Below are 70,682 nucleotides of genomic sequence, written 5' to 3'. Positions count from 1 at the left end.
CTCCTGATTTATAAGCCAGGCTCACAGCTTTGAGCAGCCTGATTTACAGTGCTCAGTTGACAAGTCATTTTTACGTGGTTTGTGCTGTCTGCTCATGGTATGTTATGAGTTTGTGGAAGTGCCAGCTTGGAGTTAGTGGTTGGTTTTACAGATTAGCGGACTTCTGTAGTCTGTGAGCTCACTGTGGCAGGACAATTGCGAAGGTGACAGAAAGCTGTTAGCTCTGGGGAACACAGCTTCCTCATGGTCATTTCTCTGCTTTTCAGGAACGGAACTGGGTGGATTTTGCATCTGAGCACTCTTGGCTGTGTTTTTGCTGTGTATAAATTAGCTAGCCAGCTATAGGTCTGTAGACATTGCATGATACATCTCGACAAGCTGCTGGAGAGCTGTGCAGTCAGGCATTAAGCAGCGTGACTCTATATACTTTGAATACTTTCCACCCTACAGAAAAAAAAGAGAGAAGACACAACAGACCAATAACAGGAAACATGCGTGGCTCCATAAGAACGTTTTCATCTTTTTGCAGACACCTGGTCTGTAGATTGTCTCAGCAGCAGGCAGACCAATAACTACTACTAAATTTACTGCGAGCGAAGCTTCATGCGTCGAGAGATGGACTGCAGTGCCTACCTTTTTCTGGTCCTTTTTTTTTGCTGTGCTGGGGGTATGTATGTTTTCCTCTGGTTGAAAGACTTGGTGCAAATTGATTTGGGGTGGCGGGCGGGAAAGCTACTCAGATCCATATGTGGCAACTGCTTTGATCCTTCAAGAGACATGTGCCACTGTGCTTTGTAGCCAGAATCCAAATCTGCACTCCAAAGAGATACAACTTTCGACTTAGAGTGTATAGACGGCATTGTTGTGCTATGTGGATGCTCACTAGGCTGGGGAGGGGATGTGAATCCTGATAGAGCCGTATGTCTGCAGCAAGGAATCATTTTACAATGTCTGTTAGAGCTGGGTGAATGACTTGTAACAAATGGTTCTCTGACCATTGGCAGATTAACATAAGGGCAAAGGGGGCAGTTGCCCCAGGGCTCCATAGCTCTGTTTTGTTTAAGCTATTAGCTTTAATGGAACAAAAGCAATGTGTACTGTCATTCTGATTTTGAAATCGTCATTTTATTATGCAGGATGAGTAATATGCACAAATAGATTTTAAAGCATCAATAATGTTAGATCAATATTTTAATATATGGGGCCCCGATGACTGTGTTGTCCCTGGACTCCACCTGGTCTCAAGCCACCCCTGCCATTACTTGGCAAGTTGTCCTGTTGACTTCAATAGGGTGTAGGATATGCCTAGCAGAACCTGCCATGTACTGATCTGCAGGGAGCCTCAGCCCCGCTGGTCCCAGTCACTGGCTGGGGTTCTGAGAGGCTACCACAACCATTCACTGAGTGAAGGTAGCCAGGGGAAGATTGAGGCTGGCTGTCAGGTGCAGTTTACAAATGGTGAGCTCTGTCTGTCTGTCCAGCTGCTGACCGTGGCGGCAGCTCCAGAGCTTACATCACCTCAAATGGGTTGGCTCAAAGTGCTAGACGGGGATTGTGTTCAAACCTCCGGGGGACGGTTAGTAGGAACCAAGCCTGCATTGTCTGGCGTGATGGATGAAACTACCCTAATCCCGCAGGTCTTCGCTAGCTCGGATCTCTGTGTGGAGAAGATTGTTCTTTTCAGGGTGTGGAGCTGGCTACGCTGGCTGCTATGCGTCCATGGACGCACACACCATGTCTTGCTGCGAGGAGGATGTGCCTAAGAGTTAGAGCGCTTGGAAGTCAGCCGTGCTGGGACCTGATCCCAGTGCCTAGTAGGTAAAGGAGGGAAGAGTGAAGACAAGACCCCTGGGGGCAGGAGCTGCTTCTGTCATTCAAGGCAGGCAATAACAACTGTTACAAGTGAAAATTAATAAATCTCTCATATTATTGGAGAATTGTTTAAAGAGAAAGCGACAGCAAGCGCGCAAGCTGCGCGCAGCAGCAGGTGCCTGACATCAAACAAAGGAAAGGGAACTGCAGCTGCGGTTGTTTCTTGCTCTGTAACTTTGTTATGATGCCTCCATCTGTCTCAGACAGGGCTCTCTGCGCATGACGCTTTACACACCAGAGCTCCTTCCATTCCAGGCTCTCTCAACCCTTCCGAGGCATTAAGCCCGCACCAGCCCCTTGGGAGGGCAGTCAGATATGTGACCCCCACGTCACGGATGTGAAGGAAGGGGAAGGCTGACAGAATTCCCATAATTACGCTTCAAGGCAGCCCCAGGTGGACATAGGACCACTGGAGTCCCAGCCCTCTAACCAGTACCTTGGCCACCAGCTGAGAGCCACCTATCAGAGTCCAGACTCCTACGCTCCTGTTCTAACCCTGGGGCAACACTACCCATGTCCAAGATACCCTCTGCTGCAGGTGCTGCAATAAGGGGAGGCAGAATGAGGTGAGTGAGAGGAAAAGATCATGAGGCAGCCTCAGCTAGGAATTTCTCACTGGTTGTTTTGGCTCAGAACTTGCTCCATATCCAGTACATACTTGCTGCCACTTCCCCCTGGGGTTTTCCTGTCGCAGGGCCATACCAAAAAGTCCCACATGGCTTGAGAGCTGCTTTAGACTCAATACTCAACTAGGATCTCATCATGGCCTCTCTCAGGAATGCTGCTGGCTCTGGACTTTAGTCAGGTTTGAACCTGGATTCTGTCCTATGCGGTTTTGTCTGTTGTCGTATTAGACAGCTGCTTCACAGGGGACGTGGCCTCTGTTTGGGAACTCATCCTTGGCAGAGGGATTTTCAAGATGACCTAACAGGGCTTTCCCACAGAGCTCCAAACACAAAAACCCGTAAACACTGTGTGGTCCCTAGCCAGTGACCACACAGCAAATACCCTGCTGGAAGATGCCTGTATAACAGCAATATGCAGTAGGAGTGCACGAGAATGCAGGCGGAGACTTAATTCAGGGCCTCTAAGTGCTGACCCTCGTTTGCACTCCGGGCTATCAATATACATGAAAAGCAAATCCAGCCTCTGGTCCTGCCACCTCCTGGGAACACATGGCTACCTGCGAGGCCATCAGTTTAGGGATGATCGGTACCATTTACTGAAGTGGTACAACTCTGGGTGAGTCATTGTGTGTTTGCCAGCTAAACTGGATGTTTGGGGCAAACCCCCTCCTCCTTTCGTGGAAATAATTTATAGGAAAGAGCGGGCAGTCCAACCAGTTGTCTTCTCTTCCACTTTGACAACAGCTACAACAACAGGCAACGCTAAAGTTTCTTACAAAAACAAAGCTTTGGTAATCACTGGGACAGGTGAATATGACTCATTGTATCCTAGCTAATGGGTGGCAAAGGGTTCTCAGGGACTTCCCCTGACTAAGGCAGGCTGGCAATGCTTTCACAATGGTGTCACCAGGAGATTTTTCATTGCTCCCAACCTACGTATCTGCGCACACACTATCATACACCTGTATACGTGTGCGCACGTGGAGATACCGCCAAAGCCTGAATGCAAAGCTGAGCCCTGCATACCCCATTTTACTTCCTTTCCAAGTCAAAAGGAGGCTTGAAATTGCTTCAACAGCCTTTTCTGGAGGCGGGAGGGTCTTCCTCTACGCATTGTCTGAGCCCTGAATGTTCAGCCTTACAGCACCCCGATGCAAAGGAGTTTGTGACCCTTCTCTCACAGATGGGGGCCTGATATTTGCAAACAGCTGCTCAGCACTCTGGAACAATGACCAGAAGAAGCTGCTCAAGATCGTCTTGTTCAACAGGCCATTCACTTACACCTGCTAACTCCTGAACTGGACCCCAAAACTTGTTTGGCCACAGGATTTCTTGCACACAGGCCTCTAGCCTGCATGCGAGACATTGAGAGGAAACCCCTGCTTTGTTCCAGTGGTCAATCGCTCTCCCTGTTCAAAAGCTGGGCCTGATTTCTAAAGTTGGGCTATCAAAATCATGAGCCACATTTGCTAACCTTAGCTGGGGAAACCAAGCACTAGAGCCATATGGAAAGCCAGGCAGAGAATAGATGGCAGAGGCAGAAAGTGCATGTGGCTTTCTTCATCGGCAGCCTATTGCCTCAAGCACAAGAGGATCTTTTTCTCTGTTCCTTCATTTGATCCCTGCTGCATTCAGTCGGCCCTGAGATTTCATTGTGAGCAGTTTGCCGCGCTCGAGAGCTGAGTCCAAACTAGCGGAAAGGGATTCCAGCTGTGCGTCCCCCACCTGACCCGCAGTCTAACAGACCTCTCGTGGAGGAGATTTCCCTGTGACGCTCTGTCCAAGTTTCCCCTTGCACAATTTCAGCTCATTCCTCCTGGGCCTGGCCCCTGGAACACTTCCCCTCTTGCCAAATAATTATAGACAGTGACCTGCTTCCGGACACCCTTTGCTAGGGTGGACTCAAGACCTCCTCACTGATGAATGGCTGCAGCCTCTCAGATACTTTGGTTACATTGCCTGTCAAGGTTCCATTTAGGGCAAATGACCAAATCCATCATGCAAGCATGTAAAAGAGCAGTGGCTTTTCCAGCTGCAGACTGCAGGACCTTGGAGGTCTGCAGGCTGCACCTAAGATTTCTAGGGGGTTCTGCACCTCTGTTTGAAATGTTTTAGGGGATCTCAAAGGAAAACAAGCTTGAAAGCCACTTCCCTGTGGGGTCATAAGCACGTGGGTTGAAGGTGCTCTGGGCAGGCTGTGCTGTGGAATCACCCTTCCCAACAGATCATTGATTAAAACAACTGACTCTGCCTTCATTAAACTTTTCTCAACTCTCCACAGATCTAGACCCTTGCCACAGTCATTTTTTCCCCTCTGAAATCATTCAGATTGGTCATCACTTTCCTGAGTGCCACAGTTCCCAGAAAAGAGTACAGTAATCTAACACCCCTCCCACCTCCAGGGACTGTCACCTTCAGAGTGGAGTCGTGCTCAGAACTGCTTTGAGTCAAGCAAAGACTTTCCCCTTTATCCTACGCTCCAGGTTTCTGGCGGGGTCTGAACATTCAGAGGCCTTTGAAACAGGGCAAGAGCCGCTCATCTGGGAAGAGGTTTGATGCTTTCTGGAGTCAGGGTCCTTTTACACTCTCTGCTCTGGCTTTCCAAGGAGGCTTGGTCCTACTCTGTAGTTACGTCGCTGAGCTATTTAATTAGGGCCATGAGTTTTAATTCTACCCATAGAATTAGATCATTACCACCCAGAATAGTTACAGCAGTTCTGGTGTAAGTTATACTGTACCTTACAGTGGGCTAGCTTATTTCCCTTCTTTGTAGGAATAGCTAGCACAACAGAAAGCACCTTTCTTGTGGCATAACTGTGCACACAGTGTGTGTGTGTGTGTGTGTTGCTTTACATAGCCTAGCGTCACATGATACCATTGCTGAGCGTAGACAAGACCTCAGGTGGATGAGCAACTGGCCCAGCTTGTTTTTCTCATTCCATGAAAGTGAATTGTTTAAACTGAATGGAATTATGGTGCCTTGGCCCTTATGCTATTCTGCCACTGCATGTGTTGTGATTGTTCCAGTTTTTAACCTACTGAACTAAGGCCAGACCATCCGCTGAATTCATATGCCATTTTTTTGCACGGACGGGCTGGCGTGTTCTTTAAGTGAGCCACTTGGGCCTGGCGGATATTGTGATGGTGCTAGTTTCATCCCACCAAGAGGTCTCATTAATGCAAATCAGTAGGTAAGCCTGCCTCACATGGTCCTTTTGGCATCATGCAACATCTGTATACTGTGCGCCTTCTGGTGTGGGGATAAACAGCTGCAAAGGCAGCCACGTAATGCTGAGGCAAGCAGAATACAGGCATGTCTAAACCTTGAGGTATATGCCCTGTGAGTTCACTACATGGTTGAACTGGACCTCTCACGCCTGCGCTGGGACTTGTAGCAGGGCAGTGTCCTGCCACCTTCACTTTACTGGAAGCTTTCATAACCATGCCCCAAAGCGGATGCAGCTCACTTTTTTGCTGTGGCATCTGGCTATCCCTGCTTACACAGCGCTCAGTGGAGGTGCAGCCTTCAGCTTGACTGTGGCTGCAATCTGTCCAGTGCCAGGGCTGGTTTTTCATGGTTCCTTCTTGGGAGCTGAGAACTTCAGAGAGGCACAATTTGTCCCATTTTCTCTTTCCATAGCAGTGCCCTCATCCGCCTTTGGCCCCCATCTACTGGGCAGCACTGGCTGGTGTGAGGGTGGGGTAGAGCCAAGCCCGCACTTCTCCCCACCCACTTTTGTTACACCCCCTTGTGCACAAATAACCGCCCACAGTTATATGGTCAGGTGATGAAGTGGGTCTTTGCCCATGAAAGCTTATGCTCCTAAATATCTGTTAGTCTATAAGGAGCCACAGGACTTCTTGTTTTTGAAGACACTGACTAACTCTGCTACCCCTCTGATACTTGTCTGAAGACAGGGTCCTGAGCTAGATGGGCTTCGGTCTGACCCCATGTGGCTGTTCATATGGAGCAGCAGTGGAGCCCAAAACACAAACACATCCCTTGTAATAGGAACAGGGCTTCCTAGTTAGTGGTGCTCAGCAAGCAAATGGCAAACCAAAGAGCTCCAGAATATCCAACTTTTTAAACCTCTGGGGCTGTTTTGAGATCGGACTTGTGTGTTTTGAACTCTTGGGGAGGATGACATGGCCTACATAACCTCTGACACACCAGCTCGTGTCCGTGCTAACTCTGTCGCATTGCTCCTTGTAGGCATGGGCTCTGAGGTGACCGCAACAGTCTATGGAAGCCTGGGGAATCCAACCATGTTGAATATAACACCTGAATTTCAGAATCTTACCACACGATACAGAGAAGCTGTGTGGAAACTAGGTCCAGCGGTTCAACAGAAGAGGGGAGTTCTCATCAGGTGCACTACAGACACCTGCACAAACTACATGCCGCAGCGGGTCAAGTTTCATTCTGAGACCTTCTCCTTGGAAATACTGGTGACCCAGAGAGTGGACGCAGAGCACTATGAATACACAGTGAACAAGGGCCACGAGGAAGTTTCTCTGCATTTCCGTGTGGAAGTGTATGGTAATAAGCACAGCATTTGTAGGGCAGTTTGGGGAACGGTACTGGAGCCCAATTGCTGGTCCAGCTCTGGAGCTGGTCAGTTCCTAGGGGAAAAGGCTATGGGTGTGGTGAAATGGTACGTGGTTTCAGTTTTTCCAGCCTCAGCCAGCAGGAGGTGCTGGAGGGAGCAGAACAAGAATGCTGGCTGGGGAAGAGCTCCTACCTGTTCCAATCCCAGCCAGGGTTCCCTCTATTTTACTCCATCCAGGGGTGGAATAAATGTTCTGGGCTCTGAGGCATGTGTGGATGTGCACCACCCATACAAACACAGGCTGCCAGCTGTGGGCGCTCTGCTAATCATCTGGGCATCACCTGAGTCTTTCCTGGGTGGTCTTCCAAGTGCTCAGCTTACAGGGAACTCTGGTCCCAGCCTCTCCCTGCAAGGAGTGTTGCTGAAACCCTGGCATTCACCCCTTCTAGCAGCCACAGCACCTGTCAGACCCCCTCCAGCACCCAATGGCCCACAGACCCTTTGGCACCTGCACGCCTACCTAGCACAGCCAGACACCCTCCTTTCCACCTGCTGTAGACACTCTAGCACTCAAGAGAGAGTGCCCATATTTTGCACAGCCTTGCTTGGGGTGCATAATCGGATGTTCATCGACATATGCAAAGTATCTTGTGTAAGAAAATGAGCTCATGGCAGAATTTGCACAAAACACCCCTCATGGAATTGCACCAAACTCTGCAGCCAGGGACGCCATTAGAGCCTAGAGCAGGAGTGGGTAGTAATTCCCACAGAGGGAACACTCCACAAATTTTGGTACTGGTCCTCGGCCAGTTCTGGGCCCCCCTGGATGGGACAGGGCCTTGGGCAGAAGGGGTGGGGGTGTGGGCTGCAGAGAGACACAGAGAATGTGTGACTGTGAAAGAGGAATTCTGTGTGTGAGACACGCATAATTTGTGACACAGATTGAGTCTGTGCAGTAGTGAATATGTGACAATGACTGTGTTTGTGTGTATGGCACAGACAGGCTGTGTGCAACTGTGACAGAAGGTGTGTGCGCTGGCTTCTGCTGGGCAAGTTTCTCCTCTGTCTCTAAGGGAAATCTGTCCTGCTCTGTGTTCTCCTCCCTCCTCTGCTGTGCACTCCTGAAACAAGGAGAAGTCCTGTGGCACATTATAGACTAACAGATTTGTTTTTTTGGAGCATGAGCTTTCGTGGGCAAAGACCCGCTTCATGAGATGCATCAGATTGTCAGAGGTGGGTATTTGTCCAAGAAAGCTCACGCTCCAGAAAATCTGTTTGTCTGTAACGTACCACAGGACTTCTTGTTGATTTTTGCAGATACAGACTAACATAGCTACCCCTCTGATCTCTGCACTCCTGAGTGAGTCGCTTACCATCCAGGTGTCAGACTGGAACAGCTCTGCTGTATGTCTCCCTCACTCCGATCCTGGCTCTGCAGAGATGGGGTACAGGGGCAGGGGAATACCCTGACCTCAGCACTACCCTGTCCCCTGCACCCCTCTGCACAGTGACCAGCAGAATCCTAGGAGCAACTCAGCTGCAGACGGAACAAGGTGGGGAGGGGGGCAGCTGAACACAAGCCGCTGGCTGTAAGGGTGCACGCTCTGCTCATCAGCTGGATGGGCTGCAGACAAATGATAGGCAGGCCAGATCCAGCCCCCAGGGCTGATTTTGCCCACCTCTGGTCTAAAGCTTCCTGCTGAAGCTGATGATGTTGGTATCTAAACACCCTGGAGACGGTGTGAACTAGACTGGTGCTGTCCCAGCACCTATTGGCTTTTCTGGGCGCCAGATCAGGCCGGCAGCATTTCGCCCAGGGCTGTCAGTTCCATCCTTCCCCAGGTAATCAGCCCCTCTCCTCTCCCCATCGCTCCCTACAGAGCAGGTTTCCGTCCCCCGCATCCAGGTGGTCAGCAGGACCCCAGGCAACGAGAGCTGCACCGTGACCCTGGGCTGCGGGGTGGAGCATGGGGACAATGTGACGTACACCTGGAACTGCAGCGAGGGCAGAGACTCCTACAATGGCAGCTTCCTGCACCTTTCCCTCACGCCGGAGAAGAGCCGCTTCCATTGCACGTGCAACACCAGCAACCAAGTCAGCTGGCAAGTCGCCCACTTCATCTCCTCAGTGGAGTGTGGCAACACGACAGACGGTGAGTGGTGCTGGAGGAGAGGGGGCAAATCTCCTCTTACAGCCTGGTGGGAGCTTGGATGGTGGCTGCGTGGGCTCCCGGGTTTGGGATTAGGGCCCAGATCTGCAACTGGTGTGGATTAGCTGTACCTTGCCTTGGGCTGATCCATCTCCACCCTCAGAAGCAGGGATGGGCCCAGGTCTGTGAGCTGAGCACTGAGTCTAGGCCCAATCAGCCTAGTTGAAACTCACCGGCTCCTCCCACAGCTTGGCTCCGAAGGAAGCACTGGGACTAGAGTTCCCTGTAAGATGAGCACGTGGGTGGCCACCCAGAAGAGTTTCAGGGGCCCCAGAGAGGATTGGCAGAGCACCCATTGCCTGTTTCTATGGATGGTGCACATCTGCGCATGCCTTGGCATACATAAAATTTATTCTGCACAGGGATGGAAATAATTAGAAGGAACATTGATTGGGATTAAGAGGGCCATATTCTCAGCAGGTGCAAATCAGCCTCACGCCGTTGAAATCAACAGGCCTGACTTGCCGCTGGCATATGCCAGGGTAAAGCAGGACTCACTCGCAGGGCCCATTTCAGCAGGGTGTTCAGTGCTCCGAGTCAGGGGCCACGCCTAGTGGTCCCACAACCCCCAAAACTACAACCTCCTATTTCTGAACTCCACATCCTGGCAGCTGATCTACTCACTATTTACCCCTAGCCCAATGCCTGGACTGGAGTTTCCTGGGGGGCTGAATACTTAGGGGCTGAGTTACACCTAGATCCTTTTTACACCACTCTGGCTGCATAAATGCAGGGGCATTAATGTAAATAAAAATCCCATGTCTGGTTTCATGGTCACTTGGTTTTCAGAACTAACCACACCCCACAGCCCCACTGGTAGGGTAAAGCCAAACGCTGCTTAGAAATCACACCTAGACTGTAAACCCTCCGTGGGAACTTCCTCTGCAGTCACCTGGGACATAGAGGTCTCGCTCTGTCTCTCTTTGGGGCTTTTCTGACACCGGGGAAGTTTCATGGGGTGTTTTAATGAGAAGTTTAAACTTCAAGCTGGGGCATTTTTCTCTTTTACGTCTCCACTCATTGAATTGACATAGCCAGAGGCTGCAAAGACGCAGATTTCTACCCTGGCTGACCTGTGTTGAAGGGGAACATCCCCTTGGGATCAACTGGAATGGGCTCTTTCCAAATATAGACCGTATGACCACCCTGCTGCAAAAGTAACTAGAGCACTGAGGCTGGGAGCAGAACCGGTGTACACGTAACAAAGAGACCACAAGGAGTCTTCACTTGATTCTCCTGCACCCCAGGGCCTCTCTACACCTCCTGGTAAAGGGAGCTTGGTGTGAGTGCGACTCAGCTCCAGCATCGTTGAACTCTAGCGTGCTGAACCCCATTGTCATTGCACTCCCCTATTTGACCTGCTGTCTCTTATGTTCTGTGTAGGTTGGAAGCTCTTTGGGGATAGGACAGTTCCTTTGTTCTGTGCTGCTACAGCCTCTAGTGCCTGAAAGGTCTGGTCCACGATGGGGCTCCGAGACACTGCCATACACCACCCACAGCTGTCAATAACAAGAGCTTAGCACCCTTCAAGGCAACAGCTGTTGTGGTGTAATGCCAGCATGGGCTCGGCAAGCCCTGGCTGTGCCAACAGCAGGGATGGAGAACCAGAGTGGTTATCAGGTGATGCCCCCACCCCTTGGGTGCCCCCTCGTGCCTAGACAGGGCATTACAGGAATCTTCGTCTCTTCTGTCCTCCCAACTCCTTGTCCCTGAAATAGCAAGTTCCAGCGGCTGCACCCTTCCACTTTCTCCTCAGCGTCTTCCGTGGCCGGGCCCTCTGGCCAAGTCGCACCTCATGCCGCTTGTGGAGTCGCTAAAGCTCCAACATAAAGTTCACAGACAATCAATGTCCACCTCTCTGTGGGGCTTGAGGGGTCTCCTCAGCTTCCAGGCCTGGTGGAAGTTCTCTGGATCTGCTTCCTCCTCAGCAGCATCCTCCCCTACGCCCCTTCACAGGGCCCCGTCCCAGCCCTCTGAGCGTTCTCTGCTCCTGGTAGGGCCTGTGTTTGGGCTCCCCTGCCCCAACAGGAGCCCCCTCTACATTACACCCTGTGGGTACCTCAGCCTGGCCTCTGGCAGCTCCTCCCAAAAGAGAACTTTCCTCTGCCTCTTCCAGGACTCTGCTTCCCCCCTTGTGTTGTGTTGCCAGACTCATTCACCATGTGAGCTCAGGTAACTAATTAACCCAGCTCATCAGGGAGGCTGAGGAACAGCAAGTGAATTCGGGTTGGCTTTTTAAAGGTGTTTAGGTGCCCCACTGACACTGGATGCAGAAACACTTTACCAAGCTGGCTCCTGGTGACTTTTGAAGGTCAGGGAGACTTAGTCTCTTAAGGCTCAGAGACTCGAAGCTAGTTTGGTTCCTAACTCCCTTTGACACCCACAGGAGTTAAGTGCCCAAAGGCCTTTACGGATCTGGGCGGTGAGAAACTTTTGAGAATGTCACTTTGCTACCTCTGAAAAGTTTCCCTTGACTTAGGAAAACGAGAGCCGGCTTCTCTCTAAGCACATGAGTAGTCCTGGTGTTGACTACGGACCTGAGACTCCCTTGGATACTGAAGTCTGTGTGCCAGTCTGGTAGTGTGAAGGGTTTATAACCAATTCCCCTTTACTCTGCCAAAGCGAGTCCCAGCAAGGCTATTTACACACTTAAAGCGAAGCGTGGATCAGGGCCTTGCACATTCTGCTGATGCAGCATTTCCTGTGTTTTCTGTCTGTTGTGCACAAAGATAATCATCCGCGATTAAAGCAATAAATGGAGCAGCGACTTGATCTGAAAGCCACACGAACCTTTGTTCTTGTTTAACCCACGTCTCTCCCCCTTGCCACCCCAGAACAGAGGGTCATGTGCAGGGACAAGGTAGTGAATCTCCTCTTTCTTTATTTTCCAGGCTTGGATGAGAAGTTCTTGGTAAAATGCATAGTACCAGTAGCCCTTGTGGTTCTGATCTGTGCCGCAGGAGTTGTCATATTCACCCTAATACACAAAGGTAGGTTTTTCAAAGCACTGTGATTTGATTATCGTCTTAGACCATGTCTCCAGTACAACACTGTCACCCTAACGTCTTTCAACATACAGTCACCACGTTAGTTACAGCACTTGTGCAGTTGCGTACTGCAGTGTCAGCCCAGGACATTGTGGGGAAGATAGATCCTGAGAGCCAGCAAGGGTCTGTGTCAAGCAATGCAGCATCTACACTGACACCACATCTTCCTGACTACAGTGACTCTGATGCTACACTGGCGGTCCCTCTGATATTTTCCACCCATGGGTGGAATACATTTTGTTATTTGCACCGAGGCATATGTGGATGTGCACCACCCATAGAAATACAGGCTGCCGGCTTCAGGTGCTCTGTTAATCAGCTGGGTGGCACCTGAATCTCTCCTGGGTGGCCGTCCAAGGGCTCAGCTTACAGGGAACATGACTCTACACCAAAATTAAGCATAGGCATTTCCATAGTTGGGTCTACATAAACTGCTGTGCACTGATCTAACTTTGTAGCACAGGTCTCAGTGCTGCTCAGTGCATAGTTTTGGTACCATATATAATGCTTCCAGTTTGGGATGTCATTATTTATACCAGTACAGGTTGAACCTCTCTAGTCCAGCACCATCAGGACCTGACCGGTGCCAAATCAAGAAGTTGCCAGACCAAGGGAGATCAATATTGACTAGCACATGACCAACATTTCCACCGCTTGCTGGGCTCTTAGAAGATGTTTAGGGGTAAATTACAGCTAAATAACAGCACAGAACACTGAGAGCCAGGACTGGTGGCTGGAAAGAAACTTTGTGGGACCATGGGGAAACTTGGCCTCACTCATGTTAAGTGATTGTCTAGCTAAACTAAAATCATGCTGGATTACGGATGTTGCTGGATGAGAGGGTGCCGGAGTAGAGAGGTTCAACCTGTACAATTCTAACGTACCAGTATAAAAGTTTCTTTGTATAGCTATTTTCCTTTCTATCCGGGAATAAGCACCTTTCCTCTTGCCATAACTCCAGGGAGCTTGTAACACTTTCGCCAGTAGAGTTAAAGCAGTATGACATTTGTGTTTGGATGAGAATACAGGGTGAATTTAGTTTTTGTGCAAGGGGCCAGTACGCAGCCCATGCACCACTTAGGCCCTCCTTCATTTCACTGTGGAACTCATTGCCACAAGATGTCATTGAAGCCAAAAATTTAGCAGCAGTCCAAGAGGGGTTGGACGCAGTGTTTCCTGTAAGCTGAGTGCTTGGGTGGCCGCCCAGGAGAGACCCATTTGCAACCCAGCTGATTAGCAGAGTGTCTAGAGCTACGGGCAGCTTGTGTTTCGCAGGGAGGAGGGATTGCTCAGTCATTTGAGCATTGACCTCGTAAACCCAGGGCTGTGAGCTCAGTCTTTGAGGGGGCCATTAAAGGATGTGGGGCAAATAGATAAAAAAGGGATAGTGCTTGCTCTTGCCAAGTAGGCAGGGGCTGGACTTGATGACCTCTAAAGGTCCCTTCCAGATCTATGCAATGTGTATCGCATTATATGTATTGGTGGTGCACATCCATACATGCGCTGGTGCACAAAACAAAATTTATTCACCCCTGGATTGGAAAAAATGAGGGGGCACTGGTTAGACATGTACACAGATAATGGGAAAATCTAGTTTTGTCTATGTACTTACCTGGCCCCATCACTGTAGTAGCTGAGCTCCTCACAATTGTTAATACTGTCATCCTCCCCTCCCTAGGAGGTAGGGAAGTGCTATAATTTTATACCTAGGAATCTGAGGTAGGAAGAGATGGTGGTCAGGCTTACACTGGAAGAGCTTTGAAGGCATATAGCTATCCAAGTCCTGCTACCAAAATTTGCTTTTCCTTCACTTGCATAGATTGGTTCTCTGTACAAAAGAAGTACTTTTTTTCTGTTGTAATTGCACCTACACTAGGGCTTGTGCTGGTATTAAAGTCTTTAAAGAAAATCACAACCTTAACTATGTGTGTTCATGTCAGCAAAAGGTTCTTGGCAACTGCTGCTTGGCCACTGCCAGGCATGGGAAAGTGGGTCAAGCAGACCCTGTGCCTGACAGCCAGGAAAAGGCTCAGTGCGTAGGCTTCGTGCTGCATGAGTAAATTTCACCTGTGTTGAGCATTGAGAGCAGTAGGCTTGGTCTCAAGGGAACCCCAAGTAGGAGTTTATTTTAGTTTTAAAGAGAAGTAGTATTTTCCACTGAGCATACTGAGTTAAGAGACAGGAAGGAAGTTTTAAAAAAAATATAACTACTCAACATCATGTGACTCAAGCAACACTTCATCATATGCCCTTCTGATATGATCTCCTTTCGTGAATTCAGGCTTCTGAGGGATCCTAGCTTAGATAAAACATGATAGGTATCATAGGCACAGCTTAGGTAAATACAAAGACAGGATACAATGACTTCCTCCTTGTGCTGGTCTTTGTGCAGACACTTATATTAGTGCAGTAACAGAGAGAGAGCCATGTTAATCTATATTCTATCAAAACAAAAAAGCAGTCCAGTAGCACTTTAAAGACTAACAAAACAATTTATTAGGGTGTCCCACGAAAGCTCACCACCTAATAAACTACTTTGTTAGTCTTTAAAGTGTTACTGGACTGCTTTTTTGTTTTGATGTTCATGCAATGTGAGTGCAAATCAAAAGTGATTCACACTCCCTTTGCACTGTGCAACTGACTTCACAAAGTGCCAGGCAATGGCGGAGTGTTCTAACAGGTGTACTTTGAGCACCTCATGCATCCATTGTCTTCTGTAGGCAAAGTGCCTGTTTGAACTACATCTCCCATGATGCACAGTTCCCTCCCTTCTTCATGATGGGAACAAGGTCTAGGCAGTCGTGGACAAGGTGCATCATGGGAGATGCAGTCCAACCAGAGTCTCAGACCATGGAGAAAATGGGAGCATAAGTCATCTGGAACTACAACTCCTATGAGGCACTCTGATATCATTTTATTTCTGCCTTTGTCATAAATATTTGCTTCTGAATTTTAACAAATATTGAAATTTTCTGCCCAAAGCAGACACTTTTCATGAAAAATTCATGGTTTTTAGCTGAAACCTTTAAATTTCTGTCAAAAAAGCAGTTTGGATGGAAATTTTTGACCTGTCTTGTCCGTACGACTTTCATGACATGGTGGTATTGAAAGGGAATATGACGAGTATCAAGAGAATGATCTTCCGAGAAAGCATGGGAACTCTTCCCTTAGAGGAAACCAGAATTTCATTAGAACTTTATTCTACAGATGAACGCTTAGACTGCAAGAACTGTGATATATTTACAGCTGGTTTGTCCCATATCTCACGCTAAGAATCTAGATCACAAGGCCAACAAAGTCAGATATATGAGTCTGCTGCCCTAATGAACCTTCCAATTGTTTTTCCAAGCCGACCAAAAAGACCATTCTCAGCTGGAGGAGGAACAGGAATATCGTACAATTTACTCACAAGTCCAGAAGGTGGAGGTGAGTTTGGCTGTTTGTTCTTTGCATGTGACAGAGCTCGGCAGCTTCCCAAAATACGGGGCCTTGAGTGGCTGTCCTGGACTGTCCTATGAGTGGGATGGTTCTGCTTGGACCCGTTCGGGGCACCACCAAAAATTACACGATCCTGGTGCACATGCTTCCTGTGACTCCCTGACCAGCAGGGCTCAGCTAACTACTAAAAGGATGTAACATGTTGGTTCCTTAGCAGCCATCCCAGCTCCATTCCTCCAGTGCAAGACTGCTGGGTTCCCTCCTTCTTGCAAATCACTTTTGCTGGCCAAATTCTGCCCTCCATGGCCCCTGTGCAGCCCTGGTGCTTGCTGCATGAGTGCCCTCTGCCACACCAATTTGGAGCGGTGGCTTGGGGGCCTTGGCCCCGGTGGCACAGGTTGGAATTACACACATGGTTCCGGTGCTGAGGCTGCACTGGAAGGAGTCAGGCTGGTGCAAGGGAACAAACTGCTCCCCTCCCCACCAAGCACAACGTGACTGTCGTGCAGGAGGGGTGGTCAGCGGAGACACTTCCAAGACGCACACAAGCAGAATCTCACCAGCTTCAGCATAAATACTGACCACTTCAGGGAGCAACCGGCCCTCTCACATTTCCTATGGGGAGCAGTTCCTGGCCACTGAACCCTCTGCCTGTCCAACGCTGAGGCTGTTTTCTAGCTCAGTGGCATTTTGACCCATTAACGCCCCAGACTGTGGTTCTGTTGCTAGGCGAGTGCAAACAAGAGGTCGGGCAGTCTTATGAGCAAGACACTCTGTGGCCACTGGGTGTCAATGCAGGCCCATCATTGAATCCATATACGGCAGAGGCCAAATGTCGCACTCTGCGAGCAGGGTCAGGTCAGGTTCCAGTGCTTTTTTGTGACAAAGCCGATGGCTTGGCAGGCAGGCCAAGTGTGAGAAGCAGCCGGTCAGCCCCTGGGGACTTCACCTCTGGGGAGACGGTGTCACACCCAGGGGCAGTCCAGTGAGAAGAGTTTGGTCTCTGGCAGCGTTCCCCATAACACGATTGCTTAGGTGGCTGCTCAGGAGAGATTCAGGGTCCGTCCAGCTGACGAGCAGAGCACCCCCAGCCCGCAGTGTGTGTTTCAGTGGGTGGTGCACATCCACTCATGCCTCGGTGCACGTAATCAAATGTATTCCGCACATGGGTGGAAAATGTTGGAGGGAGCCCTACAGAGCACACAGTCTAACATCCGCCTCAGCTGGCAGAATTTCTCCCAAGCCTTCACGGTTGCAGGTGGCTTCCTGGCCCACTTTGGGCACTGAGCGTGGGCTCGAGGAGGCCATGTGCTGCAGGCGGCATGTACAGCCACCCCCACCTGGGAAGGAAGTGGTGGGCGCCTTCCGCGAAAGGTGCTGGGCTCACAGTTGTCTCTTTGTACAGAAGCAGAAAAGCTGTTGCCCCCTACCCACGGTGGAGAGCGCTGACTGGACCACCATCTACATGTCTGCCACCAGGCTGCCTCCAGACCCCACTCGGGTGAGGACCGGGGTAAGTGCATTTAATTGCTGACCCTTGGAGGAACCCCCTCCTGCAAGGATCCCCTCACCCCTATTGCCTCCAGCACTGCGCTGTAGGAGCAGCTGATGGGCCACAACAATAGACTTGGGGAAAGAGGTCAGGCCGGATCCTCTCTCGGGATCAGCGGAGTTACACCTGGTTTGCATCGGCTACAGGTGCTGGCGAGCGTGTCCAAAGATGTTTGCTCACTGGCACTAGCCCTGTATGGCCTTGAAATGTGGATAACGCAGTAGGAAATGTTTGGAGCAGCGGAGCTGGCTCTGTGGCTGGCAACCCTGCAGCATGGGTGGATGGAGGTGGCTTAGGGGCAGGACGGAGCCAAGGCAGAGGGGCAAGGAATGGGCAGGGCCTTGGGGGAGGTTGGAGCAGAGGCAGGGTCCTGGCTTGTGGGAGCTTCCAGCACTCCTGCTATCTTGAGGTCCAGTCCCTGCTCGCTCTGCCCCTCCTCCCCCTCCCAGATTCCCATTCATAAACTTGATCGTATTCCAGCCTCAAACCTGGCTAGCTGTTTGCCCTCCCCCCTTCCCTCTACCACTACTGGATGACTGCCCCAGAACCTCCCTCTGCTGATGCTTAGAAATGTTCCAGCCTCAGTTTACTCTTGGCCAGCTCATCCCCACTTGCTCTGGGGCCAATATCTTTGTTTCATTACAGTGGTTCTTCTCTCTCCACTGGTGTTCCCCGGCTTCGTGCATGGAGAGCAATGAGATTCCCTTCTCACCCTGCCTTTGCTAGGCTAAATAAGCTGAGCTCTCATAGTCCCCTCTGGAGGGATTGGCCATTCATTCTCCCGCTTCCCCTGGCATCCCTTCTCTGCACCTGCTCCAATTTGAATTAGATGGCAGCAGTAGTAGGCTGTTATCTTGCACTGGGATGCCACATGCACACACATTTTGCCAGCATATTAGACATCACCTTCTTCCTTCAGGGCTGGGAACAAGGCAGGGAACTCTTGAACTCAGCTCCCCTCAATGCTAAAGTGGCTGCAGAGGACACAAGGCTGCAAGGGGGTATTGTCAGCTCTTCAGCTCCTGTGCGTTGCTTGGTTTGCATGCTCACTGTCTGTTCTCACACCATTTTCTTTCCTAGACCCAAGACCCAGAGGTGATGACAGTCTATGCCAGCGTGATGCCCCCGATGAGCTGAGCCCCTCCTTGGTTAGTGTGCCGAATCACAGCTGCTCTGGAGACACTGAAAGATTTTTACCTCATGTCCAGCAGGAAACTCATGTCTCCAGCTGGCTGAACTTTCACCCACGGCCACGCAAAATCCCACTTGGCTCCACGGGCGCAGGATAAAACTCCACCCTGCAATAGCATTTGACACAAGGTGTCTCATCCAAACCAATTCCAAAGGCTGAAAACAAGAGTTTGTAACAGTGGAAGCATCTAAGTGGGGCAAGACATCCACTTTGCTCTTCACTGTGTGTGCGAGGTGCCCAAAGACAACAGTGATGGGTGCCATATAAAACCTCAGGACGGGCCAATAGAGGGACAGGTGCTGGAGAAAGAGGGACATACAGAAAGGCTGCTCCAGCTGACCGGAGCTGAAGAGGAGAAAGTTCTCAAGTCACCTGCAGCCAGATGGTACAATGATTCCACAAGGAATCCAGCTGGTGCTGGAGGACTGGAGCAGAGACCGTGAATCTGTCCATTGCAAGTTCCATGGAGCGCTTTCAAATGTAAAGAGATCTGGATCCCGAGGGCCAGATCCTCAGCTGGTGTAAATCAGTCTAGTTCTGTGCACACCTGTGGAGCTACACAGATTTACATCCTCTGCACTTTTGGCCCCTGTGAATATTGTCCCTATCTCCCCATTGCTGATAAGATAGAAATAGAGTTTCAGTCCCAGAGCAGAAGCAGGCTCCGTGGGGATTCCGCTCTGGATTCAAGGAGGTTTAATTCTGATTTATTTAGCTTCACACTGTGGATCAATTCTCCTCTGCCTGCTTCTGCGTTGCTACAAGGGGGGTGAAGTTCACCGGGCACACAGATCCAGCATGAAGCCTGCGGACCACTTTGAGTTTATTTGGAGGGTTAAGTGAGACTTCATGCAGCAGAATCTCCCAAAGAAGCCACGATTTGCAAGGCACTGTCCCCATTGGCAGTGGGACTTGGACTGGAGTTTAAAACATGAGCCTCAGTCTGGCTGTTGCAAGCTCAGCAACATTGCTGTTTGGGCCAGAACTGCCAGGTGGGAGCAGACAAGTAGATTGCATACTTGGGGCTTGCACGCAGAGTGGAGAACTAGGCACAGAACTGTAGGCCAGAGCAAGGTGCAATTCTGTTAAAATCCGAGCAGTCCTTAGAATTTGTGGGGCCTTACTCAGTACTGTACTATTAAACTCGTGCCTCTGTGCCCGACAGCAGCTGGAGGGATGATCTTTCAGAGCTGTGATTCTACAATCGTCAGCAACACAATAATGAAATATTTTCAAAGCAAATTTTAAACTCCGGTACTGTGGACTAACAGTCAATTCAGAAGTAGACAGCTTATGTCTGGGATCGGCAAATGCCTATTAAATAGGCTTCATTACCACGTGAATGAATCTGTGAAAGAGCCAATATTCTGCCGATAGCCCTGGCCGGCTTTTTCATTTTCAAGTTAACTAGATCCTCTCCAGAGGAAGAATAGCTGCAGAACAGAGCTAGGAAGAGGCAGATGGGTGGATATTAAGACCCAGTGGCGCCCCTAATTTTCAGGTGCCCCACGCAGCTCATCATTCTGCATGTGGGTAAGGACCACCCTGACTGACATCACCACTTCTTGCAAAGTCAGGCTAATTTTTTTTTCCTGAGATTTCATTTTGGAAGAAAATGGGGCAAAGTAGTTCCAGCGCTGTTGAAGCCTCCCGCTCAGAGTTTTTGGAACACCACATTTCAGTTCTTCATTCACACAGGACATTTCATTTTGATTTACTTTCTCATTTTTGCATCAAATATTACAGCGCGTCCCGTATGCGCACTTTAATGCCATGGTTTTAACAAAGCTGAGCTCAAAATGAAATGGCATCAAAGTGAAATGTTCCAGTCAGGCCGGAGCTATTTCAATTCCGAATGAAACTAGAGTTTGAAATCTTGTTGAAGAGCGCTGCCACCTGCCACACAGCTCTAGAACTGTGTAGCCCTTCGGCTGGCCCTCCACACAGATGCGAATTTTATTATAAGAGAACAGGTCCCCATCTAAAGCCCAGAAAATGTCACAGCTGTGGGTAAGCTCTTTGCTGATGTATTTACCTCTCTGCCCTGTGAAAAGGAGTAAGGAGAGTATGATAAAGGACACAGACGTTTTCAAAGGTTCTCCTGTTGCACTAACTTGGGAGCCACATAGTGAAGCAGTCAGAGGGCGGTGGTGATGCATCTCAACTCCTGGGATCCAGTCTTTGCTCTGCCACCAACTCTGTGACCTTGGGTGAGTCACTTTGCATCACTGTGGCTCAGTTTTTCGCACCCTGATCTGTAAAATGGGGATCATGACACTGTCTTACAGCATGGAGGGAGAAGCAGCATTTGTAAATTTGCTTTGGAAACCTCTGAGAACTACCTAATATTATTTGCGCAGCATGAACTCACTGCATGTGGCAGCTAAAGGAAAGGAGTAACCAAGAGACTACATTGATAATAAAGTCCTCCAAAGACAGTGTCAAGGTTTTTATTGCTGGGCTCCACAGGAGAGGACTGAGAAGGCAGCTCCAGCCAGGTTCTTTCACATCTTCAGCTCCCCTTGGCCTTCTTCCCTCTGAAGGTGCTAGCCCGCCACAAGAATCGTTTCCACCCACCAGGCAGCTCAGAGGCTGCAGCCAGAATGCTGAAGTTAGAGCAGTGCTCAGTTTTGTTCTTAGCACAGATGTGGAGCTGCTCCTGGCCACTGTTCTCTGTAAGCTGTGGGTTTGTGCAGCCGCTCAGGAGAGATTCAAATGCTGCCGAGCTGATAAGCAGAGCGCCCACAGCCAGGGTTTGTGTTTCTGTGGGCAGTGCTCTTTTTGTACATGCCTTGTGTACATAAGGATTTATTCGGCACATGGATGGAAACAATTAGAGGGAACATTCATTACTTGGGACACATTTGTAAATACTTACAGCTTGTTTCTTCCCCCCCATAAGCGGATGGAGGTCCTGGGGTGGCTTTGTTCAGATGCTGGGTTGGTGCCTCTCTAGCACTCCCCCTCTAGTGGCAGCTCCTATGCCATGCAGCTGGCTGGGGTTGAAAGTTGAACCTTTTAATTCTTTGAAAGAAATCTACCCTTAAAAAAAAAAAAAGAACAGTAAAGTAGTTGGAACAAAAACCACTTCCAGCACTTTGACATGTTCACAGTTCATCTAAAGCATATGTTAAGCAGGTTTGTTCATAACTACAGCCCTGCACAGATATACAAGCTGTATCACAAAAACGAGCCACAGAGATCTGCATTGACATCAGCTGAGGTGGATACCTGCAGCTATGAAGTGGATATGTGCAATCTGCAAGGTCACTACTCAGAAGCCAGGAAGGGAGCACAGCTGGGCAAGGACTCATACTGGTGTTGTACTGGGCACTCATGCTGTACGTGTTATGAGTTAGTGCTAAGTTTTAGAATGGACTCCCTGAGATGAAGTACAGCAGAATGGAACGGGACTCCCTCACAAGGAGTGCTGCAGAAAGGGATCTAGGGGTCGTAGTGGACCACAAGCTGAGTATGAGTCAACAGTGCGATGCTGTTGCAAAAAAAAAAGCAAACATCATTCCAGGATGTATTAACAGGTGTGTTGTGAGCAAGACACAAGAAGTTATTTTTCCACTTTATTCTGCACTGATTAGGCCTCAGTCAGAGTACTGTGTTCAATGCTGGGCCCCACATTTTAGGAAAGATGTGGAGAAATTGGAGGGGGTCCAGAGAAGAACGACTAAAATGATTAAAGGTTTAGAGCAAGTGAACTGTGAGGGAGGATTGAAAGAACGGAGTTTGTTTAGCTTGGAAAAGTGGAGGCTAAGAGGGGACACGATAGGTGCTTTCAAGTACCTAAAAGGGTGTTACAAGGAGGAGGGAGAAAAATTATTCTCCTTAATTTCTGAAAATAGGACAGGAAGCAATGGCTTAAATTTCAATAAGGAAGGTTAAGGTTGGACACTAGGAAAAAAAATTCGTAAGTGTCAGGGTGGTTAAGCACTGGAATAAATTGCCTAGGTTGGTTGTAGACGCTCCATCATGGGAGACATTGAAAAACAGGTTAGAGAAACCATCTAACAGGAATGATCTAGATGATGCCCAGTTCTGCCATGAGGGCTGGGGACTGGACTTGATGACCTTATAAGGTTCCTGCCAGTTCTAGTGTTCTATGATTCTATAAACCACTCAGAATGAAACTTCCCTTGTAGTCAGAAGGTCATTAAGGGAACCATGTGGGGTAAAGTACCAGAGCTGTGTCCTCAGCTACTATATGAAGGAGGGCTCACATGCTGAGGGCATGTGGTCCTAGTAGATAAGGGATTTCCTGGGTGAAGCCCCTGCAATGGCAGGAAGAGGAATGTGGCATTTACTCTGTGAAATTCCAGAAGATCCCAAGAAAGACTCTGACAAGTCTTCTTGGGACAGGCCAGCAGTGCCTTGGCTGGGCTCTCTGCCAAAGGGAGTTGTGCCTGTGTGTAATCTGGTTTCTCCTCTCTGTTAGGTAAATGGGACTCATAGATAGTGTATATACAAGCAAGTAGCACATCCCTCTCACTGATTTCTGCTCAAAACAGGAGCCCTCCCTGCCAACTCATGCATCTGATGAAGCGGGGCTTTGCCCACGAAAGCTTATGCTCCAAAATATATGTTAGTCTATAAGGTGCCACAGTACTTGTTCTCGAAGATACAGACTAACACGACCACCTCTCTGATACAAAATCTACTATTGTTCATCAAAGGGGCAACAGTATGAGATCAGGATTCCTCTGGAAGTGTTCCTTTAACATGTACTAGGCAGGTGTTTCTCAGCCAGGGCTACATGCGCCCTTGGGGGTACACTGAAGTCTTCCAGGGATATATCAATTCAGATATTTGCCTAGTTTTACAACAGGCTACATAAGAAGTACTAGTACAGTCAATGCAATCTAAAAGTTCATTCAGACAGTGACTTGTTTCTACTGCTTCATATGTCTTCTGTTGCAATGTAAGTCCAATATTTCTATTCCAATTTAGTTATTTGATAATGAGGTGGTTGGAAGTGAGCAAGTTTTCAGCAGTTGTCTTCTGTGAAATTGTTGCATGTTTTTGTAAGTAAGTAGTTTTTAAGTGAGGTGCAACTTGGTTTGTAAAACAAATCTGACTCCTGCCAAGGGTACAGTAATCTGGACAGGTTGGATGACGCTTATTTCAAGACCTCAGATTACTTTAGGACCATGTTTCTCAACTGGTGGTGCACGTACCTTTAGGGGTATGCAAGAGAAGTCTAGGGGGTACGTTATAAAAAAAAAATGTTGAGAATCAATGTACTAGGCCAAATCAGTGCTGCAGGAATATTTTTTAGGGGGTGGGTACGGAAATCCAGCCTCCTTGCTCCTGTACACCTAACGCCCCAGCTGAAACCAGGAGCAAAGCTGCAGTGCAGCTGGGACCAGGATTTCCTCTATTTTTTTCCATCCATGGGTGGAATAAATTTGCTATGTGCACCACCAGTAGAGGCACACACTGCCAGCTGTGGGTGATGTGAGCACTCTGCTAATCAGCTGGGCAGCACCTGAATCTCTCCTGGTGGCTGCCCAAGTGCTCAGCTAACAGGGAACGCTGGCTGGGACCAGGTGCAGGGCCAGAAGCAGAGTCCCCAGCACATGGGGTGGCAGATGGAAACAGGGGTGACAGCCTGGACCCTGGTGTGTGGGGGAAGCAAGACAGACCCTTGTGTGCAGGATGGCAGCCAGGCATGCAGGGGTGCTGCAGCACCCCTTCCCCCCACCAGTACCTCTTATTCCTGCACCTATAGGTCAAATGCTAGTATTTGGTTCCATCTATTTTACAGTGCTTTGGAGATTTTCATGCTGTAGTGGAGCATTCAACACAGGAGGCTGTCAACAGTTCTATACCACTTGCACCCAACTCTGCCATGTACACGGCAGTCCCGGACGGGGTGGGGCAAGTGGCTGGAAGGAGGAGGGCCAAAACATACCGCTCTCTGCCAGACTGCGTCCTCCAAGTATTCCCCACAGCACTAAGTTGCTGCCACACTCTCCGGTTTCACCCCCAGCCTGTGAACTGGGGGATAGGTGGGTGAACTCCTACGCATAGGTTTACTTGATTCCTGATATCTTCTCAGCACTGCTTAGCTCAGAAGTCACCTCTGCTTCTCTATATAGTTTTGGTTCTGCCGACTAGGATAGTCAAGTGCCTTTGGCAAGGGGATGCAATGAGGCAGGCAGAGCTGGATTAACTCTTCAAAGGCCCCAGGCTGTTAGAATTTGTGGGCCTCCGACACTTGGTGGGGAGGGAGGAAAATTAAGGGCTCAGTGTGCCAGAGGGAGCTGCATGCTGAGGCAGGAGGCTGGGGAGGGGCAAAGGAGGGGATGAGGACTCTGACTGGAGGTCTGAGGTGGCTCTGCCCCCGGCGTTGGCAGTGGCTTGACACTCTGGCCACTGGCGCTGTGCTGTGCTGCCAGCCCCATACCCCAGCCAGGGCTCTGCCTCTGAGGCCAGTGGTGGTCCACATCTGAGCCACCAGAGCTCTGAGGCGGCTAGCACTGCAGGCTGGATAAAAAGGCTACATGGGCTGGGTTCTGGCCCACAGGACGCCTGTTGGACACCCCAGTCTAGATGCTTGCAGAGTTATTTCAAAATAACTTTGCTGGGTAGACATACCATGAGTAAATACTTACTCTTACCTAACTAGTTCTAGGACCTAATTTTTTAAATAAATCTCTCGTCTGGAGGGCAACATATGAACAACCAAGAAATCCCCTTCCATCAGGCTAGTTCCCTTGGTCTTTGAGTCACAATGCCACTTTCTGTAATATCTTGAGTGTCCAATCCAAATATTACTCAGTCTCAGATCTTCTAATTCTATAACGTCAGAGCTAATCACACAGTGCAGGGATATATTAGCAACTCAGCTAGAAACAAAAATTGAAAATGGGAATTATGGCATCTTAATGCAGCTGTGATATTTATTCCAGCTTCTGAAAATTTGCAAAGGAGAGAGAATTGGGCAGCAATGAAGAGGAAGTGAGCAACAGAAAGAGGAGGAAGTAAAGGAGCAGAAATAGGCACAATGTCTGTATTTTTACAGCCTTCTCCATAGGAGATGTTGGAGTAACAGGGAAGCAAGTCAAATACAGGCTGAACCTCTCTAATCTGGAACTCTCTCATCCAGCAACATCCGTAATCCGGCATGATTTTGGTTAGCCGGAGGGCCACTTATCATGGGTGTGGCCAAGTTTCCCGTGGTCTCACAAAGTTTGTTTGCAACCTCCATTCCTGGCTCTCAATGTTCTGTGCTGTTATTTAGCTGGAAATTACCCTGAAATGTCTTCTAAGAGCCCAGTAAGTAGTGGGCGTGTTGGTAATGTGCTAGACAATATTGACCTCCCATGGTCCAGCAAATTCTCTGGTCCAGCACCAGATTCTCTGGTCCGGCAGTCAGGTCCCAAGGGTGCCAGATGAGAGAGGGTTAATCTGTATAATAAAGATCTCCTGGCAACAGCCTAGGGAGGTGAAAGACTGTTCTCCCCAGTTCACAGGTCGAGACTTGAAGCCCAGCAGAGGCTTGTGATTAGTCTGAGACGCCCTGAGCAGTCTGTGGACAGTAGGGAGGAGAACTCAGGGTATTTTTGCAGCTTCTGTTCAACATGTTAGCCACAAGGTTGTCTGGTCAGCGCTGGGACGAGTAAAGGAGCGATTGCTCCCTGGGGGCCTAGAGAGAAATGCGGTCATGGCAAAAATCTCTTGCATCATGAAAGTGCCTAGCAGCATCTTGTGAAGTGGGGGAAATGAATTCAACTGCTGGCTGATTTCCCCCCAACCTGGGGATGGTGATCATGAAAAACCTTAACCACAATTTGCACCCTGAGCTCAAGGGTGGGTTGTTAATCATTTTAGCCCAGCCCTCCCCACCAACACCATCCACACAGAAAAATCTGAGCTGTGTTTGGTGGCACCTTAAGACAGGCTGCCTGACCCACCAGGTTCATGTGAGTGAGGCTCTGGGCTCTGATTTATCTCAGCCTGGAACCCACCCACTTACAGTGATGACACAGGCTAGAGCAAGCCAGGCTGATAGGCCTACAGGGCATTCCCAGGATTCCCCTCCAAAGAACAAACATGTTCACCCACCATTGACAGGCAAAGAATCCTGCAGCATCTGAGCACAGCGAGCCGGAAGACACAGTAACGCAGGTTGTGCCCCTGGCTTTGCGGTGATGGTTTGAAGAGCACATTTGGTGCAAGCCCACTGGTTTTCATCGGGCGACAAATGAGCTGCCAGCTGCCTGCAGGTGTTGCAGAGGTGGGTGACATACACCCCTGTGCAGAGAGTCAGTGCAAAGGAATGTGGGCTGAAGAGGGCACAGGTGATCTTGTTAAAGGGGTGAGTTTTGTCCTGGGTGCAACAGTGCTTAAGTATGTCCAGCAATCTGCCGCAGGCCTCACCCTCTGACACGGGGAAGGTGGTCATTGTATGAATGCCTCATTCACACACATCACCATTCATTCATCTAACTATCTCTGCCACCCCATGTCCAATGCTTGGGCACTGCCTCTGGTTCTCATGTCCCCTAGCGTAAAGCTGGCCCAGCTCTCCTGAGCTCACTGGAGTCACCTTCTGTTTACACCTGTATCATCCGCAGCACAATGTGGTTCCTCTCATCAAAGTCCCAGTCGCTTGCTGCTAACCATGTGCACACGCGCAAAGAGAAAAGGTGCTTGCAAAACTGAAACAAAGTGGGTTTCTGGAGGGGGCTTTTGCATGTTCCTGTTTCACCTTTAAAGCGCTTGACTGTTTTCTGTCTCCCTGACCCTACGGAGGTGAGGTGCCGTTCGCCCCAGTCAGAGATTCCACTGCAAGGTCAGGGCGGGTGGCATTTGACCCATTGAACCTTCCCTTAAGGAGTTCCACTCAGTGGGGGGCAGTGACCTCACAACACGGACAGGAGTTCGCCCTGGCCAGCACCGCCCAGCCATGGGCCCCAGGGCACAGCAGAGGTTGTGTGTGCCTTGGAATTGCAGCTGGCCATTCTTTCTAAGATGGCTTAGTTCAGGCTGGGATTTGAGGAGGCCCCTTGTGGTGACAGAGAGAGCCTGGAGGCCTGTCTGGGTCCGTCAGCGTCAATACATAGGCCTACCTATAGTCACCTCAGCCCAGCCCTGTCCGCACTCGATAACTGATGGCATCGGGGTGGCTTTTTGCTAGCTGGAGCTGGGGGCTGGGTGACACTGGGAGCAACTGGCATGTCTAAGGCGTGAACAGATGTCATCAACTCCTGAAGGCACTTTGCTTTCTGCCAACATAGGAGTAAAGCTCCTACGACAGCCGATATCCGCCCCCTGTTCTCCAGAGGCTGCCTCATTTGCCCATGATGCTGTGGAACCATATGGATGGGTGGACAGGCTGACACCCTCTGTCCACTGCCCTGAGGGCGATAAAGAGCAAGAAAACCTACCTCCCACCACGGAGGGGTACAGATCATCCCACGGGATGCTTCTGACACCTTCCTCAGCTGCGGGGCCACTCTCAGGGGTGGGATAGGGGCTAGACATGGGCCTGATCTGGTCTGGCAGGTCCCATGCCACCAGCAGGGAAAAGAGCCACTGCAGGCCTTGAGGCAAGGTAGGAGTGGGACTGATGCTGAGCCGGGGCCAAGGACAGAAGGGGCGGGGCCTACGACAGAAGAGGTGTGGCCTAGGACAGAAAGGGTGGGCCCTAGGGCAGTAAGCCCTTAGCACCGCTTGGGCTGTGGTGCTGAGCCCTGGCCTCTGGAGCAGCTCTGCCCTGTCACTTCAAGGGAGCCCAGAGCTGTGGAGGCCACTGCTGCTGTAGTAGCAGTAGCACTGGCAGTGGCTGAAGCTCTGGGCCCGTTTGAAATGCTGGGCCCTGGGGCAACTGCCCTCTTTGCTAGCGCCCGGTCCTCTCCCCCATCAGTGGGCCTGCTTCTGACACTTCCTTCGCTGCTGGGCCACTGTCAAGGGTGGGATACAGGGCTAGACTCAGCTGGCAGGCCCCATGTCCATGTGCCCGGGCTGTGAGCTCCAGACCCTGTGACTTGGCCTCAGTGCAAATGCAAATGAGGGCAGTCTATGTTCTAATTTATTTATTATTTATTTAAAATATTTTTACCCCACCTCTCTATGTCAAAGCTTCGAGGTGGCTTGCAAAATTTTTTAAAAATATAAACATATACAAAAAGATTTAAAAATATAAAACTCCAAAAGGACATAAAACCTACAAAAAAATGTCGAAAAAGAAAGAGCACACGCGCACACAAACTCAAACCCCAATAACCTACCCCTAGCCTCATCCCTAATCCCAGGCCATCTCTGCATCCCGGACTAATCCCTGAGGTGGTTTCTCCCAGATGCATGTGGCTAGCGGGAGAATTGGGGAGGAATAGCTCCACCTTTCCTAGCTCAGGAGACCTCTCCCTAAAATACATACTTGGGTGGCCCTTCCCCACCCAGCACGGGTCAGGATAGATAGCGAGTTTGTCCCTACAGTGCCTGCCTCCACTTCTCTCCTAGTGCGCCGCAGTCCTGTCGCACAGCCATAGCCGCTGTGAGGAAGCACTGGAACTTCTCCTTTGCGAGACAAAAAAGGAAAAACTTGGTCATGTGGCTGCCAAGCGGAAGTGGTTCTGCTTCTTGTATTAGTAGCCTACGTCTGCTGAACTCAAAAAACCTGCTGGGCTACGGAAATGGCAACGTTTTGGTGGGTGTCGTCCACTCTCCTCCTTTGCTACAAACACGGTAAGTGCAGGAGTGTGTCTCTCGCCGTTGTGGGGTGGTGGAAGGGTCAGTGCCGGCCTGACTTTATTGTCTACACAGTTGGAGGCTGACCTCCTCCTTTGACATAACGGCTGCAATAGAGGGCAGCTGCCGGGGCCTTATCTCTGTCACCTCTACTGCTCAGTGACACAATGAGTTCAGGCTCTGGGGAGGCTGCCAGCCATGGAATTGACAGTGGGGTTTGTGTTACAGGCTACAACACCAGAGCCATTTTACATTGATGTCAGGGTCACCATCAGGCAGGAGCAGTGTGATGGGGAGCCTAGAGGTCCTTCCAGACCTAGTATACAGCAGGGACGTTCATGGAAGATTGGGTCTAATTCCATTTACGCTGCCGTAATGGCGAGGGACTGCCCTGCTCTTTGTCTGCATTTTGCACAGCTGTCAGATGGGGTGTGTTATCTCTATCCTCACTATAACTGTTCTAAGTATTACCGAGGCCAGACAGTGGCAGGGGTAGGAACTGAACTCTACCATGGCAGTGAAATGGGCTTTACAAAATGTCTTGTGCCTCTTTGCAAATGTTAGGTAGGCGTCTTAAAAAATTTCATAGCAGCAAGAACAGTAGTAGCAGCGGTGGCTTGGGCCCTGGGAACCTAGGAATTGCCTATTTCCCTGAGCACTTCGGAATAACTGTTTCTTTAACGCGGCTCGTATCTCGTGTCGCTCTGTTTCCTCCATCCTGTTGCTTCTGACACTTGATTATGGTAAAGTCCTTCATTTACTAGTCTAAACTGTTCAGAGAGATAAAATACAACGTTATCAAGCAAATGTAGACATCTATTTATTATTATTGGGACCCCTGTACCTGGTTAATTTCATCGTGTCTATTTTCAGGTGTATGAGCCCTCACTGAATTTTCCTGATACAAGATTGAGGGGCAACATTTTAAAGTATTAAATTAGAAAATTAAATGATAAAACCTTCTGAGTGTAGGAATTTTTGATGTTGCCAGCTCTCATGGATTTAGGTCTCATGCTATTTAGTGGTTTTCTTTAACATCCCAGATACTAGAATCAAGAGACTAAAGGAAAATCTGGTTTCCTTTATTTTTTTAAAGTTTCAAGCCCTTCTGGTTGTAGAGAAAATATGAAAAGGTGAAGTGAACGAATGCTAAAGCCTCAGAAACTAAATGAAATCGTAAAAGAATCCAGCAAGTTTTTTTACTTTTTTATTTTTTAAATCTCTTGATTTCGGGGGGGTGGGGGATCAGCAGCTTTTCTCAGGATTTTTGAACATTTAGGGTCAGCAGTTAAATACTCTAGCAAAGCAGTGTTTACAGGTATGCCCATGTTCAAATCCCCACCTCTGTAAGAACAGGCAAAATGTAGGGCTCAGCTGTTTGTTCAGGGTCCATTTGTGTTGCAAGGCTGTTGTACAAGACCATGAGTTTGCCATCATGTGGGGGTGCAGGTGCTTTTGTATTCTGAAACACAATGGCCTATAGAGGGCTGGTCTTCTATGCTCCGCCATGGGCAGGTGGTGAATACAAAAACATATTTGTAGCATTGAGCTTGCCATGCTGGCACGTGCCAGCAGCAGCTCATCCCACTGCTTCTTGTTAACATGGGCACAAGCTAGGAGACCTTTACTTCTCCCCCTGTCACTCAGCAAAAGACCATCATTCCCTGACTCTACAACCCATCCAGCGCCCATCGAGGTCAATACCTGTGCTCCCTGTGACATCAATGAGAATTGGCTCAGCCACACTGCACCCTAAGCCCAAGATCTCATGCAAGTTTGAGTCCAGGTGGCTCTTTCAGCCAGGCCCAAACCAGTCTGTCTCAGCTCAGCAAGCACCCCAGGACTTGGGTTCTAGAACCTTGCCGTGGGGAGGAAAGTCACAGCATGGGTCCCGCCATGACTGGAGTCCAAGCGCTGTCACTTTGCAGTGTGGCTGCAGTTTACGCAGAAACCTGCATTCGAATATCAGTGTAGGATGCTAGGATGGCTATGAAACATGGGCCCACCAGCTAGGTTTACACACTGTGTCCACAGGCCTGGTGGGGGTGAGGTTCCCGCAGTCCTGGGTTCACAATGCACAGTAAAGGTCCCTTATGAGATATCCGCCGAATGATGCTGCTTTCACTATGGGCACTTGCCTGCCAGTGACACTTCCCCACTTTGCAACTTCAGCCTCTCCCAGCCAAGCCTGCCTTGTGTGACACTGGATTTCTGGTAGGCACTTTATCCCCCCCTCATTCTCCCTCTTCCCCTAGAAAGTAAAGCCTATGGGGCTGCCAGCCAGATTTGTTCTCAGTAATAGCTATGAAATCCAAAGGACTAGTCATTAACCTCACTAGGAACTGCATGGGTGCGGCCATGGTTCCCTGTAAGCTGAGAACTTAGGTGAACACTCAGGAGAGGTTCAACAAGGACAAGTGCAGAGTCTTGCACTTGGGATGGAAGACTCCCAAGCATTGTTACAGACTGGGAACCAACTAGCTAAATAGCAGAGCAGCACAAAAGGACCTGGGGACTGCAGTGGGTGAGAGGCTGAATATGAGTCAACCATGTTCCCTTGTAGGCAAGAAGGCTAAAGGCATATTGGGGTGCATTAGGAGAAGCATTTGCAGCAGATCTAGAGAAGTTATTAGTCCTCTTTATTCAGCACTGGTGAGGCTACTTCTGGAGCATTCTGTCCACTTCTGCGCCCCCCGCCCCAGTATAGAAAGGATGTGGACGCATTGGACAGGGTCCAGTAGAGGTCTCACCCTGTGAGACTCAAAGAAGAGCAGGAGCCGCAGGATACACTTGGAAATCTGCCCTGTGCTTCACCTCTGCATAATGGAGACAATAGCCCTGTCCTCCTCCTGCCCTTGATCTGTTTGGTCTGATTGGATTGTAAGGTCTTCGGGGCAGGGAGTGTCTCTGATGCCTGGTCTACACGAAAACTTAGGTCAAACTAGCCATGGTCTTCCAGGCTATGAACAATTCATGTCCCAAATGCTGTAGTTAGGTCAACCTGACCTTCACTGTACACGCTGTTGGGTCAATGGAAAAATTCTGCTAATCTAGCTCCCACCTCCTTGGGAGGGCAGCTTTACTACTGTAGGGACCAGCAAGCTCCTGGTTCCTGGCCTTTCAGGGTATGCTGTGGTTTGTTTATGTCCCCTCTGCAAGCACAGCCCCAGGAGCTCCCACTGATGGTGACTTGTCTGCCATTTTTGCTGTCTAGACACCCAGTTTTGTACGATCTATCTGTAACGCTCTGCAGCCTGCTTTGGATTGAACTAGCTTACATAACACCTCTCTTCTAGATCATTTATGAATATGTTGAACAGCACTGGTCCTAGCAGAAATCCCACATCACTATTTACCATTCTCCTCTCTGAAAACTGACTATTTCTTTCCATGCTTAATTTTCTTTTAACCAGTTACTGATCTACAAGACCCTCTTCTCTCATCTCCTATCCCATGGCTGCTTCCTTTGCTCTTGCCTTTGGTAAGGGACTTTGTCAAAGGCTTTCTGAAGTCCTAGTTCAGTATGGACACTGCATCACACTTGCCCGTGTTTTGTTATTGTCCTCCTCAAAGAATTCTAGTAGGCTGGTGAGGCATGATTTCTTTTGTGAAAGCCATGTTGACTCTTTGCAAACATGTTGAGTTCCCCTCTGTGTCTGAAAATTTTGTTTTTAAATATAGTTTCAACCAGTTCACCCAGTACTGAAGTTAGGTTTACTGGCCTGTAATCACCAGAATCCCCTCTGGAAATGTTTTAAAAATTAGCATCACATTTACTGTCTGTCAATCATTTGGTACAGAAGCTGATTTAAATGAAAAGTTCTATATCACACTTCATAGTTTCCAAAAAGCTTCTATTCTATAAGGAACACACTAGGTAGGTCTACATGAGACCTGAAAGTCCATCCTAGATATGCAGTTCCATCCACAACAATTGACAGCGGCATTGACTTATCTAGGATCAACTTATCTGGCCATCCTCACCGAGGGAGGTTGACGGGAGAGTTTCTCCCATCAACCTCCTTTACCCCTCACAATAATGAGGAGTACAGGGGTTGACTGTGAAATCGAATCCTGGAAGATCAACCTACACTGGGTCGATCTCCCCATAAGCGTATATGTACTCTCTGCCAGCTTATCAGCTGGTATTGCTGCAAAAGAGCTGCACCCATGGACATCTGCTGAGTATAGGTTCTCAGTTTTCAAGTCCAGTTCCCCCTCACTCAGCATTATGATTTCTCAGAAACTGTGGAGGAATTTCACTGGAAATGGAAGCTCCTCTTCCCCATGAGAGATTAAAAAAACAAAACAAAACCCCACAAAGGCTGCAGCTGAAAGAAATAGAATCTGTATTCTGTCCACTACCCCTTCTAAGAGCTATGTAACCTTTTTCTATTTATTAAACTGACATTCCAGATAGAGGTGTGAACTGTCAGATCACATAGCCTAAATGGAACGTATTTAACACAGAGAGCTGACAGCAAATTCTGGTCTTCACACCCACATTTTTGGCATCATTTTTCCATTGCCTAGCACCTTGTGATGTCATTTACAGGTGTGAAAAGTGCAAACTTGATGTAGTACAGCCAGGGGGCAGAATCAGTGTAGCTCAGTTGCCATCAGTTGAAGCTAGGCCATTTTATACCACCTGAGGATCTGCAGAGGTGGAAATGAGGAAAGTGGAACCTCTGTCCGTACATTTTCCAGATTCTCCTTGGGTAGATGCTCCGTCAGAGCACGTCACCATAAGGCCAGTCTGCCACTAGTCACCTATGTGTCTTTAACCAACATGTATCAGAGGGGTAGCCGTGTTAGTCTGGATCTGTAGAGCAACGAAGGGTCCTGTGGCACCTTATAGACTAACAGAAAAGTTTAGAGCATGAGCTTTCGTGAGTTAACTCACTTCTTCAGATGCATCTGAAGAAGTGAGTTAACTCACGAAAGCTCATGCTCTAAACTTTTCTGTTAGTCTATAAGGTGCCACAGGACCCTTCGTTGTTTAACCAACATCACACTCATGATGTCACAACTGCCATGTGGCAATCAATGGACCATGGCATCACATCAGGGCAGGAAGATGGAGATGTATCAATGACCTGTCATCCTTTTGTGATGCTGAGTCACAGTCAAGGTACCGGAAATAATCCTGGAGCTGTCCTATAAGCACCATAACTAACCTCATGGAGTACAAAGACTGGCCCAGGGAGCCTGGATTGGTCCCTGGGTAACTCTTGGCTCAAGTTGCCATTTCCCCACTCAAAGGGTGATACCCTGGCTCACACTGAAGTTAATAGCAAAACTTTTGTTGACTTCAATGGAGCCAGGCGCTCACTCAGTAAGTTTTTAAAGACAATTTGCTTTATTCATCTTCTTTTACTATTTCTGTCCTTTCTGTCTGATTTGTCTGGTGTTTGCTGTGCCAGCTCCTGAATTAACTTCTTGCAGGGCATAAGGAACAGAGTGTGAGCCAAAAAAAAAAAAAAAAGGAAGATTTATACACTAGCCCAATGGAGATCAGGTTGTCTCATGCTGGGCCTGCATGTGCATGTAGCAAGGGACAGATCCTGCCCTGGAGATTTTACTGTCTGAACAACTAGACAGGCAACAGGAAGGATCATGAGCCCCATTTTTACAGATGGCAGAACTGAGACAAAGATTGAATGGTTTGCCCAAGGGCAAATAGGAACCTCTGACACTGCTGGAAACTGCATGCAGGTTTCCAGAGTCCCAACTCATTGTCTTAACAACCAGATCAGCTAAGAAGACCCTGACTAACTTGGGGTGGGTAGCCTCCAAAATGTCAGCAAATCTCCCAGTGACAGCACAACTGGGAGTCTGGATCAGTGGAGGGCTTCAGGGCTGAATCCTTGATGAATTCACAGTGGTGAAAGGCATCAAACTGACTGTTCTGGAGATGCAAATCATCTGCCCACAGGTGTAACACAGGTACAAGCTTCCCCACCTGCCTGGACCCAGCCTTCGGAGACCCCCATCGAATGAGTCCAGTCCCCATTTATTATTCAGTCCTAGGCTTCTACCCACCAGCATTGCACCATTGAGTGTTAATTGTCATTTGGACACATAGAGTCTGTGTAGATTCTACCAAGTCAGCTCTCATATAGTCTCCGCTACACAGCGACCCCAGTCTGACCAGCTGGACCAGGGCCACAGAAGCAGAACTCTGAAGTTCACCCCCAGTTCCCAGGTGATCTATGCACAGAAATGAACCACAGCTGGGAGGAGGCTAAGGAGAAGAACAGAAAATCACATCTGGGTGCTGCTTCCCTCTGTGGCAAGCACCTGATACGCTTCTCACTGACCCCGGGGTGGATCAGCTTTATGGAGTTCCACTGTAAAGTTTCCCACCGTCTGGTCTTCAGCTGGGTAAAGGAACCCTGTTGAACTCAGTAACCCAGTTGAAAAGGGCACCTGGCAGCTCCAGACAACGCTGTCGAGTCTGGTGCCCCAAGGCAGGTGGAGACATGTACTACCCCGATTATCATGTCTATGCCATGCTCGTGTGGCTCAGGCTTTTTAGCACTCCAGTAGGCAGTACAGTGAGGTGGCACACAGGCCAAGGGAGGGATCAGACTCGGGTCCTAGATGGTTAGTGCTCACTCCTGCCACTCGTTCCCAAACTCTGAGACAGACCTTCTCCCTGCCACAGCCAGGCTGGCCTAATACCACCACCCAGCAAAGCTGGCCCTGGACTCTGGTTCCTCTGATCTGTCTGTCCAGCCCTTGCTGAGCTGTAAATTCTATGTGGAGCCACCGGAGGGATACATTTGGCCTTGTATGTCTCACTAAGCTGTGATCTCTGACACCTCCTATTAGCAAACCCACAGGAGGAGACGTATCTTGTCCCATCCAGCTCAGTTGGTCTCTGTGGGTTTCCATGTCTGTCAGTCTCATGCAGCCAGCGTGAGTGGCTGTTTCCTACCACAGTCACAGGATGGCAGAGGAAGAGCTGTGTGTGACAGCTAACAACAGTGTGATCCCAAGCAGTTCCTTTGCATGGGCAGAACAGGGTCATAGGGATCATTATCATTTATTATGGGATTTGCCCAGGCTGGGTGGGTGTCTGGGTTTGGGGGTTCTGGGCCTGTGTTTGTCTGTTTGGTGTTTGGAGTGCTGAGCTGTCTATTTGTTTGAAAGGCCGTGTGCTCAGGCTGGCAGTTGGAAGCTGTTAGCCTTGATTAGGTTTGAAAGCTAAACTCTGCATGCTGATTGGCTGAGTGGTAGTCAGAGGGAGGGGCTCTCAGGAAGGCCACAGCTTTTTAAACCCTGCTGGCAAGTGACCAGGGAGCTTGCGACCAGGGTGGTTGCTAACAGGAGGGAGTTTTGAGAGGGGAGTTTAGAGGGAGCTAGTTACTTCTACAGGGGTAAGGGGTGGTAAGACGGCGATGGCGGCGGCGTTCCCAACTGCTGGCCGGAGCTGAGGGACCCGCCGCCCCCAGGGTGCAGTGCGGGCAGTGGGACGCAGGTCGGCTTGGGGGAATGTGGAGGGCGGGGGGGCGAGACCGAGGGGTGTCGGTGGTGGGCATGTGGTTTGGGGGTGTGTGATACGGCTGTGCAGATGGCGGCACCCACAGAGGCTGGTGGTGGCGTGCCCGGCTCAGATTGCCTGGGCTTTCAGGCCCAGTCCTGCGATCCCTGCACGTGCGGCCCGCAGCAGATCCGTGGGGCTTCAGGGCAGCCACAGCCAGAAGAAGAGTTGGTAGCTTTGGCGGGGACCCAGGGCGCAGCTGGGCCGCGAGATCGGCACCTTCCTGGAGGACGTGGGGCTGCAGCAGCATGCAGCCGGGTGCAGAGAGGCTGGGGAAGGGGGGACCTGGGGGGTGATGAGAGCTGATGGGGGGCAGTGTGCTGAGGTGCGGGGACATGGGAGTGGATGGCGGGTAAGGGAGCAGGGAGGAGGGATCTGGGGGTGATAGTAGCTGATGGGAGGCAGAGGGGTGGGGAGGAGGGTCCTGGGGAGGTGAGGAGGTCATCAGGCCATGGGGAGCTATGGGGACACATGGTGCCAGGGAGGTGCAAGAGGTAGTGGGATCGTTACCCACCTTCTCCATGCCCCACTGCCTTGTGGGTTATCCTGGGAAGGAGCAAGGCTCAGGGAGTAAACCCTGACAGAAAATCCGGAGAGGAGTCCTAAGGTGGTTCTGTGCCAACTTCTGGCATTGACCCAGCAACTCCTGCAGCTGAGCTGGTACCAGATGTAGAGGTTATCCTCTCCTTTGGACTATATCAGTAAAGCCAAGAGGGGGACACTGGTGTCTGGGCAGCCCAGGGTCCAAAAAAAAAAAATTGCCCAGGCTCGCACCTGGAGAGGTTCTCCAGCATCGCTAACAGCGTCAAACCAACACGGGAGGTTACAGATACTGGTTATAAACTCTTGCTCGATTGGTGCAGAGAACGAGTGCCAGGGGTTGCCTTTGACAGTGGGAGAGATCATCACATCTCACTGGACAGTCACCGCCTGCCTCAAGCTGGGCAGCTCCCAGGCAGTAGGGTGCTGTCCCACCACAGTTCACCTGTCTCACTGGGTGCGCGAGGCTTAAGGTTCCCAAACCTGACAAGTGACTGAAATTTGAGCACCAGGCAAACCAATAAGAAAATCAACAAGAAAAGGAAACCATCAACGTTTTAAGCTTGCTTGCTGGAATGTGCGGACCAGGCTGACCAGTTTGACCGAAGATCTTCAGGACATCAGCGATACCCGAAAGACTGCTGTCATCAATGAGGAACTGAAGAGGCTCCAAGTTGACACTGCTGCTCTGCAAGAGACGCGACTTGCAGATTCGGGATCTCTAAAGGAAAAGGACTACACCTTTTCCTGGCAGGGTAAAGCCCAAGAAGAACCCAGGGAGCATGGTGTTGGCTTTGCCATCAGAAACACTCTTCTACAAATGGTGGAATTAGTCATGGGTGGATCAGAAAGACTCCTTCAGGTCATACTTCAAACTTGCGCCGGTCCTGTCCACCTGATCAGCGCTTATGCTCCAACCCTGTATGTCACACCAGAAGTAAAAGACAAGTTCTATGATGTGCTTAGTGCTGCCATAGCGCAAATACCTGCTCGTGAACAACTGTACATTTTGGGTGACTTCAATGCAAGAGTTGGAGCCGATTGTGACTCATGGTCTTCCTGCTTAGGCCACTTTGGTGTGGGAAAAATGAATGAAAATGGACAGCGTCTTCTCGAACTTTGGACATACCACAATCTGTGCATCACAAACACATTTTTCCAAACCAAGCCACAGCACAGTGTCATGGAGACACCCACACTCAAAACACTGGCATCAACTAGACATGGTCATCACTAGACGTGATAACCTCAAAAACATCCTTCTGTCATGCAGCTATCATAGAGCTGACTGCGATACAGATCACTTGCTAGTTTGCTCCAAACTCAAGGTGAGACCCAAGAAGCTGTACCACTCTAAACCAACTGGAAGGCCCCACATTGTTGCCAGAAAGACAGCAAACTCAGAGAGAGCCGAAAAGTCCAGAGTGACCCTTGAGGAGAATCTGCGCAGCAGCCCTGGGGGTGCCGATGTGACATCCAGATGGCAGCATCTGAGGGATACAATTTACAACATGGCCTTGTCGATGTTTGGAAGAAGAGCTAGAAACACAAATGACTGGTTCGATGCTAACTCCGATGAGATGATTCCAGCCATCGAAAAGAAGCGCGCTGCACTCCTGGAGTACAAACGCTCACCGAGCCAGAGTACCCTGCAAGCACTCAGAGCAGCCAGAAAAACAGTACAGCAGACGGCCAGGCGCTGTGCCAACAACTACTGGCTCAAGCTATGCAGCAGCATCCAGACCAGAGCTGACTCTGGTAATCTCAGGGGAATGTACGAGGGCATCAAGAAGGCATTAGGACCCACCCAGAACAAGATGACACCTCTGAAATCCAAATCTGGTGAAGTCATCACTGACAAAGCCAAACAGATGGAGCGCTGGGTCGAGCACTACTCCGAGCTGTACTCACGCGAGAACATTGTGGTTGATACAGCCCTCAATGTCGTCGAGCTCCTACCAGTAATGGACGAACTGGATCAGGAACCAACTGTGGATGATCTGAAGAAAGCCACAGACAGCATTGCAGTAGGAAAGGCCCCAGGCCAGGATGGTACCACCAGAGGTAATCAAATGTGCCATGGATACCCTCCTGGAACCCCTACATGAGCTACTGTGCCTCTGCTGGAGAGAGGCAGAGGTTCCACAGGATATGTGCGATGCTAACAGTGTAACCTTGTATAAGAACAAAGGAGACAGAAGCAACTGCAACGATTACCGTGAAATCTCCCTCCTAAGCATCACTGGTAAACTGTTCGCTCGCGTCATCCTCGGCAGACTCCAGAAGATTGCTGAGAGGGTGTATCCCAAATCACAGTGCGGATTCCATGCAGAGAGATCTACCGTCGACATGGTCTTCTCTCTGAGGCAGCTGCAGGAGAAATGCAGGGAGCAGAGGAAGCCACTCTATATTGCCTTCATTGACCTGACCAAGGCCTTCGACTTGGTCAGCAGGGATGGTCTGTTGAAACTGCTCCACAAGATAGGCTGTCCTCCACGGTTACTCAAGATGATCCAGTCTTTCCACAAAGACATGAGAGGAACCATCGAATATGACAGCGCATTATTGGATGTTTTCAGCAACAGGAGCAGCATCAAACAAGGATGTGTCCTTGCTCCAACATTGTTCGGGATCTTCTTCACGCTCTTCCTGAAGCATGCCTTTGGATCTTCAACACAGGGCATATTTTTGCACACAAGATCTGATGGGAAACTGTTTAATCTTGCAAGGCTGAAAGCTAAACCTAAGGTGTGGGAAGTCCTCATCAGAGATATGCTGTTCGCAGATGACGCTGCTGTAGTGTCTCACACAGAAGACCAGCTTCAGAAACTGCTGGATCAGTCCTCCAAAGCATGCAAGGACTTCGGGCTTTCCATCAGCCTAAAGAAGACAAACGTACTTGGTCAGGATGCTGCTGAACCTCCATCAATCAGCATTGACAACTATACGTTAGAGGTTGTCCATGAGTTCGTTTACCTCGGGTCCACCATCACTGACACCCTGTCCTTGGAAACTGAGCTAAATAGGAGCATCGGAAAAGCAGCCACAACTCTGTCCAGACTCAGCAGGAGTGTGGAATAACATCAAGTTGTACACCCACACCAAAATGAAAGTCTACAGAGCCTGCATCCTCAGCACCCTCCTTTACGACAGCCAGTCTTGGACTCCGTACGCCCACCAGGAAAAGAGGCTGAATGTCTTCCACTTGCGCTGCCTCAGGCGCATCCTCGGAATATCATGGAAGGACAGAGTGTCCAACACCGCCATCCTTGAGCAAGCTGGAATCCCAACCATGCACACCCTCCTCAGGCAGCAGCAGCTCCGCTGGCTTGGCCACATCCACAGGATGAATGATGGAAGGATCCCAAAAGACATCCTGTATGGCGAGCTAGCCTCTGGCAAAAGACCTCCCGGACACCCCCAATTGTGCTACGAAGATGTTTGCAAGAGGGACCTCAGGGAGGTAGACATCGAGCCAGACAGCTGGGAGGAGCTGGCAGACAATCGCAGCAGATGGAGGCAGGAACTACACAAGGTCCTTCCGAAGGGTGAGATGCGGATCAGACAGCTAGCAGAGGAGAAGTGAGCCCACAGAAAGCACAATAAGGACCTGCCAGACACCCATTACACATGCAACAGATGCAGCAAGGACTGTCACTTATGTGGGCCTTCACAGTCACAGTCAACGCTGCAAGTGATGATTCCAAATGGAACTACGAAGGGCGCGATCCATAGTCTATGTAGACTGAAGGATGCTACTACTACTACTGCCCAGGCTGGCTCATGGGGGTGGGGAGGCAACTGGGGCAGCTGTCCTCGGGCCTGGTGATTCAAAAGGGCCTGGAGCCCAGGCCTCCGCCACTGCAGTAGCCAAGGTGGTGGTCAGAGCCCTGGGCCCTTTAAATTGCTGCTGGAGTGAGTGCTGCACGTGGTACTCCAGGCAGTGCTAAGGCCTTGGCGGGGAAGGGTGGTGTGGTGCACTCTGGGTAGCGCTCAGAGCTGGCTGCCCCCTGTCCTGCCACTTCCTTCCTTGGCCCTGCTCCTTTGGGAGCTCCCACCTCTCCTCCCATCTTGCATAGGGGTCAGTGTTCCCTGTAAGCTCAGTGCTTGGGCAGCCGCCCAGGAGAGATTCAGGTGCTGCCCAGCGGATGAGCAGAGCACCTGTGTCTCTATGGGTGGGGCACATCTGCACATGCCTCAATGCACAGAACAAAATTTATTCTGCGCATGGATGGAAAAAGTTTCCTCTATGCCCTAACTCCACTACCCCATCACCGGATGGCCTTGGTGCTACACTGCTCCCCATCAGGGCTCAGAGCATGGGACTCCCCTGGATTGTCCAAGGCATGGGCCCTATTTCTTCTTCACCTCCCAGGCCTGATGGTGAGGGGGAAGAGATTTTAACTCGGGTGAAACACACAAACACTGATTGCTGGCAAGTACACAAGCTGCTGGCCTATCAGATATTCTGGTGAGGGTATGTCTCTTGCCTTGTGAAGATGGGTCACTTCACACAGCTAACGAAACAGTCCTTGGTGGAGGGAACTGAGCTTGGGTCTCTCACATCCCAGCTGAGTGCTCTACCCACTGGGCTCGAGCTAATGAAGTAAATTCCCTACTTTCCTGCATTAAAGTACCTGGAAGTCAATACAAAGCTTCTTGTGAGTGAATGTTTCATTTTGACAGAGCAGGACTATTTTGAATGTTTCAGTTCAGTCAGAATGATTTGGTGAACTTGACACAAATTGTTTCGGTCAAACCATAACTGCAGTTTTTTTACAAGAACTTTTCAGCCAAAAAGTTTCACCCTGCTCTCGTTCATATGTCACCTTTGGCCTTTCCCTCTTCCCCTATGTCTCACCTCAGCTTATTTTTGTGCGTTTATGATCCCTAATTGTTCTGCTGTATGGCATTCAAAAAGCATGTACTGCATCTCCTGCACGTGGCTGTTTGGCAGAGACGATAAAAGTTGATTGTGGCTACAGATAACAAACTGTATCCTTCAGTTTGAGCAGTTGAAAGCTGTGCTTTGGTAAGGACAGCCTCATGTTTGAGTCCTGCTGCAAGTCAAACCAAAGTGAGATGATAAACTCTTTAGGGCAGGAAGCATGTTCCTGGTTTTCTCCTGCCCTGAATTTTGTACAACCATTTGCATGAATACAAAGTGGATAGAAAACCCTATTGTCTCCATTTTAGGGTAACTGAGCTTGTGTGGTCCCTCATAGGCAGCTACTTAAAGGGTTTTAGCTCCTTGCTGTCACCTCTCTTGTGTGGAAACCTGCCTGTTTTTTCCTTCTACCTGTGCTATCCCCACCCAGCCAACTCCTGGGTGTTGCTTTCTTTTTGAGGGCTAGGCATAGAGTGATTGGTACCTAGTGGCTACGTGTTACCATAATTCATTCTAAGCAAGCACCTTTATTCTTCAGGTAAAAGCATTACAGAGAAAGCAGATATGAAAATCAAAGAACCTACATGCATGCCAAAAGGCTTACCAGAGGTCACCTCCAGCTCCAGTCTGTGGTGGGCATCAGTCCTTCAAAGCCCACAGCTGTTTTCTTCCCAGTGTTACAAGCTGACATCAGCCTTTAAATCAGGGATGAGAACAAAGGCCCTGAGCCAGTTCAAGCTCAGGCTATTTATCAAAAAAGCCTGCCTTTGTCAATTGAGCTCTAGAGAATTGGTTTAAACCAGACTGTGAGTCTCCATGTGTTGGGGAGAGGGTGCCTCTCGGGATGTGTTCAACATGAGTGGTTTCCTGTTTTCACTTTGTGCAGAAGCTGTGATAACCATCCCACCATGATCTCGATGATACATAAATCAGTCACACTTAGTACATGAGCTCCCAAATATATTGTAGGCTGTTGCCCTCTCTGTCACAGCTATAAGGAACGGGGGTCTCCTTTACACTGAGCCCCTGTTGCACTGATCTGGCCATGTAAAGTAAAGAGGCTTCAAGTGGGTGTCAGTGACAGTCACACTCAATTTAAGACAGATCAGTAAAGAGGGGCCAGAGTGAAACTGAGACTCAGGCTCCAGGGCTCTAATGGGCTCTGTGATGGGTTTAGCATAATACTGAGAATATAATAATACAGCATAATACATTTGCATATTGCCAGCAAGTGCCTAGACATGTTGCAAGCATTAAATGTTTGAAATTTGCTATCTACAGACGGAGGCTGGGATGCAAGCACCACGCACAGTGACTGGGTAGAGTGTGTGTGTTAGTGTATTAACTTGCTACTTCCTTGCTCTTTGTTGAAAATATTTTGTGGGTGGGGCTTCTACATCTCTTTGGTTGAGATGTCACTAAGCAGGGGCTGGCGGACCTTTTAGATTTTCACTGATTTCTAGCTTGTTTCCAGACACAAGTTGTCACTTTTGACCTAAAATGCCCTAAATGATTTGGGTGCCAGCTAATGTAGGGACTGGCATGTCGAAAATAGTCAAGCCCAAATGTTCAAACGTGGGGGTGGAAGGATTATTGTGCTGGTGGTTTGGGATGACGGATGTGATCGTTAGTTCTATACCACGGCACGTGTCATTTTGTATGTAGTTTTCTTACTATGTATTTTAGAAAGGTCTGTCTGTCTGTCCGTCCATCTGGGAGTCCACCTGTTCAAGAATTCCTCCTAAATGATAAGAGCTAAGGCCCTTCAAAATTGGTAGGCAGCTTCCTCTTGTCATAACTTACAGCCAGGTCAGGGCTTGGCTGTGCCAGGGCAATGGGATGTGCCTGGAATCTGATTGTTCCCCATTACACGGAAAGGGAGGGGGCTGACAGCAGTGACAGTTGTGCTCCGCAATGACCACAGACGGCAGTGAATGTGGGGGACAGGTATATGGCAGAGTGACCACACAGGGCAGCTACACTAGGCAGCGAGAGGCCACCTGGGGGCAGAGCTCTGTAATTGAAGGCTATTGGCCTGGGTAAGTGGTTGTCCTGCCCCAAAGCCTCAGGCCAAACCCCTCCTCTCAGGTCCTAAGCCCCAGTGCTGGACAGGGGAGTGGAGCTCTGCTGCCCTGCAGGCCCCCTGCCCCTGGTGAGCAGGAGTCAGGCCAGGGGGCAGGAGGAGCACGAGTAAGAGCTCAGGAGTGAGCAGTGGCTCAGGGCAGGGGGCTGGGGTTGCGGGCGTGCAGCAGTGGGGGTCTGAGGAGAGGTGGAGTTGATGTGGGGGGTGGGAGTGAATGCGAATGGGCTCAGGTGGGGGTAGGAGACTCAGGGTAGGGGGTTAGAGCATGTGGGGGCTCAGAAAGGGTGGGGGTTGGAGGCAGGGGGCTGGGAGGTCAGGGGCATTACTGGGGCCGCCTGTGGCAGTGAGGGTGGCGCTGCTCTGGTGGTGGTGCCTCCTGGGGTGCCTGGTGCTGCACTGCACTGCTCGTAGGGCTCCCCGGGGAGGCCACATTGGCAAGGGCTGCACTGCCTAGCCCATCAGGAAGAGCCGCCACCACAGCTGTGCCAACCGCACTGCCCTGGGCGGCCTGACAAGCCTCCTGCCCTGAGCCCATCCTCACCCCTGAACGCTCACTCCAGCCCACACACACCCACCAACTCCCTCCCCTGGTTCCTCCTCACCCCCAAATCCTCACGCCTGCACCCTGTACCTGCCCTGAATCCCCCTCTCCCTGCCCGGAGCCTGCATCTGCCTCCAGCCATAAACAAAGGATGAAGGACCCAAGCAACACCAGCTACATCTGCTACTTGTACGTGTACTTCGAGCTGTCCATAGGCTCGTTTGTTGTAAATGGAAAGAAATTAACTGCCCCAGGTTTCTCTTGGGACCTATTTCACAGGGCTTGGGGAGGGGAAATTAATTTCTCCTTAACCAGGAGTTGTATTCAGTCTGCTCCCTAATACCTCTTCTATTCCCTTTAAACATGCAGGATCCTCCAGAGCAGCGGCAGCCCCCGTGGAGCTGAGCGGGGTCCTGGGGGAGTCGGTCACGTTCCCTGTGGGGATCCCAGCGGAGCAATTCAGAACTGCTGCCTGGACAGTAAACACAAGCAACAGTATAGCGGCTGTAGGAGCAGGAAACCCCCCCGCTGTCTGGGTGATGGACGTATCCTACGAGGGACGCCTGAGCATCGCTGCCCAGAACTCCCTCCAGCTCACCGGCCTGAGGCTGCAGGACTCGGGCACCTACACTGCGAAAATCATCACAACTACCGGCGCCACCATCCACAAACGCTTCTTGCTGCGCGTGTACAGTGAGTGCGGGGCGGAGTTTTTAAAACTTTCTTTTCTGTGTAGTATTGTAAAAGGAGACGCGTCCGTCTGTCTGTCCCAGTGTGAACATCCCCATGTCCCCCCCAAGCTGCAGCCCCTGCAGCTCTCTCCCTTCCCCTCTTCCCCCTACAGCTCTGTGCTCCCCTCCACCCCCTCCCACTGTCCCCTCGACTGCAGCCCCTCCCCCCACCAGCTCACGGCCAGCCCGTCTCTTTGCACGTCCCACTGTAGTCAGTGTGAACATTCCCCAGTGCCTGCGGCAGTGGCGGGGGGGGCTGGTGTCTGTGGAAGGAGGGGCGCAGGGAGGGCCACCAAGAGGAGCAGGTGGGGGTGCCCTATTCAGCAGTGTTGGTGGGAACACGGGGGGGGGGCAGTGCGCACCCCTAGGGCTGCTGCCAGTGGTTTGAGATTGGCCGGCTAAACCCAGCGTTGTGAGTTCAATCCTTGTGGGGGCCATCTGGGGCAAATAGATTAAAAAAAAATCTGCCATGATGGTGCTAGGCCTTGCCGTGAGGGCAGGGACTGAACTCAATGGCCTCTGAAGATCCCTTCCCATTCTACGAGATTTGTGTGTTTCCATATATATATATATATGCAGTGTGCAGCTCGCAGAGAAGCCCCATCCCCTGCTTTGCCCCAGGGTCCTCCCTGGGTGGGTTGGCTGCCAGGCCTGTGTCTCAGACAGCATCTCGCCTCTGGCCAGCTGGGAGCAGGGACCATGAGTTCTGGCCACAGTGGGCAACTAGCAGAGCAAGAGGCTGCCAGCAGCAAGTCTGCAGCCAGAGCTGGGTCTGGCCAGGGTGCATTCGCTCAGAGCCGGCATATAACCTCTCTGCACAGGCTGTCTTCCTCAGCCCACACCCGCAGAGCCGCCAAGGTAAGTCTTGCCCAGCCTGCACAGTCAGTGCTGCTTTCCCCTGCCCCACCGCCCAGAGAGATCCCTCCGCTGCCAGCGTGCTGTGGGGACCAGACTGGCTGCCTTACCGAGCCAGGAGCTCGCTGGCTGATGCAGGGCTTCTGGGGATGCCTCCAGACAGTCAGCAGTCACCCCTGCTCCCCTTCTGCCGCAAGTGCCAGTAACCCTTGGCCCCCTGCCACATTGGGGCAGGCCCTGCTAGTAATTGTAATATTCAAGAATGTGCAAGGTAAACACAGAGCATTTTGCACACACTACACAGACTATTAAAACCTGATGGAACCAGTTCTGCAGGCAGGATTCTCACTTACACCACGGGCCCTTGCTGCTCCCGGAGCACCATAAAAAGCCTTTGGGTGCTAAGGACCACGTCTGTGGAGATTTGCACACTAGGCTTGTGATTCTCCTATTGTCACCCATGCAAATCACAAGTACTTCCACCCATGTCAATTGAGTTACATCAGCATAAAGTTGCATCGTTGTGGAAATTAATAAAACACATTTTGCTAATGAGTAAAAATGCTTTGTGGTTCTGCACTTAAGGAACAAGATTCCAGGTTCTGTTCCTGGGTCTGGGAGAAAAGTATTGTCAAGTGGTTGCACCCGGGGAAAATGAGTCTAATCAACCACATAATTTGGCATGCCTTTTGAAAGGCAGTGTGACAAAGTGGATGATGCTTGGCTCTGTTACAGAAACCTGGATTCTATTTCCATCTCTGCTGGAAATGACATTGTCCAACTTTCCCACTACACAATCCGTAAAATGGGTCCCCTAATGCAACATATGAGCTAATAATGAAGGATGTGAAGGGCAAAGAAATGTTAACCTTAAGTAGCTTTCCAGAATGTGGCTATTTCTGACTAGTGAGGACTCCTGAATACAAACATCATCTGGATACAAATATCACATTCTGCACACATCTGCACTGGATGATTCCAGCTCTTGAGCCATTTAAATCTAGCACACACATAGCCCAGGAACGTATAATACAACAAAGAATCCTACCTTTCAGGCAGGATGTGACCTCATTGGTCTTCTGCCTTTCATTCTATAATGATGCCTGAGGTTCTGTTCTTCTTGTAGGTTTGGGCAGATGCTTGTAAAAACTTGCAGTGATCTTTCTTCAGGTGAATGGTTTCATGTTGTGGTTTCTCCTCTCCCTCCGCTGCAGAGCGAGTGCCGAAGCCGACCATCGTCTGTGACTTGGTGACCTGTGTGAACGGAACCTGCAGCTACAACCTGACCTGCACGGCACAGGGTGGAGGGGAGAATGTGACCTACAGCTGGACTCACCCAGCAGGGGGCGCTGTGGAGTCGACTGGCCCCATTCTGTGCATCTCCCCCAGGCCCAGCGCTGCTCACCTGAATGTCACCTGCACAGCCCAGAACCCTGTCAGTAGCAGCTCTGCCACGGCCTCTGCAGAGCTCCTGTGTGCAGGTAACTCCTCAGCCGGAAGCTCGCCACTTCCAAATAAGCCGCCAGTCTCCAGAGAGCCTAAAGGAGCCGCTCCTGCCAATCTGCCCCGTTCTGATCCCCCAAGATGGGTAGGATGGTTAATGATAGTTTGATACCACAGCCTGTGAGCAAAGAGACCATTTTGCTGAGAACTGAAGTTTAGGCTAACAAGCATAACTATATAACAACTGCTTCATTAGGGAGCTATAAACAAACAAACAAACAAACACCAGCGGTCTTTTCAGTTGTTAATGGCAGAACTGTGCAGAATTGGAAGACTGGATATGAGATAAGCAGAGCTCCAGAGGTCAGTTACTTATTAATGATTATCTGAACCTTTTTGGTTCAAGGCTGGTAATGTTGAGATTCAAGCCACCGGACAACATTTCTGGCAATTCTAGGTTCTGGCTGGGTTATAAATATCACCAGACTGGCATTTTTCAGGTGATATTTAGTAAAGCTGCTCATGAACTTTTCAACAAAATGTTGACTGAAAACACAGTTGCTGCTAAAATCGAAATTTTGCACAGGAAGATTTTGATTTTGCCAAAAAATATTTGACTTTTTTGTTAGGGAAATCTAAATTAAATATTATGTGCAGTGTTAAACTACATTTGCCTTAGTGCTGTGCCCTGGTGCCTCAAAGGAGTTTTAGTCTGTGCTTCATGGTCCCTTCTCTCCTGTGCAGCACGCTCATTGTCTGGACTGCATCTCCCATGATATACCATTGCTTCCCCGCTGATTGGCTGTGATGTGTCTTGGGAGATGTAGTATAAGCAGGAAACGTGACCCATCATGAAAAGCTGAAGCGGGAAGCATCAGAACTACAACTCCCAGGAGGCAGAGTGGCAAGTAACTACCTGTTTACTATCAAATGAAGCCATAAGAAAATGTGGTTTGGGAAACATCTAGATCTGTCATTATAAAAAAAAAAATCATGCTGCTTCATTCTGACATTTCCAAACAAAAATTTTGAGCAGTGAAGAGTTTTGGTATCTGGACTTGTCGTCATAGTTTGGGATAAAAAACAAAAGTCAACATTTTGGAAAGTCAGAGGATGGAATCTTTTTTTCTCAGCTTTAATGTTTAGGTGTTGCTATTTCTGGGTGGAAGGAGGCATTGGAGGGATCCTTGACTTCCTGCTCCTTCTCCAGAGGAGAAGGGGAAAGTGGAGAAACTGATGTCTAGATGGGGAAGGTTTGGGGTTCCCCCATGTCACCCCCCCAGTAATGGGAGCAGCACCAACATCTGATGGGAGGAACAGAATGGCCCCCTTGCCACCTTACATGTGCAGGAAGATCTATACGTTTTCTACTAGGGTGGGTGGAAAAAAGAATGGACTCCTGTGGAAAAGGCAGATTCTAACCCTGGCTTATCCTCCTCCAGCCAAAATCCACGGGAAGTAGAATTGCCCACTCTGTTCTCTCCCACTTCAGGTCCTCCAGAGTGGAGTGGGGTGGGGTGGAGAAGGGATGGATGGTGGTTTGGAACACAAGGGATATGACTTACTGTACACATATGTGCTTTTCCTTTGCCTTGGGTCTGCTTTGGAATCATGGAGTCTTTCTAGATTCATTTATCCCCTTAACAAGAAGTCCTGTGGCACCTTCTAGACTAGCAGATATTTTGGAGCATTTCATGGGCCAAGACCCACCTCATCACAAGTATCTGACAAAGTGGGTCTTGGCTCACGAAAGCTGATGCTCCAAACAATCTGTTAATCTGTAAGGTGCCACAGGATTTCTTGTTCTTGTGGCTACTCCTCTCATATTTATTCCCTTGTTCCCATTCTTCCCTCCATGCTCCTTCCCACCACATATGTTGCAACAACACCACTTTACCACATGACGTCAGCACCCACAACAGCCCCCACCACTGGTGAGCCATTTGAATGGTCTTGTCTGCTTTTAACAGCTGCCTAATGACGGTCTTGGGATGGGGTGGTGGTGGGGAATCCAGTGCTGCCAACTAGCTCTGTTTGATTGCTCTATTTGATGCTTAAGTCCCAGCTCCAGGAGTCATGGGATAAAACAAGAATTGGAGCTTCCATGGGGGTGAGGAGGAACTCAGTCTCTAGTCCTTGTGGCTCAATAAGCAGAAATAAAATAAAACGTTGAACCTCATGATTTTTGAACATCTGAGGTTGGCAATACTGGACATGTCAGCTGGTGTAAATCAGCATAACTCCATTGAAGCCCATGCGAACACGCTGCTTTCTACATGCTGGGAACTCTGGGCCCAAGAAGTGGTAAATTAAGAGTAAATCTGGGTTCAAATCCAGACCCCTTTTCCTCCACTGGGAAACATTGTGGTGGAGACACACCGGAGGCCTGGGCATTGAAATAGGGAACTAACTCAAATTATTGTTGGGGTCCTTTATGGGGCTGCAGTGCTGAAAGAATCTGGAGAGATGTAAACAAAATGGGCCCAATCCTCAGCATGTAGAAATCGGCGTTGTGTAGCTTTGTGTCTGTCCACTCTTTGCAGTGTATTTCTTCCTCACAAACTATTCCTACAGTGCCTTTACCTGGAAATGGCAGCACAAAGGGGTCTCTGGCAGGGCTGGAAGTTATATTTAGTCTCACTTTAAGGCTGCTTTACAAAGCCAGGGAGGTGAAGAGAGCCAGGCTGAGAATGTGACTGAGACCCAAAGAGCTCAAAATTTAGGGGCTTTTAAATTAAATTTGTTGTTTGTCCTGGCACAATTAGTCAGTGATTTTCGCTTCATTGTCAAACCATAGTGAGGCCAAAATATAATAACAATCAGGGTTCTGTGCAAGCTGAGCATGCGGGTGGGCAGCCAGGAAAAACTCCAATGCCACTTAACTGATTAGCAGAGCACCCACAGCCAGCAGAGCATATTTCTAGGGGTGGTCCACACCCACATCTTCCTTAGTACACAGAACAGAACTTATTCTGCACATGGATGGAAAAAAAATTAGAGAGTACCTTGCTAATAATGTATTGTTCGTATTACTGTAGCACCTAGGAGCCATAGTTATGAAGAGGGACCCCAGTGTGTGCTACAAACACCGGGAAAAAAGAAGAGGGTCCCTGCCCCGTAAAGCTAAAACAAGAACTGGCTACTGCCAGAATTCCAATGCTACACAGCTGATTAGCAGAGCACCCGCAGCTAAGTTTTTCATTTCTTCTGCTGGTGCACATTGGCACATGCCTCGTACACCTAAAAGTATTGGCATGGATGGAAAGCTTAGAGGGGACACAGCACAAGTAAACAAGGAGCCCATTGCGCTCAGCACGATGGGCCGCATGGGCTCTGAATGAGGGCTGTTTACCAACACTCAGTAGTGAGGCAAGACTCAGCCTCCTAAACACTCCCTACTGCTGGGCTGGCTGTAGTGGCAGGAAAGGTGCCAGCAAACTCTTGGCAGTTCTTGGGAGACAGCAGATGGTTTTAGAGTAGGGGAATGCTGGTTCTGGTCACATCTCACGGCTGCTTTCTCCACCATCACTGAACTATTTATCTTTTCTTTTAAGCAAGCCCACTACCACAGAGGCACGTAGGTGGGATTGTTGGAATCATGGTACCATTGGCATTTGTTTTTGTCATCATTCTGTACTGTTGTTACAGAACCTGGAAGACAAAAAGAGGTAAGTTGCTTCCTTGGGGAGGAATAACAGCTGGTGTAGTACAATGGGTGTCAGACATAACAACATAGGGCTGGAAGGGGTCTCGGCAGCACAGACGCCGTCTAGCCCCCTAGTGAGGCAGGAGCATGGTGCTTTGCCCCACCCCAGCTGCTGACGCAGTATGAAGCTACGAAGCCCCAGCCCCTGATAGGAGTGCACTGTGCTAGGAGTTCGGATTAAGGCAGCTACAAAGGGGAGCAGGCTGGGACAGACTGCAAAGGGTCCCGCTCCCAGTTTAGCTCCACCGGCTGCTGCTGGGAAGGGTTGCAGATCACCCCAATCCCCTTTGGGGAGAATAGGTCTCTTACTGGACTTAAGAGAGCAGCTTGTAGTGACCTTTGCCGTAGAGGCGAGGTAGGGCTTGGCTCTGATGAATATAAACAGAATTCTTTATTGAGGTTGCTGGACAAAGACAGACTCTCTGGTCCTCTCTGGCTCCCCAGCTCCCATTCCACAATGCCACAGCACCTCTACAGTAGACTTCAGTTGTCAGGTGCTGCCACTGGAGCAAGGACAGAGGGAAGCTGGATTCCCCGCGCCCAATACACCACAGTTTCAAGTTAGAGGAGCCTTGTGGCTGTTCTAATTATGCTCTGCTTCCTGTTGTTCCCTATGGCCTTGGGTTGCTGAGACAAGCTACAACAGAGAACTCTCCAGCCACACACCTGATTTGTGCTGTATAGGGCGGGGGCAGGGCAGGTGCAGATCCCTTCTTCCAGGTCCACAATGGCCAGGGAGATCCGCTTCTTGTGGATTGGGGGGATTCTCAGGGGGCTAGTTCCACCCACTTTCCATTTATAAGGGAAAATCTCCCTTAGTGGAAATGGCACAGAAGCCTGACCTAAGGTACATCAACTCCAGCTATGTGATTAACACAGCTGGAATTGCATATGTTAAGTCAACCTTCCCCTGCAGTGTAGCCCTGCCCTTATGTTCTCCTTATGTCCTGTTCTGGACTTTGCAGTTATGGGAGGGGCTGCTGATTACACCCATCAGTGTGGATTGCAAACAGCAGCAGGACAGTCCCTACTCCCCAGAGGAAAGCAGATACCTCTGATTAGAGCAGAGCTTTTCTTGGAAACTGCATGATACCAGCATCCTAGAAGCAAGGTCCCATTTCTGCTTCTCCCCACTCCCAGCCTCTCCTTAGCACTAAGAAGAGGAGGAGAAAAGGTCCTGGTGGTACAGGAAGTGTTCTGGGTATGGACAAGGTTGAAAACCAGAGATGGTAAAGAAGTTTTGCTCTTGGTCTGAGCTTTGCTCGTCTAATCCGTGTCCCTTTCTTTTCCTTCTGTGTCAGGCATGCAGAAGCACGCTCTACAAGATGCCGGCAACACAGGTAAGAGTCACCCCAGTCCCGTTACCCCGCGTGGCCTGCACTCTCTCCTTGCTTCTCCCCAAAGGGCAAACCCAGCCCAAAGAAGACCCTTGGCCCAGGCAGCAATCTAAGGATGTCGCCCAGTGATGGCTCCAGCCTCTCTGTAGCTGCCTGGGGCATTGCGGGAGCTGCCACAACATATACAAGAGCCACGGCTGGAGCTGAGTGAGAAGGGAAAGGTTAGAAGTACTGTTTCCTGTACACTTTGCACTTGGGCACCCACCCAGGAGAGATTCAAGGGCTGCCCAGCTGATTAGCAGAGAACCCACAATGAGCAGCATTTGTTTCTATGGGTGGTGCACTTTGGCACATGCCTAGGTGCCCATAATAAAATTTATTCTGTCCATGGATACAACATATTACAGGGAATCCTGGTTAGCAGATGGGAGTGCAAAGTGGTTAACTCCTTTCCCGAGCCCCTCACTGTGTATATCGTACCATCTTCATGCAAGGCAAGGGGCATTATTTCTGTACGAACACACCCCCTCTGCCTGGTTCTCCATATCTCAGCCACATGGGACCACACCTCCTCTGGCTGGACACTCCCCCCAGCCACGCCCCTCTTAGCTACACTTCCTTCCATCTCCCCTAGTCTGGATACCCTCTAGTGCTGTGTTCTCCCTACCCATGACCTTAACCCCATGTGTAAATGGAGGAGGAAGAGGGGCTAAGGGCTGTACAGATTTTGTCTGTGGCAGGGGAATTAACAGCCTTTGTGGCCCTCTGGACCAGGCGTGTATCGGGGGTGGCACCATGCTCCTGCAAGGGGCAGGACCTCATGCAGAAGGGGCAGGGCTTGGACAGCCCGCTCTCTGTTTCACCTCCCTGCCACTAGCCCTCAGAGCTGCACTCTGGCACAGATTTAAAGGGCTCAGGGCACTGGTCCCTAGCACTGTTGCAGAAGCACAGTGGCCATCAGGAGCCCTGAGCCCCTTTGAATTAACAGGTCCTGGGGCAACTGCCCCCTTCCCCCTCCTGCTCTTTGGCAGGCTTGGTCTGTGAAATTGACCACCAGACCTTCCCTCCACTTGCCAGCTGCTCCTCACACTGCTTCCCCATCAGCTCCACACCCAGCTCCATCGGTTTCTCTCATTGGAGGAAATGAGGGCAAGGCTGTGAGCTGAGTGACTGGTAGGGGATGCAGGGTACTTGTGTAGCCCCATCTACCTACAAAATGCAATAGGTGTCCAAAAGCCAGAGATCTTAGTGCAGGAGACAGGGGTTAGGCCACAGGCTGTACACTGGTGCTGTAAATCAGGCAGGCTTGGTTGCAGTGGACAGCCAGGTGAAGACAGCCAGGTGAAGGGTTGTGGTGTAAGTGGTAGTGAGGCAGGTGTCATCTTGTGTTTCTTCTCGGATGCAGAATGTTGAAGGCCAGTCACACACATTGGGCTCTCTCTCCCTCTCTTTTGTTCTTCCTTTGTCTGTTGTTTTCTTTAAACCTGGAATAAAAAGGCACTTAGGCATGAAAATCCTTCTTTTATGCTTCGCTACTGGGAAGGACAGAGATGCAGCCATGAGGATGGGACTGTAAAATCACAAAGAGCCCAGAGAAAGCAAAGAACCCTGGGAGAAATTTTCTGGCTAAGGGAAGATAAATAGAAATGTGGAATGACCACTTACAGGAGTATGGAATGGTTCTGGCTCAATGAAATGAAGAAGGATTTGGACTTGTAGCTTTGAACAGCAATTTTGTGCAAATGCAGCTGAAGACAACAGCAAAAGATCCCTCAAGAGCTCGGAAAACAGAGGAATGGCATTGGCCAGTTGAACGACTTATGCAGGAATGTAGGAGAGATGGAATGCAAAGAGGAGTGGAGCTGCTTCGTAAGCAATTGCCCAATCCAAGAAAGTATCTGTACTCTGGAGAACATTGATGCCTTTGTAAGGCCCAGGGCAGTTTAAGGGAGCTAAAGCTGGCTTGGACAGGCATTGCTACCTAGTGGGCAGTACCCTGACTAGGGTTCAGGAAATCAGAGTTCTAGTATCAGCTCTGCCACTTGACTGCTGGGTGACCATGGAGGAGTTGGTTTTCCTGCTCTGTGCCTCAGTTTCCCCTTCTGTAAAATGGAGATTAAAGGCTTCCTTTGTAAAGTGCTTTGAGACTGGCAGATGAAAAGCTCTAGATAAGAGCTCACTATTACAATGACATAAGCATTTAAGTGCTTTTCTGAATCGGAGCCATTATGTATCAAAGACTACCTTCTCAAGCTGCAAAGTATAACAGTCCTAAGAAACCAAAGGGCAGAAGAAAAGATTGTCACCACTCAACAAATGTGTCCTGTTTCTTCCTGTTTTGGTAACTAGTTGTGGGGTTGTTGTCAGCCACACAACATGGTAGCCAAAGAAGAATTAACCCCAAAGGCAGTACAGTCTGGACTTGTTACAAAATGAGCCACTTTCTCCCATGGAGGCTTTGTATTTGAACTCTCTCTGGCTACATTTATACTACCAGCTAAATTTGATTTTATTAAATTCAGTTTTATAACTCTGGGTTTTATAAATGTGATTTTGTATATCTTCACTTCCCACAAAGTCCACACAAAGTCGAGTTGGTGCTGCCACACTAGAGTGGCCAAAATCAACTGTTGCAGCAGTGGATTGTGGGAACGTATCCCACAGTTCCATCAGCCCTACATTCTGCGCCCTCCCCCATAGCCCTACTGCACCCCCACTGCTGGCAGCGCTCACCCTGCTGCCTGATTCCTGAGTCCCCACAGCTTGGGGGAGCCACAAAGCTGACCAGCACGGCTGCACCTGGCTCACAGGAGCCAGGCGCAGCTGGGAGACAGGTAGCTGCACTGGTCAGTTTCCCAGGTTCTCCCCCCTTGGAGGAGTTGTGAAATTGACCAGGGCTGCTGTGCTGGTCAGTTTCCCAGCTCCCACATGGGGCAGGCAGCTGGGAGTCAGGTGCAGCAGCAGCCAGAGGGTAGCACTGTGGGGCATTGTGAGTTATATACGGGACACCTCTGGAGGCTAATAAATTAGATTTTAAGACATGGGGCTTCCACACTTACCTTTATTCAAAATTTCAGATTCAAACTTGATACTACACCCACCCGGTTCCAAAGTATTATGATATCAATATTATATCAATATTAGCGCTGCCTAGATCGAGCTAATGGCATTACCGTGCAGACAGTGAAATTTGAATATCAAGCTAACTGCCTTAAATTCAAATTTATCTTGTAGTGTAGACTCAGCCTCTCTTGTTTTAACTTCATCTGAAATAACGGCCACACAAAGGTAGAAGTTCCTGGTTTGTTGTTTGTGGCTGGAGGTGTTTTAATGCTCATATACAAGCCCTCTGCGGCAGCAGTGCTTAGAATCCAGCAGATCCCTGACACCTCTGCGAGTCTGATTTAATTTTAAGTCTGTGTAATTTTAAGTTTTAAGTGTAAAGTGACAGTTGTCTCAGAGAGCTGGGAGCAATTTCTCAAATCTTGATTTTAAAAAATTCACACACACAAAAAAAGACTATTTTTTTACATTTTTCCCCGTTGTGACGCAAGTATAGAGCTGATTGCAATTTGTCAAGTTTCTTTAAAAGTTTAAAGTTTCCAAGGAATTTTAATTTCAACAAAAACAGGAAAGAACTGAAGAAACTTAGGTATTATCCCTCTTTTCAAAAACTGTCCCCACTCCTCTATATAGTAGGGCTGCCATCTTAGCAACTTGAACAGTCTTCAAAAGTAAAAGCTCCGCACTCACCTATTCATTCTTTGGACAGTTATTTAGTCCTTTTTGTCCCTAGGTATCCCAAAGTGTCTAACAAAACGACTGATAATGTTTACAGAGCTGTTTGTCACTCCTTGTAATGCAGCCACATGGGGTGGGTGGGGAAGCAGGGCAGCTGGTTAATATTGCACATGAACACTGCGCAGGGCTCACTCCCACAGCACTGCCTCGGGGATGGCCAGTTCACAGGTGCTCTTTAGCAGCATGTGCAACTGCACAGTGACACCAGGGCAATTGAGAGCAGGAAGTGAAATAAAAGAATCCCCCCTCAAAGTGAAATCGCAAGGAGACGTGAAGGAGAGAGACTACAGTTACCAGAATTGAGTTTGCTGGGGTTCTGAGGGGGACACCCCAGTCATTCACAAAGTGCCCCGGGATCTTTGATGACACCGGTTGAGTGAGCCCAGTACCATGAGCAGCATGGATCAGAAATCAGTGATTTCCCATAAGCACTCGTGCATGTTCCCCAGGGGAGAAGTGAACACATGCCCCCACACCTTCTGTCTGAAGTTAGTATACAGAAGTGATGAGGGCCCCACCCTATGTAACAAGGCCACTGCCCCTCCGTTCCTCATCTCCACTGGCAGCAAAGTCTGCTCCATTCATTCATTTTTTACCTTCTTTTCCTTGCAGGGGCTGATGTGGAAAACAGCACCATTTATGCCCAAGTCAGTAATCCCCCGCTGGTGAGTTCACCTAAATCTCCCTTGTGGGGAAACCATTATCAACTCCAGGGAATGGGCTGGTTTAGCCAGCCGAGTAGCCAGGTGGATTGGATGTACCATGTGTTCACTCCACTCAAGGGACAGGTGGGGTAGCAGAAGCACTGTGGTCACTTTGTGAGGGGGAGGGAGAGGAAGTGGCCCTGGAAGCAGCTAGAAAGGTTTTGAGGTCTGTTCGGAGCATGTAGTGGTGCTTGGTCGACACGGAAAGTTGCAGCTGCTCTTACAGCGACTGGGCAGCTGTGCTGAGCCTTGGCCCTTTTTGTAGCTGCAAGGAGCCCTGATCCAACAGAACTGGATTTCCAGATTGGGCTGTAACATTGGAGCTGAGTAAATAACTCATCGTTCAGTTCAGGGGATGAATCAAAAAATTCCCCTCCAATTTGAACTGAAACTATGACTTGAAGAGGGCTTTTTCTCCCCCAAAGAAAAGTGTTAATTTTGACCTGAACTGACATGTTTTCATTCCCCTGCTCACTGCTCATTTTGGTGACAAGTATCAGAGGGGTTGTCGTGTTAGTCTGTATCCGCAAAAATAACGAGAAGTCCTGTGGCAACTTACTGACAGATTTATGGCAGTATAAGCTTTTGTGGGCAAAGACCCACTTTGTCAGATGCATCTGATGAAGCAGGTCTTTGCCATGGAAACTTACAAGCTGCCACAGGACTTCTCAATGTTTTTGCTCATTTTGGGTCATTTCAGAGGTTTTTCATCCCCTCTCCTTTTAGGAAAAAATTAACTAGATTTTGAAATTAATTGTATTTTCAAGACAAACAAATGTTCGAAATACTTGGTTTCCAAACAGCAGAAAGGCAGGTTTTTCCTCGATGGAGAGTTACAATATTTAGACTTGGTAGTTTCTTTTACCTCCTTTTTTTGGCCCAAACTAATTGCTGAATTGAATCCCAGTTTGCAAAGAGCTGCAGTGCCCCCAAAAATGCATTTTGAGCCAAGTCATTATTTGCCAAAACAGTTTCACCAAGCTCCAGTGCTGATCCCGGCTTTGGCTTGTTTGCCCCTTGTAATGATTGTACTCTCAGGTGACCCTGAAAAGCATGTAAATCCCTTTCCCTGTCTGCTGCAAATCTGTGTGCATTTCAATAATGGATACTATGGGGGGATCTGTCTATTTAGGTTTCTACTAGAAAGGGGGCTCAGAATGGGGATCCAGAGACTAAGGAGGAAACAGCAAAAACCATCTATTCCACTGTCCATCTCCCAAATCAGGTAGGAATGCTACACTGTGCTTTCATGTACATTTATTGTGCTTGGGTCTCCTTCTCCTGGCTGGCAGTTAAATGCTGTGATTGCTGAAACCCTAGCATTCTGGGGGCTCTAAGAACAATCACCTGCCCCTAGTGTAACAGACTGATGGCTGGATGATCACTGATTTCAGGGAAGGTCCGGACAGTGACCTGGAAAACAAAGAGACCTGGACATAAGGATGATAACGTGGTGGTTAAATGTGGTGAACTGAGTTCTGTGCGGCGCTCTGCAGGAGACAGCACATGGCAGGGCAGGGCAAATAGAGACAGGGCAAAGAAGACTTTACCCTCCCTTTCTGTGCTGAGATCTGGTCCAGGAAGAGGACCACTCCCCACTGCACAGCTGAGGCTGCTGCTACACTACCATGGTCCCTTACCCCTGCAGAACTAGATCAGAGTAAGGGGATGTCAAAGTGGGGCGCTTATTTCAAAGCTGCCCCCATCTTCACTGTCAATCTGAAATTCAACGTTTGTTTGGGTGGCGGCCGTTATGTTAATGAGGCACTGAATATGTATATCAGTGCCTCATTAGCTTGCTTTGAATTGCCTCATTGCTATGGCCCCTCCGATGGGACCGTGGTAGTGTAGCAGCAGCCTTAGAGTGGGCCAAGGACATGAGCAGCTCACAGTTCTTCAGCCACCAGCTGCACCCTTCCCCGTCCACCCCCACCGTGGCCCAACATCAGGGACTCTGCAGGCAGTAGAGAGACAACAACCCTAAGCAATACTGCTGCATCTGGGAGAGCTGGCTGTAGGCTACCTGGCCTCTCTTTCTGCTTCCACATCAGCCCATAGTAAGGCGGAGAAGTGGGGCTAGTGAGCAGTGTTCCCTCTAATCTTTTCCGTCCATGTGAGGAATAATTTTTATGCGCACCAAGGCATGTGCAAATGTGCACCACCCATAGAAATACAAAACCTGGCTGTAGGCACTCTTGCAAATCAGCTGGGCGGCACTGGAAGCCCTCCTGAGCTGCCGCCCAAGCGCCCAGCTTACAGGGAACACTGCTAGTGAGTATCCATTGCAGGAAGGGGTTGTTTGATTCCCCTTTCTGTGTGGATGGACCCCCCGCTTCAAAGTGTTGTCAGCTGAGAGCTTTCTGCACTGGTGTGTCTGCACCAAGGACAGTAGAGAACCAAGCCTCCTGGCTCCCTAATTACAAGGTATGTGTACACAGTGAGCAGAAGCTTGGCAGGCTCTGGCTCGGGCTATAGTCCTAAAGACAGTTGTGTCCATGTTTCAGTTCAGGCTGGAGTGGGGACAGAGAAACCTTGAAGCCCGAGTCACAACCAGTCTTCCCCGTAAGCAGAGCGAGAGATTCAGGTGCTGCCCCGCTGATTAGCAGAGCCTGCACAACCAACCACAGCTGGCAGCATGTGATTCTACAAGTGGTGCCCATCTGCACATGCCTCGGTGCACAGAGAAAAACTTATTCTGCCCATGAATGGAAAAAATTAGAGGGAACACCGGTCACAACTACTTTGAGCGTGGCAGTCCAAGTCCCGCGAGCCCGTGGCTGTCAGCCTGGACTTGGAGACTTGTTGCTCCCACCTGTGCAAGTGTATCCCTGAAGCTTTCATCACCCTCATGTCTGAGTGCACGGCTGCTGCACCAGGGAGCTTTCATGGACCAGGGACCCATGGCTCAGAGAAATGAATGACCCTGAGCAAACTCCGGGCCCCATTGGAGACAAGAGGAATTTGGCTGTAGAGGCCTACCAGGTGGGGATTCCACCCCAGCTTTCCCAGGGGTTTGTGCTCCCGTCTCCTGCTGGGCATTGCAATGGCTCCGTCTCTTTCCTTGCAGGTGTCTCAGGAAACCGATGACGAGAAACTGCGCAAGGAAGGCCGGGGATCCATGGAGCCGGGCGAGAAAACTGTTTATTCCACTGTCAACCAGCCCACCGAGGCATGAGGGGTTTGCATCTGCTGATCAGAGGGTGGGGCTCAGGGTTTATAGGACCACAGCTGCCTGTGGCAGTGGCCGTGTTCCGTATCCAGCTGGGCCCCGATTCTGCAATGACATCAGGCGAGTGGAGCCCAGCATCCAAGCAGAGCAATGCTGACTCCAGATGGGCTCTAGCAGGTCTGCTGACTGGGGAAGGAGTAAGGGGCAGGCAACTGCATAGGGGTCTGGCTTTTCAAAGGGGCCTGGAGTTCCCGGCCACTGCCACAATAGCAGCAGTGGTGGCTGAGAACTCAGGACCCTTTAAAATGCCATGGGAGCGTCACTCCACCGCTCCACATGGCTTCTGAGCGCTGGCGGGGACGGGGGCAGTGCCATGCTCTGGGTGGTGCTAGAGGCCGATTTCCATTGGCCCCATCCCTTCTGTCCGAGGGTCTATCCCTTCAGGGGTGTGGTGTGCCCCCCCCCACACACATACACACACCTTGCCCCCAGGCTTGCAGTGGCTGTTGGCCCTGTTGGGCTCTAACCATGAGTTGTAGCACACCGAATCCAGACCTAAATTGGGTGCAACTTTCACTGACTTCAGTGTGATTCTCCACTGAGTATCTGGGAGCAGAAATTGGCCTCCAAGGGGAAGAGGGATTGTTGAGTAGTGAGCTGAGGGATGCGACTGGAGAGTAAGTACCTTACCAAGCAGGAAAAACATCCGGATTGTGACTCGGGGCTTCATGGGAATTTTCCCCTTCGGGACCAGGGTGGGTCCCCCTCTGACTCCGACTACTGCTGGGTAAGATTCTACAGCTTGAACTGACTTGAGGGGTGTGGGAAAATACTTGCAGCAAATGGAAACATTGAAGAAAACCCAAAACCTTTAGGTTGAACAAAATGTCTCCATTCCAGCCGAAAATAAAAGAGAGGCCGTTTGAGAACTAGACATTGCAAACCAAAACAGCAAATCCTTTCATTTCTGAAATACCAAACGATGCCTTCTGTGCCCAAGAGAACATTCCCACGGTGGAATGCCCGGGAAACCTAGGCAGGTTTATGGCACTGCACAGGCCGTCTGACACTGCTTGTCCGTTCCTTTGCCTTTCTGGTCATTAACACTTGTGCTCTTTACTGTTTGCTTCCTTACAGACAGAAACCTGCAAGCCCACAAAGGCCAGTGATTCTCTGGTCACTCCAGGGAAAAGAGAATACAATGAAATCATCTAACCGCTTGTCTAGGCAACAAGAACATGCAGCAAGAAACAAAGAGCCAAGGAGGAATAAGGAGGATCCAGTGTGTAACATCAGTCACCCAAACAGCAGAGGATTAATGCATATAAACTGTACTAGCACCAGAGGGTCCTGATCCCTGACTGGAACTCCCCTTTGCTGTGGTAAGGCAAACATAGAACAATAAACAATCCATTGTCTAGGTTCCCTGCCAAGGGAACAAAAGGAATCTTGATTCTCTATTACATTAAAGCACCTTGGCAGTGCTTTGGTAGCGTAGTCTGGCTTTCAGGGACCTTGGGCCCAGCAGACACGTAAAAAGGCCTGCAACGCCGTGGGAAACAATTCAAGAATCTGTAACTTCACCCATTCTGAAGCACTTCTCTTTCACTGGAAGGCACCTTTCATTGCCCAAGTCTATCTGCAGCCAAACGTCAGTGATCCTCTCCAAACAGCCAGAGCTGGTCAAAAAAATAAATGATCTAGTACTTAACGGCAGGAAAAGTTTACTGCCCACTCCCTCCCTTATCCTCCTGTTCAAAATGAAGGAACTTTTTTTTTTTTTTCCGCTTAGGAACTTCTTTTGGCTCAGGGATTTCATATCAGCATTCTGCATCAGGCAGGGATATTGTGGCAGCCGCGTCGGTCCCAGGATGTTAGAGATGCAAGTTGAGTGAGGTCATTTCTTGAAGGAAAATATTTAGGAACATTGAGGGAGGCTTGGTGGGAACTCTACATTCCCTGAAACACTTCAGCCATGCCCAAAGACTTCCAGTCTGACTCACAGCCAAGAGAGGAGAGACGGACACAGACAGACTGATAGAATCCCAGAAAACAATATTGGCCAGCCTGAGGACAGTCTGGGACCTCTCGTGGTGCCTTTACACCTGCAACAGTCTCCCACTTTTAGCTTTTACCTCAACTGTAAACTCTTTGCGGGCAGGAGCAGTTTATTTGTTCTGAGTTGGTACACCTCCCAGCGCTGTGAGGATCCTGGACTAGAATTGCCTGCCGTGATAATGCCTGACGGCACATGATAACTAATGCTTATTCTCCTCCAAGAATGCCCTCTTTCCTCCTTCCAACTCACTAACCCTTCCCCCACGGACCTCTCCAGCAGTCCCAGCCTGACTGGAATCATGATGCAGCATCTCACACATCTCCCAAAGAAGACCCATCAGTCTGTCTGTAAGCCACCCTGTTAATAGCGCTCTGTGTAAATCATTTGAATTATTAAATTTCTGTGTGCTTATCAGAGGTGGAAAATATAGCCAAAAAGTTACTTGAGTAAAAGTGCAGCTGCTTTCACTTCTGGATACTTGAGTACAATCAAGATATAGAGTGTGCGTGTGTGTTTGTGTGAGAGTGAGTGCATGTGTTTTGCTCAGGTAGTTTTCCAAAGGGAAACTGGTGACCTGTACTTGAGTACATTTCCCCGCTCAAAGCAGCTGTACTTTGACTCAAGTAACTTGTTGGGTACCTTTTCCATCTCTTGCATGGTGACAAGTATCACAGAGGTGGCCATGTGAGTCTGTATTTTCGAAATAGATATCTGTTAGTCTATAAGGTGCCAGAGGAGTCCTTGTTGTTTTCCATCTCTGGTGCTGATGAAGAGGCCTGGGGCATCGTGGGAAATGCTCTGAAGACTCTGGAGCGGGGACCACTTAGCTGGGTTCTCAACTATTTGGCCCATGGCCCTCCCAGCTCAACACGAACCTTTTTGTGGCCCACCAGCCAACCATCCATGAGAACAAAATACATCCCCTTATCCCTTAATGCCATCCATACTAAATTTTTCATATTAGGCTACTGAAGCTTAAAAACAAATAGGCACCTCAGAGGGCGGGTGTTTAGCTCTTACTGCACAGATCGTGTTTGTTTATCAAAATTCATTTTTATATGAAGTAAAAAACGAATTCATGTTCAAAGCATGACGTTTCAACGTGACCTTTATTATCTGCAAGGGTTGGGAGCTAGAGCTGCTCACCCACAGGAAAATCAGTTGGGGGCCACACAAAGATGAAAAGCAAAAAACCCCAAAACCTACCAACCCTTACCGCTGTGGCCCCCCACTGAGTCACCCCCTCACCCGCCTCATACTCCAGCCCTGGCGGGGGGGACAGAGGAGGAGGCACATCAAGGGTCAGGGCTTCCCACAGGCCAGATGAATTCTTCTGGGGCCCCCAGGCTCTGGGGGTGGCACTAGAATGAGGGGTTCAGAGTGTGGCCAGGGCTGCTGTGGAGCACGATAGGGAAGGGGATGTGGTGCCCGGGTGGGCAGTGGGGTGCAGGAGGGTTTGAGGGCACGAGGTCTCGGTGGGAGGTGGGGTGAAGGAGCGGATTGTAGGGTGGGGGCTGGGCAGGAGGGAGGGTGCAGGAGGAAGTTGAGGGTGGGTGTCTGGTGGGGGGGGCACATGAAAGGGATGGCGCAGGGGGTTTGCATGGGAGGGAGATGAGGGGGTGCTTAGCTGGCTCCGTGCTCCTCACTGCTCCCAGGCAACACCCCCACTACTGCTACTGGCCAGCGAATGGAGCAGCAGGGAAAGCTTCCCAAGAGTGGTTTTCGGTGCTGTTGCCCCTCCAGGTGTGGGGAGGGAGGACACAGCACGTGGAGCTTCTGCTGCCCCCTGCAAGCTGGATCCAGCCCACAAGGGCCCCCCACTGCTGTGGGAAGCTGGTGCTGGTGTTCCAAGCTCAAGGCATGGTCTGTGGGACGCAAGGGGCAGTGTGTGCTCCCTGCTGCTGGGGAGGCGGGTGAGTCCTGAGCCTGCGGCCCTCCTGGAAGGCGGTTGTGGACCTCTAGCAGCCTTCCCTGCAAACTGGACACTTGGGCGGCCACCCTTGAATGGTTCAGGTGCTGCCCAGCTGATTAGCAGAGCGCGCACAGCCGGCACCCTGTGTTTCTACTGGTGGTGCACATCTGCACATGCCTTGGTGCACTTAACAAAATTTATTCTACCTATGGATGAAAAAAATTAGCAGGAACACTGACCACTAGTGCGCACCCCTGAGCTACAGCCAGGTTGGCTAAGCATGTGGGGATGTGCACCTGGTGTATGGAGGACTGTCTCCAAATGCTCAGCAAAGGAATAATTTGTGTTGCTGACACAGGGAAGAACCCAAAGGGCAGGATGTGTGTGTGCATGAGAAAGAGCGAGAGAGAGAGAGAGCCTTTGCATAACCGGGTGCTGATCACAGATAGGTTTCCAGGTATTGCCTCACTTTAAGCCAGTGACAGAGCAGCCTTGGCAGGGGCTGCCAGAACAAAAATTGAAGACAGGAAAATGCTTTTAAAGGGCAGGGATGGGAGGGGTAAAACTGAAATGTGCAGCTGGCTGGAGAGCACAGGCTCTTATCAGCAGGAAGAAGCTCTTCCCCCAAACCAACACACACAGCCCTGCAGTGAGTGCCAACAGCCAGAGATCACCCCCGCACCACCACTCCAGTCGAGGGCTGTGATCCTCCGATGGCACAAGTCAAGCGATACCAGTGCCTTGGCAGCAGACGCTGGCTCCAGTCCCAATCCTGCCACTGCCCTGCTGTGTGACACCCCCTGCAGGCCTAGTTACCTCTGATACCTGTACAGACAAGTTAGAAAAGTACGTACATGGAATTTAAGGCCAGTCAGTGCTAGTCAGGCTGGAACTTTGTGATGAGAACCAGCAGTGTTAGAAATGAGAAGGACATTTTGTCAATAAAGTTTTAAACATTTGCTTTAATTGTGTGCGTTTACTTCGATCTTGTTAGACGTCAGCCATGTAACCAGTGATTCAGAGATAGAGATCTTCAATGTTTAACTGGATCCTGGGTGAAATAATATCATTGCTGCGATGGCTCTTTAAAGTTTATGAGAAACGGTTCCATGGATAACAGTCTTGGAAGGGGAGCCATGTTATTCTGTAGTTTAACAAATAAGAAGCAGTCCTGTAGCACCTTAAAGACTAACAAATTTGTTAGGTCATGAGCTTTCCTGGGTAAACCCCACATCCATCAGATTATTGGAGCAGACAATTTGAATCCAGGGTTTAAATGGGGGGGTGAATGGAGAAAAGGGGGAAAAGGGTTATTGCTCACAGTGGAACCAGTTAATGAAGCAAATTAAGTGGGACGTGTCCCATTCCTATGATTATCAAAGGTTAAGGTGAGCGTAAGGGCGGGAATGGAATGATGGACTGAAAAAATGAGATGGGACCCTGCTGCTGGCAGCGCTGAGGAGTGTGTTCTCTGCCACCGACCAGCATGAACACACCCTCCAGCTAACACAGCTGCTGGGCTCAGATAATCAGAACCACCCAACTCTGTCCTGGCAAGAGGAAAGGGGATTCTGAACCCACCCCGGAGTTTGGACTGAGTGGAGACAGGGGCAGGGAAGTGCCAGGAAAGCCAAGCAGAAACCTGCGGGCACCGAGACACCATGGGAAAAGCTGGAGGGACATTGGGTCTCATGCTGGCTATGGGGACTTGGGCTGTGAGAGCAGATGCTGCAGCTTTTGTTTGGGGAGCCATTGGACCAGCAGAGTTTTGTCCTTTCCTTGCAAACAAACAAGATAGAATCATAGAAAATCCTGGGCTCCATCACTTTCTACTTCGCATCAAGGCTCTGAACTCTGTCTAACCATTTGGACCACTGAGGGGCAACCGCTTTCATGAATTATTACTGGGCAGCAGCACTCCGTCAGCTGAGCAGTTGGTTGGCTGCCCAGGAAAGATTCAGAATCTGCCCAGCTGATCAGCACGGCGCGCCCAGCCGACAGCCTGTGTTTCTATTGGCGGTGCACATCCACACATGCTTTGGTGCACATAACAAAATTTATTCTGCCCATGGAGGGAAAAACATCAGAGGGCACCCTGCTGGGGGGGGGGGGTCAGTGTTCCCTGTAAGCTAAGCACATGGGCAGCCACCCAGCAGAGAGTCACATGCCGCCCAGCTGATTAGCAGAGTGCCCCCAGCCAGCAGCGTGTGTTTCTGTTAGTGGTGCCTAGCTGCACACACCTTGCTGCACATAAAATTTATTTCACACATGGATGGGGGAAAAATAATTGAGGCCATACTGCTGGGCAGCAGCAAATCCATCCCCTCTTCCTCTCCTCCGGTCTCTTCACCCCACCCTGCCCCTTCCCACATCTTTCCAGTCAGCTAATGCAACTGACTAAACCCTGTTCCACCCAAAACCTGTCCCAGTTCCCTGGCCACTGGCTGTTTCTCCCCCACCACATCAGCGGTGTCTATTTAGCTTATAAGTTCTCCAGGGCAGGAAATATCTGTGACCCTTGTCTGTACAGCACCGAGCACGCTGCTCTCCTTTGCTTTCCGCAGCTCCTTCTGCACTGCTACGAGACAAGCAAACAACAACCACGATGCTGCCACTAAATAAAGCCTCTGGTCTCAGACTGCCTGGGCCAGCTTGAAACCAGCAGGATCCCAGAGCGTCACTTGTTTCCTATTCACCACCCCGATTGCTACATGGATTTCTTTCGTATCATTTGATTCCCCCAGAGGAAGGAAGAGTGCATGAGTTCAGCTGCATGCGGTTGCCTTGCAGAGAATGGCCCCAAAAGGCAGGCCCATGTGGTGGGTTTGGATCTCGCTACTGTGCACCAGCACTGGTGAGTACACAGTGAGGGACTGGGGGAGTGGGTGAGAATCAGGGGCTGTTTTATTTCTGGTGGATTTTAGTGGCAGTGGCTGCACCAGCAAGAGGCTGGATTTGTGCTTATGGATGTGGCTGATGCTCATGGAGCACAGCCTCTGAAAGGCAGCTGGAAGGTGCTGGGGAGGGAGGGTGTCTTTAGAACATCATCTAAGTGAAACCTGTGTCCCCCGAGGCTTAATCTGGCCTCACAGCTAGGACAGGGGAATGGAAGCAGGACACCTGGCTGGGAATGGCAGGCGGTCAAATCATTAGACAGGAGAGATTCGGAAGCTGCTCTGCTGTATTTCACAGGTAGGCATGGGACAGATATGTGGTCCAGTAAGCACAGCGGGGGCCTGTGTGGTGATCCCAGCTTGGTTACCATCACCCATTCCCAGCTTCTGACGAACAGAGGGACACCATCCCTGCCCATCCTGGCTAAAAGCCATTGATGGACCTGTCCTCCATGAACTGATCTACTTCTTTTTTGAACCTTGTTGAAGACATGGTCATCACAAAGTCCTGTGGCGAGGAGTTCCACAGGTTGCCAGTGCATTGTGTGAAGAAATATTTCTTTGTGTTTGTTTTGAACCCTCTGCCTGTTCGTTTCATTTGGTGACCCCTAGTGCTTATAGAATGGGAAGGAGTAATTAACTCTTCTGTATTCACTTTTCCCCACACCAATCATGATTTTATAGACCTCTCCCATATCACCCTTAATCTCCTCTTTCCTAAGCTGAAAAGTCCCAGTCTTTCAAATCTCTCCTCATCTGGCAGCTGTTCCAAACTCCTCCTCACTCTTGTTGCCCTTAGTTTTCTCCAGTGCCAAGAACTCTTTTACTGTACACAGTATTCAAAATGGGGGCTGACTGTGGGGTTTGTACAGAGGCAATAAGAGATTCTCTATCCCTTTTTCAATGACTCCTGACATTCTGTTGGCTTTTTTGGCTTCTGCTTCACACTGAGCGGACAATTTCAGAGGTTAGCTAAGCCATGTTCAAACAGCAGTGGAAAAGGCTACTCAGTCTCTACCCTGTTAGCCAGAGGCGTGTGGCCCTACAGACCAGTTTAGGGTTGAACCAGCAAGGCTAAGTCAGGTCAGAAGCAGAGTTACCGTGCACTGACAGCTCTCTTGCCCTGAATTAGCCAATCAGCATGAACAGTGCTTATGGGCAGAGAGCCGTGTGGCCATAGCTGGGTGTGAAGCAGCATTTCCTTCCACTTGCCACAACACTCTTCTTTGCTGAGATGCCTATTAAAAAACCCTGGCAAAGAATGAGCTGCTGGTGAGTGGAGACTAGTAGGCCCTCTAATTTTTCCATCGGGGTGGAATAAATTTTATTCTGTGCACTAAGGCATGAGTGATGTTCACCACCCATAGGAACACATGCGGGAGGCTGTAGGCTCTCTGCTAATCATCTAAGCGGCACCTGAATCTCTCCTGCACAGCCCTCAAGCGCTCAACCTACAGGGCACACTGGAGACCCCAGCTTATCCCGCTGATGGCTCCTGCCTCATGGTTTTCTCCTGCTCCCTGATCTGTTGTCTCCCGTCTAGACTTCCGTCGTCAGCCCTAAACAGAATGGGCAGGTCTTTGCTGTGTGTTTGTACAGCTCTTCCTACAGAACTAGGAGCTCATAGATGCTACAGTTGTACAAACGGACACCTTTGCTGTAAGAGTCCCTGCCACTGATCCCCACTCATCAATCCTGATGCTCACCAACACCCAGCCATCCCTGCTTTGTCCTTCCCGACAGTTGCAGTGCAGGCCCAGAGTCTGGGGCAGCTGGGAGAGTTTCCCAATCCCCTGTTTGGGTCAGCGGGAGGCTGTTTCCACCTCACCGTGAGACAGCAAAGTCACTGCTTGATGTTAAATATTGCTCAACAGCACTTCAGCTCCCGGCTTCTAGGAGGGGCGCTTCAGTGGGTGTGCGGCAACAGGTGGTTCCTGTCAGATGGCCAGTCAGTCACTCCAAGGGGGCCACGCTAAGCCACAGAGAGCAGCCGTTGGTGCTGTGGTTGCGGCAGCAGTGAGAAAGTTCGTCTAGTTTACAGGCCCTGGTGCTCCTTCACTCCCAGGAGCTGGGATCAGTGTTCCCTAGAAGCTGTGTGCACAGGCACTGCAGCACCCCCTGGCTTGGAGTGGTGTCCCGCATACCCAGGGTTTAACATCTGTTTTAATGGCTCTCTGCCATCCACCCTCCCATCTCCCAATATACACATGGGTCCAGCTCCCCGGCCGGTGCAGCCCCTCATGGGGCGATTTCACAGCTGGCTAGCAGAGCGCACACAGCTAGGGTTTTGTTTGGCCTGGTGGTGCACATTTGCACTTGCCTCAGTGCGCATAAAAATTATTCTGCACAGGGATGGGAAAGAAAAACAACAACCCTGGATGGAAAAGAGGCAAGGGGCCGTTGGCTGTGACGAGTGCCACTGGGAGGAGGAATTGTAGGCAGACTGCCCCAAGGATTTGTCAGCTTGGCACCCAGTCCTATTTCCCTCAAACAGCAGGGCTAGAGCTGCAGCATGCACATTGAGGCCCAAGTCCCAGGCCAGACGCTCCAGCCCTGTGCCCAAAACAGCAGGCCTCTATCTGGGGCTCTACCAAGTCCCTTTGCAAGCATGGATCACCCTCAGCCCAGGATCTCCTAGGATGCCCCAGCACTGCCAAAGCTGGGTGTGTCTTCTTCCACATGGAGATAGCTGCCCTAGTGTAGACAAGGCCCAGGCCATTTTGGCCTCACTGCAGAAAGTTATATCACTAGAATAAGGTTCCGCTGAAACCACGTGACCAGTTTCGTTCTTATTGGAACTCATCAGACGTGCGTAAATGGCTGTCTATAACGTGATTCAAACCCGGGACACCTTCATCATCGTCAAGGATGATACCTGTCTCCACGGGTTCGCAGCATCGGTTGCGGGAAAGGAATATATGTAGATCATTTGGATTGATCACTTTCCCAGACAATTGGACCAACAACTGTTGGCCACACGTGCTACATTCACAAACGGGTGAACATGTGGGGATATGGCATCATCCTTGATGCTGATGCAGGTGTCCCGGCTTCAAATTACGCTATAGACAGCAGTTTAGGCATGTCTGATGAGCTCCAATAAGAACAAAACTCATCACATGCTAACGTGGTTTCATTGGAACCTTATTCTAATAACTATAGTCAACCCTGATTGGGGTGTGCTTACAGTTTGCTTGTTTGTGAATGTAGCACATGTGGCCAACAGTCATTGGTCCAATCATCTGGGAAAGTGATCAATCCCACTGATCTAATTATGTC

The 70,682-nt window shown here is 49.8% G+C and overlaps 2 protein-coding genes across 2 annotated transcripts; both read left to right on the top strand.

Moving 5' to 3' along the window:
* The first annotated feature begins 603 nt into the window (after positions 1 to 603).
* On the top strand, positions 604 to 18,432 carry SLAMF1 (signaling lymphocytic activation molecule family member 1). Its single transcript, XM_074981419.1, has 7 exons — positions 604 to 667; positions 6,712 to 7,038; positions 8,929 to 9,201; positions 12,150 to 12,248; positions 15,655 to 15,731; positions 17,149 to 17,256; positions 18,376 to 18,432. Exons 1-7 carry the CDS (start codon positions 604 to 606, stop codon positions 18,430 to 18,432), a joined length of 1,005 nt encoding a protein of 334 aa, XP_074837520.1.
* A 10,680-nt stretch (positions 18,433 to 29,112) lies between these two features.
* On the top strand, positions 29,113 to 63,782 carry LOC142003727 (SLAM family member 5-like). The gene is made up of 9 exons (XM_074980960.1): positions 29,113 to 29,191; positions 45,162 to 45,485; positions 47,593 to 47,859; positions 51,376 to 51,489; positions 52,829 to 52,867; positions 57,278 to 57,330; positions 58,502 to 58,594; positions 60,437 to 60,538; positions 61,676 to 63,782. The coding sequence occupies exons 1-9, from the start codon at positions 29,140 to 29,142 to the stop codon at positions 61,751 to 61,753; spliced, it is 1,122 nt and encodes a 373-aa protein (XP_074837061.1). The 5' UTR covers positions 29,113 to 29,139; the 3' UTR covers positions 61,754 to 63,782.
* Positions 63,783 to 70,682: the final 6,900 nt, after the last annotated feature.

The sequence above is a fragment of the Carettochelys insculpta genome, chromosome 30, assembly GCF_033958435.1.
Source record: "Carettochelys insculpta isolate YL-2023 chromosome 30, ASM3395843v1, whole genome shotgun sequence".
Lineage (NCBI taxonomy): Eukaryota > Metazoa > Chordata > Testudines > Carettochelyidae > Carettochelys > Carettochelys insculpta.
The sequence above is the reverse complement of the archived record's forward strand: the minus strand, read 5'-3'. Positions and strand labels throughout refer to the sequence as shown.

Coding starts and splice junctions, on each gene's coding strand:
- SLAMF1 (XM_074981419.1), top strand. CDS start 604: ATGCGTCGAGAGATGGACTGCAGTGCCTACCTTTTTCTGGTCCTTTTT. Junction 668..6,711: donor TTTTTTTTGCTGTGCTGGGG/GTATGTATGTTT, acceptor TGCTCCTTGTAG/GCATGGGCTCTGAGGTGACC. Junction 7,039..8,928: donor TTTCCGTGTGGAAGTGTATG/GTAATAAGCACA, acceptor CGCTCCCTACAG/AGCAGGTTTCCGTCCCCCGC.
- LOC142003727 (XM_074980960.1), top strand. CDS start 29,140: ATGGCAACGTTTTGGTGGGTGTCGTCCACTCTCCTCCTTTGCTACAAA. Junction 45,486..47,592: donor CTTCTTGCTGCGCGTGTACA/GTGAGTGCGGGG, acceptor CCTCCGCTGCAG/AGCGAGTGCCGAAGCCGACC. Junction 47,860..51,375: donor TGCAGAGCTCCTGTGTGCAG/GTAACTCCTCAG, acceptor TTTTCTTTTAAG/CAAGCCCACTACCACAGAGG.